This window comes from Perna viridis, chromosome 8, assembly GCF_037379345.1.
Source record: "Perna viridis isolate PV_CMFRI_1.1 ecotype Kerala chromosome 8, ASM3737934v1, whole genome shotgun sequence".
NCBI classification, from domain to species: domain Eukaryota; kingdom Metazoa; phylum Mollusca; class Bivalvia; order Mytilida; family Mytilidae; genus Perna; species Perna viridis.
The window spans coordinates 42,343,467-42,415,555 of NC_142452.1; the positions used below are offsets into that span (position 1 = coordinate 42,343,467).

A 72,089-nucleotide genomic window follows, 5' to 3' on the forward strand; every position below is an offset into this window, starting at 1 on the left:
ATTTATTGATATTTTCAACATGAATTTTTAATTCTTTGATTGGCGGATGGATATCACAGTTGTGACTTTTCGGTTGGAGAAAGTTCGAAAGTGGAATTACTGAATTTATTTCACAGTGTAAATTAACGAATTTTATTACAACTGTTAACAATCGATAAAGCACTGCTGTCTATATAATAATAAGAGGTTCAAACCTGAAGTATTGACATTTTATGACATTTTATGGAAGACTTAAAAGTTCATTTTTTACATTCGTTATTAACTAGCAACTCTCAAATGTAAACGTGTCAATTTTGATAATGAAATACCCTAATATATCCGTCCCTTTAATATACAGAAGGACGATAACCACATACTGTTTGTACACAATAAATTCTGTCATGGGATCAAAGTTTCCGAATAGTTATAGTGCAAACCACATTGTTCAAAAACAAATCTTCCGGAGACAGTTCGATACAGCTTGGTGCACCTGGTCCATGCTCCCAGTCTTTAGTGGAGTTCGAATTGCTCATTTTCTTTTATTGCTTTGTATGTGTTATTTTGGTTATTTTGTGTTCTTTTGTATATGGTCTGTTTTCAATGTCTAGCCCTTGTCTGGTTTACATCCTTTTGATTTCACGTTCGAAATTCATTCTAGACGCTGCAGCCAGCCCTCTAAAAAATGCAAAAATCTTGCAAAGACTGGGAAAAGTGAATGTTTTTAAGTTATCCGATTGTCAAACGATTTGATTTGATTTGAATAATGTCCGAGAATTTCGAAAGTCTTCTCTGCAGCGGTTCGTAAGGGAAAAAAGTACGTCTGAAAAACATGTACAGTCTCATATTTCGTGATTATTTATTAAGGAAAATAACCAAGTGGTATAAGTTAGTCGGTAAAACCCTAAATCAAAGTAATATCCGTTGTAAATAAGTAAGTTGACATAACTGGATAAATTAGTTTAGAGCATTTTTTTTTTTAATACAAAACAGAATATATTACGATTAAATAAACATGATCAAATCGTACTCCCTCGTTGTCACCAAAATAACCATTTGATTTATCCAAGAGTGTCATTGTGTAACAGGTTATCAAAATTGATAACCGGGTTTTTTTGTTCAAAGTTAAAATGAATATTTTGAACAAATAAGTTGGTTTCGGAAAAAAAGAAGTTTTATCATTGGAAGTGAAGAAAAAACTACGCCAAGGTAGGTTTTATTCCACAATCCATAGGCAAATAAGAAAGAAAACTACCAAACGTTTCGTAAAACTGTTAACGGCAATTAAGGAAGAATAGGAATTAAATTACTAATACCGTATGCTTCGCAAGAATCACGAACTGTTCTTGAATCCCTTCCAATTTTAGTGGTGCTCGTGTATTTCGTATTTCTTATGAGAACAAGAGGATACTTACCATTCTGACGCAACTCGTGCTTACTTATAGGTCAGTTTTAGCCACATAAAGCACCAATATATTGGGCTATTAATGTTTGTTCTTCATTGTAGTCGTAACCTTTTCAAACATGCTCTCCTCAATACTTCTCTATCTGATTCAACATTGGTTTTACGAATTGGTATTTTCCGTACAAAAACCAGTCAATGCCAAAGACTTGCCAGGATATAAATTGATAAGAAGAGAATATGAGATCAAAAGCTAGGTACATGATGCCGTTACCAAGTAATTGAAGAAAACGTTTGTCTAAATAAGACTTAATTTCTGCTACCCCTAGGTAACTACTGTATATTGGAAAAGTGGTTGGTACCCTATAGTTTGATAGTTACGAAATGAAATAAACATAGTGATTTCAGCACAAAACTCCTATGAATTATAAGCCACCTTGCAAACAAATTATTAGCCCTTGAGCCACATACATCCCAAATTTCCTCCTTTACGAAATTGTCGATACCATAGTTTTAGCTTCTGTTTTACCTATATAATTAAAATTGACCAGATAGCGAAACGGTACTTAACCACTGCAGAGTATAAACAATTTAAAAGAAACGATTTTATACCGAAGATTGCAACTTTGTACCTTTAAATGGCATAAAACCTTAATTGAAATAAAAACAAGACTTGACTGATTCAAAATAAAATGTTGACAATTTCAGTTTTCGCAATTCATCTTTTATCTGATGCAATGCAATTTCAAATAATTTCTTTATGCCAGCTAATCGTAAAATCATAATTAAAAATATATTATTTTCTGTTTGCCAGAAATGTCACATTGCAAGTGTACATAATTTATTAAATCATAATATGTGTTTATGAACAAAAATATGTTTGAATTATTCTACCTACATATCTATTTCAGTTTAGTGTTCCAAAGAAGCATAGTTCAAAAGATAGAGCTGCTAATTCAGCTAATAACATAACATAATTTGCCTTAACCTTCACACATTAATAATGCAAAATGATCTTAAATATTTCATCGAAAAGCATTTATACTGCTGACTCGAAGGTCTCTGAGGTATTCAGCAGCGATGAAGTCAAATTTGTTCAACCCGAATATATAGTAGACTATTAACCAAAATTTGCCATTTTACATAATTCAAAACCTCACAAAGCACTGAGGCTTAATTCCTTTTACATGGTAAGACCTATCGGTGTTAAATTTGCTTTCAGTTTTGAATACTTCTGTATACAATTAATTATTATGATCTTGCTATGTATTTGGTTCCATCGATGAAAGGGGTTTACTACTTGCAACAGGTATACAATATACCGACTTTTTCTGTATTAGTGATTTACAATTTTATATTTTGGAACTTTGAGGTCAGAAAAAAAATGTCACTTATAGTCATTCCTTCTCTTCTCTACAGATAGAATTGAAGGACCCATCATTTTTGTAGCTCTATGGAGTAACAAGATATATGCTTGTGTGAAGAAGTTTCGAACTTACATTTGCCGAGAAATAATTTGGTTTTTAAGTGTCAGTCTCTGCAAAATCAGGCAGCCATTGAAACATGGTATGAATAAACCCACCATTTTGAAGGTTTAATTTATTTGACTATTCAATGAAAAAAAAGAAAATATTTTCTATATCATATTGGTAAATTCATTTCTTGAAATGCAGTGGAAATAAACATTTCAAGGGTGACTAACTCTTAAAAAACCGTCTTTTTCTTACATTCTATTGAACATTTTCTGAGTAAATGCATTGATACAGCGACCAAATAATGGTTTTTTTTTTCAAATAAAGAAAGCATCCTCGAATGATTTTTCATATTGTCAGATCGGTGGTGTTTGACATGCATGTTTTTGATTTTTTCCAATTTTGCCGAATTCTCACCAATACTTACACTTAATGAAGTGTTACTATACAACAACCTAGTGTACTGCATATCTAATAAACTCACAATCTTGTATCCATTATAGGATAAAAAGAACGGATATGGGGGAAACGCATTATCGCTTAACCTAAATCAAATTGTAAATACTTTCAAAGATTACCAAAAGGTCTCCAACAAGTAAACACACCTTTAAGTAAGCTATAAAAGCCCCCGATGATTATATCGGCAAACAATACCGATGCGCCAGTCGTGGAATGATTCAAAGACGTCCAAGTCCAAACCCAAAGCCTTAACGTGAACAGATGAATAAGAGACGATGCCAATTGTTCACAATCAAACTAAATAAAATACTATAACGACAGAAAAACACATTAACGACCAACATCTGCCCTCTAAAATCTGCAGCAAAAAATCTGTCCGATGTACGAGTTACTCCCTTAGTGTGAAAAGTTCAAGAAAATTAGTAAAAAAAAGGAAATGTAATAAGAATTTCATAGTATATTAAAAAGAGGTCCATTATAAGGACTTGTCATCGCAGGGTAGTGATTTAAAACACTAGAGTCACATATCTATATCGAACAAAGCAGTATTTGATAGTTATTTTGACATTTTTAACATACTTAAAGTTCCCAGAATACGAATATGTCTCAGACTTAAGTCGAGATCTCCGCGGATTCATTGTAGTTGAATTAAAGTCGTGAGGAAATTGATCAATGTCTTCAGTAGTTTAATTTAACTTTAATAAACCTCATTTACTGTATTTCAACCAGGCAGTCAATGGTCATGTTTCGCCATGATATAGATGAAGGCTATTTACAATATTGCTGAACCAACAATCAAGGCAACAGTCAAAAAAGAAGTCCGTATAAGAAGGGTTAGTCTCGTATAGAAAGTGGTGAGGAGAGCATCTGAAGTTAGTTAAATAATGCCGTTACAGAATATTTGTCATAACTAAACCATATAAAATGGTGTCAAGGAAAATTAAAAACGAATGGATATGGTGAAACGTAACAGCATATTACCTAAGTACAAAATAGAAAATACCCTCAGAGGTCCACCGAAAAGTATTCAATAAGTGCAACACACATCTAAGTAAGCTCTGGAAATCCAAGACAAGGAAGTAATAAAACAACGGCAACTGAACGATTGCAATTCTTCGAAATTTATATTAAAGTATTACAAAAATACAAAGACTCATTAATCTACTTACTGTGGACCGGCGCCAAAAATATGCGATGGAGTTAAAATAGTTGTATAGCGTTTTAACCAACCTTTTCATGTAAGGTCAAAAACTAACTGAAGCAACAAACAACCACACCATGAAATTCATTCAATGATATATCCAATTCCCTCCATGGAATATTTCAAGAATAACCATATAGACAAATGAGATATCCACTAAAAGAACGTTCACAGTTACTGAACGAATTCAAGAGTGACAATACCATTGTAACTTCCAGCATTATAATTGGTTGATCACAATAATTCCAATGGGCTAGATTTGGAGTAGTAGTATCAAGAACTTAAAATTAAAATACCTCTGTTAGTGAAAAGTGAAAACAAGGTTAAAAGAGTAGTACCTCTGTTAGTGAAAACAAGGTTAAAAGAATAGACAATAATTTGGAAATCGTATCTTTTACGATGACATATATATTAAGGGCAGTCGATAAAACATTCGGATTTGTTTGATAGAATGCGCTTTATAGAATATACTTCCGTAAAAAACTGGGTGGGTAATATCAATTTTAATTAAAAACCTTTACATTTTTTTTCAGAGGTTTATAACATTGTAAACACTTTAGTAAATGTTTTAGATATCGTTACGCCTGCTGCAAAAGTTTTTCTGTAAGGAATTTATTGCGTTCATGGAAATTGACACTTTATTACAAGCACGAGAAGAACGGACCAGTTGTAAAATATAGATATCATATGAGAGTGCTTTAGGAATATCATCATGTAGGAATACAAAATTAAGAATGGGAAAATTATTATCATCTCATTCTCACAAAATTTAGTCTGAAGGTTGTCATTTACAAATGTAATACCTAACTCAAGAAAAGATGTACGAGTACTATAAAGAATTATCGAAATCATGCAACAGCTAATTTTTTGAAGGATCTGTAAAGAGTTTAGACATGAACTGCGATTCATAGCAGGGTGAAACAAACGGCTATTAAAGAAGCACAATTAGATCTAATTAGAATATCAACAATCTGTCTGTAATGAGCATTACCATAACATAATCAAAGCATTAATCAAATCCAAGTATGTCCAATGGATGTATAAGCCTGTTTTCAATTGCTGAAATATACATTGTAGTCATTAGATACGTTCAAATTCGTATTATTCACGTACACATTGATTTCAAGAGGCGCCTGGTACATTATGATAGACATCAAACAACAACGTTTGCCTACATGTTCCAAATTAGTACTGTTACTTTCTGTACGCAGTGATTATAGTATTTAAAAATAATAACAATATGTAAAGCATTCCAGAGTTATTTACCATAGATTTTTCATACGAATTAGAAACATGATGTATCAGCAGTTTTGTAGTTGTTACGGAAATAACGAATTAAGATGAAGAGAAAAAAATCAATCTTGTTTTTAAGAAATCAAAGCCGCAATTTTCAGGACGGTAAAACCTCTAATGCAAAACGTAACAAAAAATATTTGCAATTCATCTGAATCATTCGATCATGAATGCATTAATACATTACGTGAAAGTGAATGGTTTTCTACTCTGCGTTGCAGTAAACAAGTCATTTTCTACTTTTGAATCATTCCTTATATACTTTGATGCGGTGTATAAAATCCCCCAACTAAGATTGTTTAATGATAATACGTCATCTATATAACAGAACAGTCAAAGGATCTTGCTAAGCGATGTTCCTTTCTTTGAATAAGACTAGGTATAAAGTCAGCCTCATTAGTGTGAAGGAATAGGTCAGCGAGTAGAGTGATACAATTTGTTCCCAACAAATAATTATCTCTACCAAGTACTACATATCTGTATCTTATTTGAAGGAACAATGATGTATAATGCTTTTGAGTAGGAATTTTAAGTCAGAGTATGAGGAGTAGAAGTATAAAGAGTTGAAAAAAAATATCGGTTTTAATGCTATTGTATTATGATAATAATCTTGAATTGAGGGTTTCCATATCTTTTGAGTTTTTTTAGGATCAACATTAAATCAATACCGCTACGGGAGTAACAAGTGTCGAGGTAAGACAAGACTGCAAAAGAGACTTGTTAATAATTTGGAATAAATCTATACATATGTTTACATACATTTTGAACTGTACAGAATCTATCGTTAAAATTAGATCGCGTTTTCTTTTCAAAGCAAATCCAGAGCCACATATATAAAATGTCTTGACATCCATCGTATACACCGTATAAGATAACTAGCTTACGATTGTGTTTTGTCGACTTTATTAATCTTCAGATCAGCTTTATATATACTAGTACATGTATCAGTTATTTTTGAAATAAAATAAGAACTTTTTTCACAGCGCTATGTGGAACTGGAGGTAATTTCTGCGTAGGACTATTTTTGCGTACTTTTCAAATGCTCATTGGTTGAATTGGTGGTCTGTAACCTGTATCAGCGGTCTATTTATATCCAGTTTTTGGTAGACTTTAAACTTCTACTGAGGTTTAAAGTATTGTATTTAATTTTGATAGTTATACTATCAAGACAGATCAAGGACAATACCTGTTTACAACAAGATAGTAAAGATCATTCAAGGCAAACAACAATGAGTGTTTCAAGATATTTACATTATCAATCTCGAAAGCACAAGTTTGATAAAATTTTATCAAAAATCGGCCACAGTCTTTTTTCAATTCAAGGTAATAGACACGATGAGGTTTTTTGTGAAGAAAGAAGTGGATACTGACTTCGAACGCGAACTGATAACTGAGATAAGGTAGGGTATGATATAAAGTAAGAAGATGATGGACTAAAACAATCTCAGAATTGATCGTGACAAGAAAAAGAAACAATGACTCTTGTTTTCCTATATACATTGCGTTCGCAAAACAATATTGTTACACATCAACGCCACAGGTGTGTCATTATTCTAATAACTATTAAAAACAAAACAACACACACAAAAAACAACAACAAAAAAACACGTTAAACCAGATATTTATTTGGTATTTCATTTAAGGACTGAACATGGGCGCTTTCGCCATTTGTAATTTGAATTACTGTCGTCATGACGTCATTAACTTTTTGAGTTACCGTTTCATGCCTGCTGCCTAAAAAATTTGGAAAGTTTTATAATCTCTTTTTTTTTATTTACATCTTTATCTTCTTTATGCAAACTAACATTGTATATGAAGAAACAAGATCAAATGAAATATCCATTTGTTTCATTGTACGTGTATTAAAAGCGATCACAAGGGTCTTCAAGTTAAAAAGCAGTTAACAGCCTTGCATCCTGTCATATATTGAAATCAACCTAGGAGAATGTACATGTATTATCAAGACTTATATACTGGGCGGTCCCAGATATTCGAACAAGAGTGGGTTTGGATCAAGAATTAAATAAATAAAAAGGTGGATTTGAAGGGTATTATTTTCCTAAATTTTGAACCATATTAACAAAATTTTACAAATGAAAAACGGGGTTCATTTCATAGATTTAATGATTTATTTTGATTTCAACCTAGGCTGCTCCAAAAAGGTGACCATCTAGCAGTGCATGACAAGTCAGTTCCTGGGGGAGTAGATTATTATCATCATGGTATATTCCTCGGATTTAGGAAGGGAGTTGCAGAAGCTAGTGGACCAGACATACAGACAGTAACACCAAGAAAAGTCGATTTGTTTCAATTCATTGATTACGGGAAACGACCTTTATTGAGGATAAAATACATAAACAAGAATTTAATGCAAACGCCCGCCAAAGTTGTCCACATGGCCAACGATATTGTAAATAACCCTAACCTTTGGGGGAAGTACAACATTTTGTCAAATAATTCCGAGCATTTCGCGACTTTGTGCAAAACAGGAGAACCAAGATCGAAACAAGTAAGCGAAAAGTTAAGGGAATGTCTCATTAAACCGACAAAGTTGGGATCAAAACTGTGACTCGACAAATGAATTCGAAAGTACATCCTCGACGACAGATCATGTGAACCAGAAATAATCCATTTCTGTGGGGTTGTTGTCTCTTTGACATATTCGTTAACATATTTTTGTGTTTATTTTCCTTTTACATGATAACTAGGTATTATAAATATTTAAGATTATAAAAGTGTAAACATAATCATTTTTTTCAAATCATGTCTCATATAGGATCGGCATGTAACAGGATGATATTTTTGCTATAACTGATAATTGTATATTATAACGTAAAAATAACGCAATAATGATTGGGTGATTGAGTGTTGTGACTTGCATAAGACGATAGTAATAGCATTGGTCAGTAACAAATTCAGTTCCCGAAATTGTTCTAATGATTTTATTATGAATATATATAAAATGAACCACTCTATCCGCTACGCTGTTCCGACGGATCCAGTTTAATATAATACCAAGATAAAATGAAAGCATATTCGGGACTGAAAACTTCCAAACGCAAACGGTGACAAAACTGTCAAATTTGCAAAGTAAATTTAGCTCCTTGTCTCCGTGAAATTCGTGGCGCATTGACATCTGTGGGATCACCACCTGCACTGAGTCCAGCGCCCTACACCACTCGGCCCGCAAGGCTTTAACAATAATTTGAACTCTTCAGTTATAATTATAATGATACTTTGCTGAAATATACAGATTTTTTTTTAAACGACGCTTATTTCAAATCATTATCTTAAAGACAGCCTGAAACCGTAAGATGATGTTCAAAGGAACGCTATAATTATACTAAATAGTCCTAGATGAGAAAAAGGTCAGTCATCCCATAAAATAGCAATACACTGCAAGACTGGGAGAGATGTTTCAGAAGGGGATATTACGAAATTAAGAGAAGTGCTCAAATCCAAACTTTGTCAACTCTTACATGCAGCGAAACTATATGAAATATAGATTTATTCCAGATATTATATAGAATCATATAGAATTAAACAAAGGTCTCACTAACCACTTCTAACGTTTCCATTACTTGTTAAACAAGTAATTTTCAATGTTTCACTGTGAATTCCCAGGACAAATGACACCTTAAGGTTACATGCCATTACAAAGCTTGGGAAATAAGGCTTTCGAAATCATAGCCCTAATGGTACGATGGCTGTAGAAATTCTTCACAAAATTTACTTGAATAAAAAATACTGAAAATCAACATTTTGACCTTTTATGCTAACTGACAGTATGGAGGCATATTACTCACACATGTAAACAATATTCATACACTTTTGTAGTAAATTACATATATGATTTTAAAGTACACATTCTCAGCTTTATTTTGACTACTTTTAATCAGAATACACACAAATAACGATTCTGTCAGCTTTAAGGTCACCTACCCCTTTGTCAGAAATTTGCCGGTGGTAGGCAAAAAATTAAGATATCTTCACATTCCGACTTTGAACAGCTTAGAAATTTCAAGATGCTTAAGTATTCGTAATCTGAGAGTATTCCACAGAGTTTGCAGTCATAATATGGTGTGAAATGTAATTCTGTCAACTTTTTCTAAATTACGAATCGAGGAAGAGAAGTGACCCGTCATGGACTCATTTGGAAGTTCCCAAAAGCATTAGTTTCAAACCATATATTCAATTAGAAATGTCCAGAAAAAAATTATCTAACTAGGTTATAATTTAAAAAAGAAAAGAACTTTTTGTTAAAGAGTAATCAAGGGAACCAAGGTTATAGCGGTAATCAAAAGAAAGTAATCTAGGGACAAAGACCAGACATGGAAAACAGACATACACAACAAAGAACATAAAGTAACTAAAATCATACATACAAAGTAACAAAAGTAAATGATCAACTCGGACTCCACTAAAAACTGGGAGCATGTACCAGGTGCACCGGTAGGGTAAGCGTCCTCTGCTTTTCTAAAGACACCAGCCGAGTTGCTCATAAAAAGTCAAGTCCGGGGTAGACAAACGAGGAAAGGAAAACTATGATCCGTTGAATAAATCAGTTTTCATGGCGCTGATGGATACACCATAACGATCCACGAGTTGATGATGTCGGCCAAAAAACTTCTGTAGTGATGACTTCAATCTTGTAGCAACATAACCCTGTTCCAGAAGCCTATTTGTTAGAGTTCTAGCGCGATACAAAAAGTCTGCGTAGTTTCGGCAAGCTCTGGCATAACGTATGAGTTGTGATATGAACACTCCATACGCAGGAGCCGAAGGAATGTTGCCACAGATGAAAGGAAAGTTGACAATTCTGAATGAATTCTGAATGAAGTCATCACGTTTGTCGTAAAGTTTGGTCAATAGTTTTCCTTTACCAAAATATTTCTCTTGCACTCATTTGTATCAGAATGACTTGTAAGCCAATGTGGACAAAACGAAATTCATATTGAAATATTTATTTTCTAATATAAGAAAGTATGCCTTAGTACAAGGTTTTCCAAGTAATTAAATAAAAATAATAAATAATTAAATGTAATTAAATTTATTTTTTATTGTACAAGGAATTAATTCATTTTCATACTAGAAATGGATTCTTGAAAATTAGAACTGAATTTTTAATAACAAAAAAGATATTATTGTTTGTATATTGAAAATTCATATATAACAAAGTTTAGTTTTTGGTATTAGAAAGTTACTTTTAATCAAAAAAATAATTTCTTGTGAAAAAAATAATTTTCGTATATATTAAAATTCCTTTTTATATTTTCTAGAATTATTGTCAATTTAATTTGAAATTTTGAAAACAATTTCTAATATCAAAAATGATATTTTTTCTATATAAAATATATCTTTTTGTACACTTTGGCCCACTATTCACAATGAAAATATTCTTAAATGTAAAACCATCACCATGCAATGCATATCTGTCTTGAATAACAGATTCATGAAAAACATTGTAAATTGCTGATGGTTTTGAAGTTTTGTCCAATACTGGTATCTTTTGAAAAATAAAATTAAGGCAAAGAATACAACAACCAGGAAATAAATCCTGTGTTATAATGACATAGACAAACATGTAAATTGAGATGCATGCATACACCACGACACACATACCACGGTGCTTATACATATTTCCTTCTTAAATGTATGGGACCAAGTGGACTGTCAAGGAATTTCCAAAGTTTGATCACAACAGCTTGACACAGACTGTGGAAGGAGATTATCAAATGATTTTCTTAAATATGAAATAAACATTATTTCTTTGAAATACCATAACTTGAAAGATACATTACCTCCAGCGGCATGTGCATATACTCATCATCTAGATTCGAAGAGGTGTAAAAATTCATTCCAGCTAATTTATTCTTTTGATATTCATTAATTAATTTAAAAATGTGATACACCCCCCCCCCCAAAAAAAAAAAAAAAAAAAAAAAAAAAATAAGCCAACATATTTTAATTTTTTTGTAATAAAGTTGTTTTATGGGTCTTTACTATTAAATGTGTAATTATTCATTCAAATCTGCCTGCTCTTAGGAGATAATCAACATTGAAAATCCAATAGATTCTATTGTATTTGAGTGTCATTTACAGACTTATCTCCCTTAAATTTGAAATAACAGTGCAATCTATATAATGTTTATCTCCTATAAAGAGCACGGGTTATATGGGAAAAAACAGAATGTTAAGTTCTGTTTACTATGACATTTCAAACAAAATATCAAAAATAAAAATATGTAGGCTTTTTACCCATGAATCACATTTTGCATGATTCGTAGCTGGAGTACATCTTAATTTACTAACACCTAACAGTTTTACTGTCACTTAATTTGTTTCCAATGACAAAAGAGAAGGGATAATATACATTTTTGTATATACATACCAGTTTTTGAAGATATATTAAGTAATGTATAAAAAGGCAGGACATGAATGCACAATAGTATCTTACTTGCATTTCGATGTTCAGTTTCTGAGCAAATGAAAAAAAAAACATATAAATGCTCGGTTAACCGAGGAGGTAAAGGTTTAGGTATTGTTCAGGTTTGATAAATAAATATGCATGTACTGACGTCTCACTTTTGGCAAAAAATTTAGTGACACACATAACAAATGAAATATGGACAACACTGGAAAGCAACCATGTTGACTTGCCCTAAAGTCTTTCAAAATTGCAAATATAAAGCTATTATGACTATGTCGTAATTAATCTTTGTTTGGTATTTCACAATAGACAAATGAATAAAGTGCATAATGTTTCAATTGTATGTTAAATTTTGTCATGTTTTTTTCAAAGCAAAAAAATTGGATGGACCAAAAGGTGAGGATGATTAAGCAAATACTTTCAAAAACCTACTCAAGATAACCAAGTTAGAATGGAATGAATAATATGTTACTCATTTCCAACTTTAACTTTACCATACAAAGCCCATTCAGTGGAATTTAAGTGCAAATATACGAGAAAATTTAATGACAACGTGCTTTTTGGGTACCCTTAGAAGAATTGCACATAATATTGAGAGCGACTTTGAACATGAAGTACCCTTTCAGATCTTAAAGGTCATTGGTCAACCGGTTTAGAAAAGCCTTGTTTTAATAGATACGACGTGTGAAATACAATTCTGTCAGCTTTTCCATTGGCTTAAAATCAAAATAATGAAATCTCGTTCTTCGAGAGGGGGCCTTTTTTCGTATATCATACAATTGTTTGTTAACATATGACTTTCATTCAGAATGGTCAATTTTCCTTTCATCTGTGGCAACATCCCTGCGGTACCTGCGTATGGAGCGTTCATATCACAACTCATACGTTATGCCAGAGCTTGCCGAAACTACGTAGACTTTTTGTATCGCGCTAGAAATCTAACAAATAGGCTTCTGAAACAGGTTTATGTTGCTACAAGATTGAAGTCATCACTACAAAAGTTATAAGGTCGTCATCATGAACTCGTGTATCCATCCGCACCATGAAAAATGATTTATTCAATGGGTCATAGTTTTCCTTCCCTCGTTTGTCTACCCCGGACTTGACTTTTGATGAGCAACTCGGCGGGTGTTTCTAGAAAAGCAGAGGACGCTTACACTACCGGTGCACCTTGTCCATACTCCCAGTTTTTAGTGGAGTCCGAGTTGCTCATTTGCTTTTGTAACTTTGTTTATATGATTTTAGTTAGTTTATGTTCTTTGTTGTGTATGTTTGTTTTCCATGTTTGGTCTTTGTTCCTGGATTTCATTCTATAACCTTGGTTCCCTTGATTATTCTTTTAATTGATTTAAAATAATTTAATTGCCACATACCGGGTGTAAGTGATCAAAACACTTTGGGGTTCGTACCAGTTTTATCTCTGGATACCGCGACGACATTGTAATATAGCGTGTGACAAAATGAATACTACTGTTGCACAATACCAGGGCTTAACTTAATGCCTTAGACCAACCAAGATTTAACGAGATGGGCCAGGGACACAATACATGCCTGAACTGGTCATATATTGTGCAGATATCATATGTATTTCCTTAACTAGCACAGTCCGCAAAACAAATATGTGGCTTTATCAGCAATGGTTCAATACCAGTGCGTAACTTAATGATCTAAGCAGAGTTAGCTTACATGAAAAGTAATGTTTTTAGGTCAGTTACTGGGGTGTGGTCGATTCTGTAGCCACTGCAAGAAGATGTAACTTACTCTAAATAACCGCTGCACTGATAAAGGTACGCTTTATGTCACGGCTCAGACATGTCTTCAGCAATGGTAAAATGAGTTGTCTTGTTCCTTACACAGAAACACTCAATAATTCTTATTCAGAATTATACAGTATCATTTTTTTTCAGAATTACCTTGCAACTCTAACCCTAACTAAGTACTTCAAAAATCTGTCTCCTTTATCATCCGATGACTACAGACTGACTAACTGATAAACTAAAATTCACTGCTTATATACCCAAAATAATCTCGAACCAAAACCATTTTATACCGCTAAACCAATAATATTATTTGTCCCGATTTATGTCGGAACCTACCAGCTGTCGTACCAGAAGATTAATGTATAGGAAGTGCATACTTTACGGAATGTAACTGTTTGATTTCTGGAATTGCCTAGCAACAGAGAAACAGGTGTATTTGAAAACGTTAAGATTTGAACGTGTGCATAATTTATAAGTTACAAAGCAAAATCATTACATGATTATTCTTTGAAGCAGAGGAAACGTAAAATTTTCCCGAGAAATTTATCGCCGCCATGTTTAGAGATATCTGCTGATGGGTCACTGCGAATGAGATCAAAGGATGTCGGGGTCACGGAGGCACTTTGCTGTTTCACTGCTGTAAATTTATTTTCACTGAAAAATCACATTATCTATAAGATATTACAACAACTACAATTCAAACCAATATTTTTGCCTCTTTTATCGGTTGAAATCAACTGAAATATTTTGCTTTGTTCAATGAAGGTTATGTATGAACAATTTGTCAAACTTAATTTGAAGTTTCAACTTCATTCCTTCACCCATACACGGGTGATCATTCTAGGCATTACCGGGCTTTAATTTTTTTTTAGGTATTTGAGTTAAAAGACAACGAATAAATCAGATTTGCTAATGCCAATGATTATATAGAATGATTTCTTTCAAAACACATTGTTTGCAGGTTTAGTATTCGAAAGATCGAAAGAGTGATATCGAAAATATTATCGTGAGTGCCAAAGAACGCTTTCATCTTCAAGTTTCCTGGCACGAGAAATCATAGTTTGGTTATTATCCTATTTATTATATAGATTGTTTTCATAATTTATTGATATTTTCAACATGAATTTTTAATTCTTTGATTGGCGGATGGATATCACAGTTGTGACTTTTCGGTTGGAGAAAGTTCGAAAGTAGAATTACTGAATTTATTTCACAGTGTAAATTAACGAATTTTATTACAACTGTTAACAATCGATAAAGCACTGCTATCTATATAATAATAGGAGGTTCAAACCTGAAGTATTGACATTTTATGACATTTTATGGAAGACGTAAAAGTTCATTTTTTGACATTTGTTATTAACTAGCAACTCTCAAATGTAAACGTGTCATTTTGATATTGTAAAACCCTAATATATCCGTCCCTTTAATATACAGAAGGACGATAACCACATACTGTTTGTACACAAAAAATTCTGTCATGGGATCAAATTTTCCGAATAGTTATAGTGCAAACCACATTGTTCAAAAACAAATCTTCCGGAGACAGCTCGATACAGCTTGGTGCACCTGGTCCATGCTCCCAGTCTTTAGTGGAGTTCGAATTGCTCATTTTCTTTTATTGCTTTGTATGTGTTATTTTGGTTATTTTGTGTTCTTTGTTATATGGTCTGTTTTCAATGTCTGGCCCTTGTCTTGGTTTACATCCTTTTGATTTCACGTTCGAAATTCATTCTAGACGCTGCAGCCAGCCTTCTAAAAAAATGCAAGAATCTTGCAAAGATTGGGAAAAGTGAATATTTTTAAGTTATCCGATTGTCAAACGATTTGATTTAATTTGAATAATGTCCGAGAATTTCGAAAGTCTTCTCTGCAGCGGTTCGTAAGGGAAAAAAGTACGTCTGAAAAACATGTATAGTCTCATATTTCCGGATTATGTATTAGGTAAAATAACCAAGAGGTATAAGTTAGTCGGTAAAACCCTAACTCAAAGTAATATCCGTTGTAAGTAAGTAAGTTGACATAACTGTATAAATTAGTTTAGAGCATTTTTTTTTAATACAAAACAGAATATATTACGATTAAATAAACATAATCAAATCGTACTCCCTCGTTGTCACCAAAATAACCATTTGATTTATCAAAGAGTGTCATTGTGTAACAGGTTATCAAAATTGATAACCGGTTTTTTTGTGTTCAAAGTTAAAATGATTATTTTGAACAAATAATTTGGTTTCGGAAAAAAAAGTTTTATCATTGGAAGTGAAGAAAAAACTACGCCAAGGTAGGTTTTATTCCACAATCCATAGGCAAATAAGAAAGAAAACTACCAAACGTTTCGTAAAACTGTTGACGGCAATTAAGGAAGAATATGAATTAAATTACTATTTTATTACTAAATAAAATACCGTATGTTTCGCAAGAATCAGGAACTGTTCTTGAATCCCTTCCAATTTTAGTGGTGCTCGTGTATTTCGTATTTTGTATGAGAACGAGAGGATGCTTACCGTTCCGACGCAACTCGTGCTTACTTATAGGTTAGTTTTAGTTTAGCCACATAAAGCACCAATATATTGGGCTATTAATGTTTGTTCTTCATTGTAGTCGTAAACCTTTTCAAACATGCTCTCCTCAATACTTGTCTATCTGATTCAACATTGGGTTTACGAATTGGTATTTTCCGTACAAAAACCAGTCAATGCCAAAGACTTGCCAGGATATAAATTGATAAGAAGAGAATATGAGATCAAAAGTTAGGTATATGATGCCGTTACCAAGTAATTGAAGAGAACGTTTGTCTAAATAAGACTTAATTTCTGCTACCCCTAGGTAACTACTGAATATTGGAAAAGTGGTTGGTACCCTATAGTTTGATAGGTACGAAATGAAATAAACATAGTGATTTCAGCACAAAACTCCTATCAATTATAAACCACCTTGCAAACAAATTATTAGCCCTTGAGCCATATACATCCCAAATTTCATCCTTTACGAAATTGTCGATACCACAATGTTAGCTTCTGTTTTACCTATATAATTAAAATTGACCAGATAGCGAAACGGTACTTAACCACTGTAGAGTATAAACAATTTAAAAGAAACGATTTTATAGCGAAGATTGCAACTTTGTACCTTTAAATGGTATAAAACGTTAATTAAAATAAAAACAAGACTTGACTGAGTCAAAATAAAATGTTGAAAAATTGGCAAATCTTTTATCTGATTTTTGCCATGCAATTTCAAATAATTTCTTTATGCCAGCTAATCTTAAAATCATAATTAAAAAAATATTATTTTCCGTTTTCCAGAAATGTCACATTGCAAGTGTATATAATTTATTAAATCATAATATGTGGTTATGAACAAAAATATGTTATTATTTGAATTATTCTACCTACATATTTATTTCAGTTTAGCGTTCCAAAGAAGCATAGTTCAAAAGATAGAACTGCTAATTCAACTAACAACATAATTTGCCTTAACCTTCACTCATTAATAATGCAAAATGGTCTCAAATATTTCATTGAAAAGCATTTATACTGCTGACTCGAAGGTCTCTGAGGTATTCAGCAGCGATGTAGTCAAATTTGTTCAACCCGAATATATGGTAGACTATTAACCAAAATTTGTCATATTACATAATTCAAAACCTCACAAAGCACTGAGGCTTAATTCCTTTTACATGATAAGACCTATCGGTGTTAAATTTGCTTTCAGTTTTGAATACATTCCGTATACAATTAATTATTATGATCTTGCTATGTATTTAGTTCCATCGATGTAAGGGGTTTACTACTTGAAACATGTATACAACATACCGACTTTTTCTGTATAAATGATTTACAATTTTATATTTTTGAACTATCTCTACAGATAGAATTGAAGGACCCATCATTTTTGTAGCTCTTTGGAGTAAAAGATATATGCTTGTGTAAAGAAGTTTCGAACTTTACATTTGCCGAGAAATAATTTGGTTTTTAAGTGTCAGTCTCTGCAAAATCAGGCAGTCATTGAAACATGGTATGAATAAACCCACCATTTTGAAGGTTTAATTTATTTGACTATTCAAGGAAAAAAAGAAAAGATTTTCTATATCATATTGGTAAATTCATTTCTTGAAATGCAGTGGAAATAAACATTTCAAGGGTGACTTACTCTTAAAAAACCGTCTTTTTCTTACATTCTATTGAACATTTTCTGAGTAAATGCATTGATACAGCAATCAAATAATGGATGTTTTTTTTCAAATAAAGAAAGCATCCTCGAATGAATTATATTGTCAGATCGGTGGTGTTTGAAATGCATGTTTCTGATTTTCTAATTTGGCGAATTCTCACCAATACTTACACTTAATGAAGTGTTACTGTACAACAACCTAGTGTACTGCATATCTAATAAACTCACAATCCTGTATCCATAATAGGATAAAAAGAACGAATATGAGGGAAATGCATCAGCGCTTAACCTAAACCAAATTGTAAACACTTTCAAAGATTACCAAAAGGTCTTCAACAAGTAAACACACCTTTAAGTAAGCTCTAAACGCCCCTGATGAGTATATCGGCAAACAATACCGATGCGCCAGTCGTGGAATGATTCAAAGACGTCAAAGTCCAAACCCATAGCCTTAACATGAACAGATGAATAAGAGACGATACCAATTGTTCACAATCAAACTAAAAAGTACTATAACGACAGAAAAACACATTAACGACCAACATCTGCTCTCTAAAATCTGCAGCAAAAAAAATCTGTCCGATGTACGAGTTACTCCCTTAGTGTGAAATGTTCAGGAAAATTAGTAAAAAAAAGTAAATGTAATAAGAATTTCATTGTATATTGAAAAGAGGTTCATTATAAGGACTTGTCGTCGCAGGGTAGTGATTTAAAACACTGGAGTCACATATCTATATCGAACAAAGCAGTATTTGATAGTTATTTTGACATTTTTAATATACTTAAAGTTCCCAGACTAAGAATATGTCTTAGACTTAAGTCGGGATTTCCGCGGATTCATTGTAGTTGAATTAAAGTCGTGAGGAATTGATCAATGTCTTCAGTAGTTAAATTTAACTTAAATAAACCTTATTTACTGTATTTCAACCAGGCAGTCAATGGTTATGGTTTTCCATGATATAGATGGAGGGTAATTACAATATTGCTGAACAAAAAATCAAGGCAATAGTTAAAAGGGAAGTCCGTATAAGAAGGGTTAGTCTCGTATAGAAAGTGGTGAGGAGAGCATCTGAAGTTAGTTATATAATATCGTTACAGAATATTTGAAGAAAATGTTTGTCAAGTAAAACTTTCTGTGGTATTCAGACATGATCTTGCTGCTTTTGAAATAACAACTGTAATTACGAAACACTATAAGGTATCTAGTTATATCAATTCAGTTCACTTTAAAAAATGCAATTCATCTGACAGAAATGCTTAGATTAAAGTTAGAACAAGGAAGCCGTGATTAGAGCAAGAAACGCGATATGTACGATTCGGAGACAAAGAGAAAACCAATGGAACGGACAAAGCCTGATAAAAAAACATAAATCAACTTAAGAAAAAACACACGGAAAACTAAGAATTAAATGATCAGACTGCATTGAAATATGAGACTATGGACCAAGTACAACTAACTATGCAAAAGTACAATTTACTGTATTTCATGCCATTTCTTAAATTGTTTAAAAACAAAACAAAGATTCAATCTCAACTTAATCAAAATTTGGTAACAAATGAAAAATATGGTGTTCCCAGGAAGTATAAAGGTCCCTTGATACCAACTATTACTTTCGCCAATGTCTCGGTTTTTGTATGTTACTCGATGTAATTGATATACTTTTTCTCCTCATGTCAATTTAAAAAAGTATGCTTATTGTATTCTCTCTTGGCAAAGAAAGACCTTCATCGCTATTTAACGGATATTTTGATGTTCAACCATTAATATTCAATATAAATGCTGAATTTAATCCGAATTATAACAAAACAATCAACTCTTAATAACAACATCATCATCATCATCAACAATAACAACAACAAATAACAAATGAACAATCAGAAAACAAGAAAGATAATAAAAATAAAGAAAATCAATTGATTTGTCTAAACATTTGTTCGTTTAGAAGTCAATATAGCTGGCGAAACTAAATATATTCAATTACAAATCTTGATTACTATAAACATATATAAAAGTAATAATATAATCAGCCATATTCTATCTAGAAAGATGCAGTATTTCACTATTATAGAATCACGACTGACAAATTAAACAACTTTCCAATGTATAAACTCGTTACGACATTGCTTCTTTCCTTCGTCAACTGTGTTATATTAATTATTTCGTACAATATGGTTGTTTTTGATGTTTTGGTGGAGATCAAGTTAACAACCTTATAGGTATGAGGCCAAGACGAAGAGAATTGATGACAAAAATTTCACTAAGCATATTAATCTGACATTATTAACAACATAAATATTGATAACGTACATCCTAGAATGATTTACTACATTCTAGTGTAAATTGCATAATAACTCACGATCAAATCCCGTGAAATCCGACGGTAAAGATGCAAAAAGAAAAAAAGAGGTAGAAGCAGACACACTAATTCATACAAATCACTGATGAACTGCATACATGTTTTTATCGATTGTCATAACTAAGCCCTATAAACTGGTGTCAAGGAAAATTAAAAACGAATGGATATGGTGAAACGTAACAGCATATTACCTAAGTACAAAATAGAAAATACTCTCAGAGGTCCACCTAAAGGTATTCAATATGTGCAACACACATTTTAGTAAGCTCTGGAAATCCAAAACAACGAATAATAAAACAACGGCAACTGAACGATTGCAATTCTTCGAAATTTATATTAGAGTATTAGAAAATACAAAGACTAATTAATCTACTTACTGAGGACAGGCGCAAACAATATGCGATCGAGTTAAAATAGTTGCATAGCGTTTTAACCAACCTTTTCATATAAGGTCAAAAACTAACTGAAGCAACAAACAACCACACCATGAAATTCATTCGATGATACATCCAATTCTCTCCATGGATAATTTCAACAATAACCATATAGACAAATGAGATATCAACTAAAAGAACGTTCATAGTTACTGAACAAATTCAAGAGTGACAATACCATTGTAACTTCCAGCATTAGAAATAGTTGGTCACAATAATTCCAATGGGCTGGATTTGGAGTAGTAGTATCAAGAACTTAAAATTAAAATACCTCTGTTAGTGAAAACGTGAAAACAATGTTAAAAGAATAGACAATAATTTGGAAATCGTATCTTTTACGATGACATATATATTAAGGGCAGTCGATAAAACATTCGGATTTGTTTGATAGAATGCGCTTTATAGAATATACTTCCGTATAAAACTGGGTGGGTAATATCAATTTTAATTAAAAACCTTTACATTTTTTTTCAGAGCTTTATAACATTGTAAACACTTAAGTAAATGTTTTAGATATCGTTACGCCTGCTGCAAAAGTTTTTCTGCAAGGAATTTATTGCGTTCATGGAAATTGACACTTAATTAAAAGCAAGAGCAGAACGAACCAGTTGTTGTAAAATATAGCTAATATATGAGGGTGCTTTAGGAATATAATCATGTAGGAATACAAAATTAAGAATGGGAAAATTATTATCATCTCATTCTCACAAATTTTAGTCTGAAGGTTGTCATTTACAAATGTAATGCCTAACTCAAGAAAAGATGTACGAGTACTATAAAGAATTATCGAAATCATGAAACAGCTAATCTTTTGAAGGATCTTTAAAGAGTTTAGACATGAACTGCGATTCATAGCAGGGTGAAACAAACGGCTATTAAAGAAGCACAATTAGATCTAATTAGAATATCAACAACCTGTCTGTAATGAGCATTACAATAACATAATCAAAGCATTAATCAAATCCAAGTATGTCCAATGGATGTATAAACCTGTTTTCAATTGCTGAAATATGCATTGTAGTCATTAGATACGTTCAAATTCTTATTATTCACGTACACATTGATTTCAAGAGGCGCCTGGTACATTATGATAGACATCAAACAACAACGTTTGCCTACATGTTCCAAATTAGTACCGTTACTTTCTGTACGCAGTGATTGTAGTATTTTAAAAAAAATAACAATTGGTAAAGCATTCTAGAGTTATTTACCATAGGTTTTTCATACGAATTAGAAACATGCTGTATCAGCAGTTTTGTAGTTGTTACGGAAATAACGAATTAAGATGAAGAGAAAAAATTCAATCTTGTTTTTAAGAAATCAAAGTCGCAATTTTCAGGACGGTAAAACCTCTAATGCAAAACGTAACAAAAAATTATTTGCAATTCATCAGAATCATTCGATCATGAATGCATTAATACATTACGTGAAAGTGAATGGTTTTTTACTCTGCGTTGCAGTAAACAAGTCATTTTCTACTTTTGAATCATTCCTTATATACTTTGATGCGATGTATAAAATCCCCCCAACTAAGATTGTTTATGATAATACGTCATCTATATTGCAGAAACTGCAGTCAAAGGATCTTGCTAAACGATGTTCCTTTCTTTGAATAAGACTAGCTATAAAGTCAGCCTCATAAGTGTGAAGGAATAGGTCAGCGAGTAGAGTGATACAATTTGTTCCCAACAAATAATTGTCTCTACCAAGTACTACATATCTGTATCTTATTTGAAGTAACAATGATGTATAATGCTTTTGGGTAGGAATTTTAAGTCGGAGTATGGGGAGTAGAAGTATAAAGAGTTGAAAAAAAATATCGGTTTTAAGGCTATTGTTTTATGATAATAATCTTGAATTGAGGGTTTCCATATCTTTTGAGTTTTTTTTTTAGGATCAACATTGAATCAATACAGCTACGGCAGTAACAAGTGTCGATGTAAGACTGCAAAAGAGACTTGTTAATAATTTGGAATAAATCTATACATATGTTTACGTACATTTTGAAACTGTACAGAATCTATCGTTAAAATTAGATCGCGTTTTCTTTTCAAAGCAAATCCAGAGCCACATATGAAATGTCTTGACATCCATCGTATACACCGTATAAGATAACTAGCTTATGATTGTATTTTTCCGAATTTATTAATCTTCAGATCAGCTTTATATATACTAGTACATGTATCAGTTGTGATCAACACATCATATGTGGAATCAATAATCGAAAGGTTTGATATATTGGTATATTGGAACTGAATAGGGGAAGTTCACAATTGGAAAGTCAAAATCAATGTCATAAAGTGTCTTAACTTCCCGAAATCATCTATGCATTGATTCAAGTATGGGTATGAAGCAGAAGACGGTGTAATAAGGCAAAGAAAAAAAAAAACAAAAAACACTAATTCCACTTTCCATAAGCCTCAATGCTAATTTCACAACATTCAGTGGCTTCTTTGGACTTTACCTTAACTCTAACCTGCAGAGGACTATATATCATCATGATTCTACATATGTCAGCTCACAATCCTCAGAATGGCATGTGGAGTTAGCAGACTTGCAATGCACTACTGGTAAATGGAAATGGAAGTTCTATAAATAGCATGGGAAATCCCAGTATTTTCGCAAGATAGGGGTATATTTAAAAATCATTATGGAGATTAGACTTTACAGCTCAAGAAGAAATATGCACCTATAAAATGTACAGAAAGTTTTTTCCTTTCAGAAACGCTTTTAATTTTTTCACAGCGCTATGACGAACTGGAGGTAATTTCTGCGTAGGAATATTTTTGCGCACTTTCCAAATGCTCATTGGTTGAATTGGTGGTCTGTAACCTGTATCAGCGGTCTATTTATATCCAGTTTTTGGTAGACTTTAAACTTCTACTGAGGTTTAAAGTATTGTATTTAATTTTGATAGTTATACTATCAGGACAGATCAAGGACAATACCTGTTTAAAACAAGATAGTAAAGATCATTCAAGGCGAACAACAATGAGTGTTTCAAGATATTTACATTATCAATCTCGAAAGAACAAGTTTGATAAAATTTTATAAAAAAATCGGCCACAGTCTTTTTTTCAATTCAAGGTAATAGACACGATGAGGTTTTTTGTGAAGAAAGAAGTGGATACTGACTTTGAACGCGAACTGATAACTGAGATAAGGTAGGATATGATATAAAGTAAGAAGATGATGGACTAAAATAATCTCAGAATTGATCGTGACAAGAAAAAGAAACAATGACTCTTGTTTTCCTATATACATTGCGTTCGCAAAACAATATTGTTACACATCAACGCCACAAGTGTGTCATTATTCTAATAACTATTTAAAAACAAAAGCAAAAAAACAACACACACAAAAACAAAAAACACGTTAAACCAGGCATTTATTTGGTATTTCATTGAAGGACTGTACATGGGCGCTTTCGCCATTTGTAATTTGAATTACTGTCGTCTAGACGTCATTAACTTTTTGAATTACCGATTCATGCCTGCTGCCTAAAAAATTTGGCAAGTTTTATAATCTATTTTTTTTATTTACATCTTTATCTGCTTTATGCAAACTATTATTGTATATGAAGAAACAAGATCAAATGAAATATCCATTTGTTTCATTGTACGTGTATTAAAAGCGATCACAAGGGTCTTCAAGTTAAAAACCAGTTAACAGCCTTGCATCCTGTCATATATTGAAATCAACCCAGGAGAATGTACATGTATTATCAAGACTTAGATACTGGGCGGTCCAAGATATTCGAACAAGAGTGGGTTTAGATCAAGAATTAAATAAATAAAAAGGTGGATTTGAAGGCTATTATTTTCCTAAATTTTGAAACATATTATCAAAATTTTACCAATGAAAAACGGGGTTCAATTCATGGATTTAATTATTTATCTTGATTTCAATCTAGGCTGCTCCAAAATGGTGACCATCTAGCAGTGTATGAAAAGTCAGGTCCTGGGGGAGTAGATTATTATCATCATGGTATATTCCTCGGATTTAGGAAGGGAGTTGCAGACAAACAGAGAATGATACCAAGAATAGTCGATTTGTGTCAATTCACTGATTACGGGGAACGACCTTTATTGAGGATAAAATACATGAACAAGAATTTAATAAAAACGCCCGCCAAAGTTGTCGACATGGCCAACAATATCATAAATAACCCTAACCTTTGGGGGAAGTACAACATTTTGTCAAATAATTGCGAGCATTTCGCGACTTTGTGCAAAACAGGAGAACCAAGATCGAAACAAGTAATCGAAAAGTTAAAGGAATGTCTCATTAATCCGACAAAGTTGGGAACATATGCTTCATTGGGATCAAAATTGTGACTCGACAAATGAATTCGAAAATACATCATCGAAGACAGGTCATGTGAACCAGAAATAATCCATTTTTGTGGGGTTGTTGTCTCTTTGACATATTCGTTAACGTCATATTTTTGTGTTTATTTGCCTTTTACATGATAACTAGGTATTATAATTTTTTAAGATTATAAAAGTGAAAAGTGTTATCATTTTTTCATCATGTATTATTTTTCAAATCAGGTTTCATATAGGATCGGCATGTAACAGGATGATGTTTTTGCTATAACTGATAATTGTATATTATAAACGTAAAAAAAACCGCAATAATGATTGGGTGATTGAGTGTTTTGACTTGCATAAGAAGATAGTAATAGCACTGGTCAGTAACAAATTCAGTTCCCGAAATTGATCTAATGATTTTATTATGAATATATATAAAATGAACTACTCTATCCGCTATGCTGTTCCGACGGATCCAGTTTAATATAATACCAAGAAGAAAATGAAAGCATATTCGGGACTGAAAACTTCCAAACGGTGACAAAACTGTCAAATTTGTAAATCTAGACCACTCGGCCCGCTAGGCTTTAACAATAATTTGAACTCTTCAGTTTTAATTATAATGATACGAGATAATTACGTCATAATGAAAACCAAGTGACGGATCTAAAGTAGACAAATGATACCTTAAGTTGAGATATCGGTTGTCGGACTTGTATCAATTCTGTATGGTACATGGGTTGCGATAACACAACCCCCTCGTGCAATCCCCCACTCATTAACCAAAAATAAGATATTCAGGTACCTTTAGTAAACTAACATATATATATGTATCATTATATAGCCCAACGCCTTAGTGTTACAATGGCACAAAGAAAGTCGCGGTAACACTTGGGGTTTTGGGTAAAATGAAAATAAATAACGACCCCAACAAAAAAATCGCTTAAAATTTACATATTTTTCCATATCAAAACCCCTAGAGTATTTATTCTCCGGTAAAAAATGGCTTATTTTTGGTATTTTCTGTTTAGTATTATCACAACTAATATTTCTTGGCCTTTTAAAATGAATTTTGGCAATTTTCGTAGTCATAATCTATCCACAAAAATGAAAAATAGGATTTTCGATTTTTCCTTAAAAAATCAAATAAATTCAACTTGTTATTGCTCAACTAAAATGTTCAAAATTTGGTATCATTAGATAAATAATTTAATTTTCGACAACAATAAAACAGCAAAAAGTAATTTTTAAGAAACAACTATTAAAAAAAAATGTAAATAATATTACCCCTACCCCAAGAAAACTGGTCTCAGAGTCCACATTCACAGCATACTGACACCATAAAACTCCTATTTTAGGCAAACAAAATAAAGATACTGATGTACCTATCATATCTGATCAATTCAGGTACTAAGACTTTCCTTTTGGGATGACAAATACTATAAATCGAAAAAGATGAATTTTCAGAATTTGAGACTTTTTCTATATCACCTGTTTTTTCCATTTTGTTCTGAATACCGTAGTTCAAACAAGCCTTTTATGTGAAACAATACATTATAATAGTATCTACGCTTTCAAATGAGTCCAAGTAATACAAGTCAAGTTAGGTGAAAATTGCTACCCCTACCCCTGAAAATAACTACCTCAACATGAACTAAAATATTTGGCATACAATCGGTGTAAAATAGACAGTTGGGTACTATTGTTTTAATTGTCGATTTATCCAACACATTTTTTTTTCAATTCAGGGGCCAATTTTTCAATTTCAATATTACAATTATGAATTTTTCATAAAAAGAGGAATTTTCGGAATTTTATATTTTCTTCCATTTCACCTGTAATTGGCAATGTTTTTTACTGTACCTAAAACAATCTTTTGTATATTTAAATACAATTATATAGTGTCTTAGCTTTCTTATGAGCCCGAGTAATAATAAATATTTGAACTTTTCTAAGTCCTATCAAATGATAAATTGCCATCCTCACCATGAAAAAAATACCTGAACATGAGTAAAAATGTCAATTTTTAATATAAAATCGATTAAAAAAGACCAGTTGGGTACTAGTGTTGTAATTATCGAAGTTTTCAACATACCTGCTAATTTCAGGCTCGTATTTTCCTGTTTCAATATAACATTAAAGAGTTGTTTTTTTTAATGAATTTCCTTTAATTTCACCAGTAATTGGCAACTTTCAAGTACCCTACTTCCAACAAGCTTTTGCATATTCAAAAACATAGATGTAGCATCAAAGTTTTCTAATGAGCTAAAGCAATGCATAATTTAACGCATTTCTGGCCATTTAGGCGAAATAATGGTACCCCATACCCACTAAAATTTCCGTGAAAACCCACTTTTCGTGTGTGGTAGATTCGCATTTTTTAAATGGTGTTGGATGCATGTATTCCAATTATTCATCGTAGTTGCTTCTTTGAAAATCGAATATGTAATATTTTAAACAAAAAAAACCATTTACGTGCAATAATGCGTGATAATCTGGTTTTTTTTCAACTCCCCTTTTAATATTTTGTCATCATCGAGACAATTAAAGCATATTTGCTTGATAATATGATTGATACAAGAAGATCTCCATAACAAATACCAGATAGACATTGTGTACAATTCGTGTATGCTACACACGGTGATTTTCTTTCACATTTGGGGAGATTTAAGTGAGAAGGGGTACCATTCTTTCGGCCAAATTGCCTGGAATACGTTTAATTGTGCATTGCCTTGGCTTTTAGAAAGGTAAGACGCTACATGAATGTGTAAGAATAAACAAAAGTTTGTTTGAAGAAGGGCACTTGAAAAAAAAATTCACAGTTGAAATGGGAAAAAAATGTAAAATTCGAAAATTTCCAATTTTATGAAAAACTCATTATTGTCAATCCAGAACTCATAAGTGTAGGTATGACGTCGTGTCCTAACTAGATCTTAGTTTTTTCAACATTTTAAAAGCTCAGCCATTTGTTGCAGGTGAATGATTTTTTCAAAGACAAAAAATAATGTTTTTTTTTAATATTTTGTTGTTCTTTTTGCGTTTTTTTTCTGTGGATTAGATCGAGTTTCGTCTTTAATTAATAGTTTTACTTTCTTTATTTTGAGGCCTTTTACAGCTTGCTTTATGATATGGGTTTTGCCCATTATTGAAGACTGTCTGGTGACCTGTAGAAGTTTATCCGTTCTTGGCAGTCATGCCACATTTTCAATTTTATATTGGGACAGTCATTTCCGATGGATATTGTTGAGAAACCAGATTTTGTAGTGCGCTTAACTACCTGATTCCAGCACGGTTAATTGTTTCCTATATACTACATTATAAATGGGCAGTACAATCGGTCTACAAGTAACTCAGCTCAAAAGCATTTGTTGTTATATTCAGAATAAATACCACATGAGGGCTCCGTTAAACCTTCAAGTAGAACTGAACCATTCGCCTTTTTTGTTTAAGGAGACTACTTTGTACCCTACTGTGGAAAATGCATTTGAATGACGGGATTTGAAATATATGGCTCAAAACTCATTATATTAGTTAATTAATTTCATTTCCTTTGAAATATTCAAGTATATTTTTGGCAAGATGTTCGCATGATTTATTGCTTTTTATATAAAGTTGAATATCAAATCTCGGTCGTTTTCAAATGTATTATGTGGTATTATTCCATGTTTCATTGCGATTTGTTATTATTTGAATCTAATTAGCCAATTGTAGATTTATTCTGCAATTTCGGCACAACTATTTATATACATCATGATACTTTGTTAAATTAAAAGATATCGCCAAGTGGGAAGTGTTTTAGACGACAACCCTTTGAGACTCCTTAAGTGGAGCTGCGTTTTCTGTTGCAAGAATATGATCGGGTATACTTACTTGCACTATGACGATACTGCTGGGGGAGCAGGACATGCTTACCCTTCCGGAGAACCTGACGTCATTCCCGTCTTTTACGCATTGTTTTCCTTACTGTCCTTTACATTTTATCTATTTCTTTTGCTCCGCTACATTATGTATACAGCATATACAAGTATTTCGGCAATCAAGGCTGTTTATTCAGGTTCCAAGCAATAAAAAAGATAGTTAATATATATATAGTTCCCTTGCACCATATTGTGTAAATTCTGACAATTTTACCGTTCTGAGTTGGTATTTGCGTCCTTTCGAAAAGTTCGCAACGCCAATTTTCTTACCTAAGAAAATTCCATGATGAAAATACCGGCAGATATATAGATTTCCACCTACTGCCAAATGGTCACCTCTTTGTAGTTGTCTGAATTAAGGTGAAAATAATGACATTAGAAAAGATGCTAAGCGGATATTGCGAATATTGCAATTAAGGTGATTTGCCAGTGTAAATAGATTTATGTTATTTGATAATAATAACTGCGCTTGATTGGCATCATTTTAAAACTATTTTCATATACCTTAATATACTATAAACAGTACTTTCCTTTATAATTTAATGAACGTTATGCAAAAATTGTTCCTATTAAAATAATCGATTTTACAAAAGAGTAATCGAGGGAACCAAGGTTATAGCGGTAATCAAAAGAATGTAATCCAGGGACAAAGACCAGACATACACAACAAAGAACATAAAGTAACTAAAAACATATATACAAAGCAACAAAAAGCAAATGAGTAACTCGGACTCCACTAAAATCTGGGAGCATGGACAAGGTGCAGCGGTAGGTTAAGCGTCCTTTGCTTTTCTAGAAACACCCGCCGAGTTGCTCATAAAAAATCAAGTCCGGGATAGAAAAAAGAGGAGAGGAAAACTATGACACATTGAAAAAATCAGTTTTCATGGCACAGAAGGATACACCTAACGATCCACGAGTTTATGATGACGACCATAAAACTTTTGTAGTGATGACTTTAATCTTGTAGCAACACAACCCTGTTCTAAAAGCCTATTTGTAAGAATTCTAGCGCAATACAAAAAGTCTGCGTAGTTTCGGCAAGCTCTAGCATAACGTATGAGCTGTGATATGCTGTGGTATTCTACACAGCCAAATGTACTCGATTCATATAACAATTATATTGTAAAGTAATTAAGGAAGCCAAGATTCGAGAGTTAAGCAAAATGATTAAATCTGAGGAGAAAGATAAAACAGTAGAAACAAATACACACAACAAAACATACAACACGTACAAGGAAATAAAAGCAAATAAGCAACCCGGACACCACCAAAAACTGAGAGTATGAACCAAGTACACCGATACGTTTAGCATCATCTGCTTTTAAAGGAACAGCAACGGAGTTGCTAATATAATGTCACGCCCGGGGAAGAGGAAATAGGAAAGGAAAACTTAAACTAAGACATGGTAAACAAATCGGCTCTTATAGTGCAGGTGGATATACCATAATGATCCAAAAGAACATAATGACGCCCGTTTAAATTTTGCAGCCATGACTTTATTCTTGTGGCAAGAATTCCCTCTTATAGAATGTACCGAAGAATTTAAAATTAAGGGAGATTATTTTGTAAATGACACAGCAATACTAGAAACTGATATTCATTGTTAATTATCTCCTAAGAGCCGACAGATTGGAATAAATAATTATAAATTTCATCATATAAACCTATAAATGAACCTAATAACACATATAAAATAAGTGTAGCCTTTTTGTGGTGTATCAAATTTTACAGTCTTTGCATGATTCTTACAAAGACTACTAAAGACCAAAGAAGTTTTTGACATATTTCCTTCACTTACTGTCCTAAGGTTAAGCATATGTCTCCGACGTTTGTCGGGATCTCCGTGGAGTAACAATACTGGTTTTAAGCCTATAGGAATCGATAAAAGTCTTGTTTGTTTTCTTAACTTCGATCAGCGGTATTAACTGTACAAAAACTAGTCAATTGCAAAGACTAGCCAGAATATAAAGTAAAAGGTTGATAATCCGAGATCAAAAGTTAGGTACATGATGTCGTTGCTGAATAATTGAAGAAATCGTTTGTCAAAATAAGACCAATTTTTATCTAATTCCTGTAACAAATATACATTGGAACAGTGGTAGGTAATCTATGGTTAGATAGGTACGAAATGAAATAGATCAAGTGATTTATGCATGAAACTCGTAGTTGTGCATGAATTATACGCCACTTTGCACATAAATCATAAGTCCTTGGGCCATATACACCCATCTTTGGGTCGAGGCCACATTTAGCTGTTTTACTTCCTATAGAATGGAAATAGAACTGTTAGCCAAATGGTTATTTACCATTGCAAATCATGACCAATTAAAATATTATAAGTATATCGCAAGAACTTTAAAGAGCATTATTGAACTTATTACTACTAAAACTACAGATTTTATATACTTTGAAAAATTTATCACTTACGGTACAAATTTTAAAAAGCTGATATCTTTTAATTTTCCTTTATACAATTATTTACACATTCAAGCACTGATCAGAAGAGAAATTAAAAAAAATATGTTATGTTCGATCAAGAAATTAAATGGAAAGAGTGAATAACAAAGATATTATCATGAGTGCCGAAGGACGCTTAAATCCTAAAGCGTTCTTGGCACGAGTAATCATATTTTGGTTATTAACGATCAGCAATTCATTATCCTATTTAATATATCTTTTTTTTCACAATTTATTTATACCTTCAACATGAATGTTTAATTCTGTGATTGCACGATTGATATCAAAGTAGTGACGTTTTGCCGGAAGAAAGTCCGAGAGTGAAATTACCGAGTTTATTTGTCAATCATCAAAACTTATTACACTACAAACATTCAATAAAACACTGCTATCTTTATAATGATAAGAGGTCTAAATCTGAAGTATTGAATTTCAAAGACATTTAATGAAAGAGGACAAAATTCAGTTTTGACAGTTTGTTGCGAACTAGCTTGGCAACTCTTAAATGAAAACTTGTCAAGCGTGGTTATGACATACCTAAATTTATCAGTCTCTTTAAGTACCATCCTGTGTAAGAATCAGGCAATGTGTGGCACATCATATCTTTAAATTAGGTCTTTTTTCCTCAAATATTTTAAATACATCTAGATAACAACTGAAAAGTTATTTCAATTTATCCTGAAGCATCTGTTACGTATATATTTTTTGACTGCTTATTTAAGGAAAAAGTTCGGGAAAATTTTCCCGCCTTTCCATATTGCATTTCAACTACATGTAAATTTGACCTATCAACATCTTAAAAAGGCGAATTGTACAAACACTTTGATGGTTATTTCTGAATCCGTGTTTTTTTTCTTCATGTGCCACACCTTATACACATTTCGCCTGATTCTTAGATGAAGAAGTACATAAAAAACAGGAGGGCGAAAAACGCATACTGTTTTGTACGCAAAGAATTACGTCATGGGATCAAAGTTTGCAAATAATTATAATGATTCAAATAAAATGCTTCAGATGACAGCTCGATACAAACAATGAGCTTTAAATAACCGGAAAAGTAAAATACAGCAACACAGAATTATGTCCAATTAATTATCCTATTATGAAGCGATTTAACCGTGGGGCAGGATACATATTGTACATTCAACAAATTACCGTCAATATCTTGGTACAATTAGAATGCTACGACATTCGGTTACATGATGAAACCATAATTTGCAGATTTGATTTTCCTTTAGATCGATTTTGTTTTTGTTGAAAATATATTATCCATTGTAAACATCCAGTTACTTTTTCTAGTTCATGTGTTCTCAGTTACCGCTATATAGATGACGTATCATCTTTTAACAATCAAAATTTCGGGGATTTGATAAATCCGATCTACCTTAAAAAGAACTTGAGATGAAGGATACTACAGAAACTGTGAAGTCAGCCTCATATCTTGATCTACACTTTACGACAAACGTGATGACTTTTCATTCAGAATTGTCAAATTTCCTTTCATCTATGGCAACATCCCTTCAGCACCTGCGTATGAAATGTTCATATCACAACTCATACGTTATGTCAGAGCTGGCCGAAACTACGCAGATTTTTTGTATCGCACTAGAACTCGAAACAAATAGACTTCTGGAACAGGGTTATGTTGCTACAAGATTGAAGTCATCAGTGCAGAAGTTTTATGGTCGTCATCATGAACTTGTGGATCGTTATGGTGTATCCATCTGTACCATGAAAACTGATTTACTCAACGGGTCATAGTTTTCCTTCCTTGTTTGTCTACCCCGGATTTAACTTTATATGAGCAGCTCGGCGAGTATTTCTAGAAAAGCAGAGGCCGCTTACCCTATTGGTGTACCTGGTCCATGATCCCAGTTTTTAGTGGAGTCCGAGTTGCTCATTTGCTTTTGTTACTTTGTATGTATGATTTTAGTTACTTTATATTCTTTGTTGTGTATGTCTGTTTTGCGTGTCTGGTCTTTGTCCCTGTATTACATTCTTTTGATTACTGATATAACCTTGGTTCCCTTGATTATTCTTTGTACATGTGATAGACTTAAAAACGTTTATGAACTTATATGACTAAACTGTCCAAACTTTGCCAGAAAATTGTGTACCGCGCTAGACCCCTTACAATTAGGGTTCTGGAATAGGGTTATGTTGCTACATATACACGATTAAAGTTATCATAACAGACGTTGTATGGTCATGAAATCTTAGATTGTTACGTTTTCACATCTGCACCATGACAACTAATTTGTTCAACGTGTCATAATTTTCTTTTCGTCTTTCGTCTACCATGGAATTGACTTTTTATGAGCAACTCCGCGAGTGTTTATAGAAAAGTAGGGGGTACGCACCCTACCGGTGCACTTAGTACATGTTCCCAGTTTTTAGTGGAGTCCGAGTTTCTCATTTACTTTTATTACTTTGTATGTGTTATCTTGGGTATTTTGTGTTTTTTTGTTATGTGTGTGTTTTCCATGTATGGCCCTTGTCCCTGGATTACATTCTTTTGATTTCCGGTAGAATCTTGGTTCCCTTGTTTACTCTTCCAAACTGCACGTTATGCAACAAAACAGATACAGTAATGAATCACATGGACATTAAGTTTTCTGTGGATGACATTGACGGCAGAGTTTCAGATATTGACAATGCCAAACCATGAAAAGGAGGACACAAAACCACAATAACACGTACCAAAAGTTAAAAAAAATTAAGAAATGAAGCATCTTATGTATTGCCAAGCTCCACGCAGCGGCGGACATTCGTGTTTTTCTCTCCGCTGAACCGCTGAAGACAAGCCTTTCGAAATTCTCGGATTTTAATCAAATCAGACGTCGTTTGACAACCGGATAACGTCGCGTTAATTCTTCACTTTTTCACGAGTTTGCAAGATACTTGCATGTACTGAGTGGACTGGTTGCTGCGTCTAGAGTGAATTTCGAATGTCAGACGCTGTTCGGAGCTTAATGTTTTAGATGCACTATACAGTTACATTAAGGCGCACTGTTTCGCACACCAAGTTACCCCGGTCAAATTTTGTAAAAGTTGAAATTTGGTGGATATATTGTTTAAATGTAAAGCCTTTATACATAGAGAGATGTAATATATGTAGTGGTAAACAGATGTAATTTAAATGAAGAATGGTATCCGGAAAGCTTCAGTCCCCTGTCGTATTAGGTTCTCTCCTCAGCGTCAGATGGCTGATTTGCAAAATACCTTATTTGGCACGAACGTTTGGAACTAAAATTGTGAGAGAATGAATCGAAAAGGGTCTCATTATTTTTACCCTTTTTTCCACCTACTCCATGCATGCTTTCATCCTGTAGTAGTGCCTAAGTGCCTGATATTTTATAAAACATAGTAATCGGCTGATAGTTTTTGAAAAGCACCTCTGATTTGTACCAAAACTCAGTAATATTTTTTTCAGTATGTTACCATGGCTACTGGATTTTATAACAATAATCACTAAATTACTTATAAATGACTTGAACCTCCACACACCAAGGATTTCAAAAATATGCACTTTTTTGACAAAACACTAGATATTTATGTGCGGACTGCCTCAAAACACCTTTATTTCCACAAAATGAGACCACATTTTCAGAAATGACCTAACTGTATTGTACTACCTTATGGCAAGTTTTTGGGAACCCTTATATATATAACACGTTATAGTGGGAACGCCACGCTGACATAAGAGTTCCACTCTATGATAACCACAGTTCAGGGGAAGGTGAGATTTTTAGTAAGCGAGTTTCAATTATCCTAGAAGTTTTCAAACAACAATATATCATATTTTATACTAAATGGAACAACTTTAAATGGAATAAAGTGATGCAAGGCCTCATTCTTTTTACGTTTATGGCATATTTTTACTAAATTTGGAAATAAGCAATGTTTTTATAGATTAAAAGATGACCAATGGATTGAAATTGTTATTATTAAACGTTTTCTCAGGACAACTACATAAGATATAAATAGGGTGACTTAAATTGCTGAATTATAAACAGTTTTGCTTTTCTGACATTTTTTATACTTGGAGTAGAGACTTGAAAATAGTTGAATTGCACTTGTTAAATATGACATATAAAAACTGAAATATTTTTTTGCATTTTCACTTTTATTCTACCTTAACTGCTCAAGAAGTGCTGTACTACAGCCATTTGATTGATTAAAAGTGAAAACTGTCCAATAAAAAAATGGTGGCAATGGCATATAAAAAATGAATTTTCTTCAATAGTGTGTGAAGTAAGTAGAAACTTTGATGTTTTCTGTGTATGTTATTTACTGTTCTTGCAAAATATCTATCTGTGTCTGTGAGATACTTCTCCTTTTGTAATTATGGAGTACATTTATACATGCCCAGGGTACCAAATTTTACTGAAAATCAGCATTTTTGGGACTAAGATGACTTTTTCATTAAAATAATGATAAATATACATTTTAACTCCATTTTACCTTTGTGTAAACAAGAACTTCAACTTTGTGCAATTGGCTGTTTCAGTAAGCAGCTTTTTAAATTATCAAGAAGCTCCCTTTTGTTAAGAGTGAAAAAAGGGGGGTCCTGACTTGACTTTTTGTGAATATGGGCCAAAAAAATTGAGATTTTGAAACAATTTGGTATTCGTAGAATAGTTAAGGCACTTGTCTTATCAATACAGACCACTTTTAATGTTTAAATAGGTAACTAAATTATTTTTTATCAAAACTTGTCTTTTTTTGCCAAATTTTGATATTTGACGTAATACTGTTAAAGGGTACCTATATGAAAATTGGAATACAAATTCAAAGGAAAGCAGGAGGACAGAGACATTTTGTCTTTAAGTTTGAATTTGAACACAGTTATAGAAAAACAACAACATTTAAAGATATCTAAAAGTCTTTATTAGTAATAGGTATCAGTCTTGTATCACATATTCCTGAGCGGGTGTACGTCAAAACATGGCGGCTAAAAAACATAGTGCGCTTCTTTTTTGCCTTTTCCTGTTTTTGTTTCTTTGCAAATGACTATCATTTTTCGTCACAAGTACAGAGTAAATATCCATCTATGACGCAAAAAAATTGTTTTTGAGAAAAAACAGTATTTTCATTAAAAAATAATGCTTCAGAAAAGGGGTCTATTTTATGAACTCAAAATAAAAGTGAAAGTAGAAAAAGTCTATTTTTAGTTTGACCTGTCCTGGTGTACCAAAGTTCGTGCCTTTTTTTTCTAAAATGGACCTAAAAATTATTTTTGACATTTCCTTAATCGAAAAACATGGTCAAGAGTTAGATTGAAACTCCTTGTCTATTTTTTTAAAAAAATCATGAAAATTTAAGGTATACTATAGAATCCCATGGGGCAAAGAATACAAGACTGAAACCTTTAGAAGCATGGTTCCATATCCAATTACATGCCACAATGCTTACTTCCCGTCAAATTTGACGATTTTCAGAAATCGGTGAAAATACACCGATTCGCGACATTTTCAAAAATTGTATTATTATTGTTTTTTGTCGTATTGACTCCAGGGTACCATATTTTCATTCGAATAACCAATATAAGCCCTTTCCCACAAATTTTATTAAGGTCTTTCCCAAGACCTTATTGTATTTCTTCTGATTATTATTACTTTTTTTCTGCCGCACAATTTCCCCGCTTCTGATTAAATCATAACGCGACAAGATTTTGACCATCTTTTGTAATCTGTGATAAGACTTTGGAATTCACCCTGAGAGACGTGATCATTCGTCGTGCCAGAGTTATCTGCCCCGTAGCGCAAAAACTAATTTTGGGAAAACTTCTTAAACCGTTTTAAATACACACAAACCGAATGCTCCATATTGTTCAGAAACAAGGGGCAGTACTATTTGACAAGGTTTCGTAAAGATTTGAGGTTTCCCTGGTTACGCGATTTTGCAACCTACAATTTGTTGGTCGCTTAACTTTAAAACTATCAGTCATAATGTTGTGCTGAAATGCCACATTGTTTCAACATTGTGTAAACTGACATGATGGAGGCAAATGTCTCACACGTTTTAACACTATTCATACTCTTATCAAAGAAATTACAATTATGATTTGAAAGTACACATCTTGTGATTTATTTTGACTACTTTTGAATATCACACACAGAGATTATCAATTTCCAATGCATAGATCTACTTTCAGTGTGTGCTTTTCGTATTATATAGAGGGATGGCCATTTGACCCGGAAGTGGTAATTGAGAACCTTATTTTTAAAACTTTATAATTACCTCCCTTTCATTTCTTCTATTTTTAACGAAGATAATCAATTGTGACAGCTTTGGTGAAAAAAAAACAGAGAAAAAATTGACATCTCCAATGTTAATAACTAAATTACTGTTTCTTATTAGTTTGAAAATAATTTTGTATATTTAATAATTGTCAGAAACCTTACCATTTAAAATATATGCATGAAATAAGTCATCTCGTCTCATACTTCCTTCTCGCGTCTCAACATTTCATAATAACCTAGTCGTAATTGTTCTTTGTTAAGAGGCTTCTTAAATGAGTTGCAGTATGTTTTGCACTTCATGGTTCTTTGTCGAACTTTGATAAAATACTTTACTTCATTTGTATGGTCATTTATGTATCTCTATTAAGCACTGTTTTGCTGTAGTTTTGTGTTTAAGTCTTTATTGTATGAGTTATAACTACTGGTAACGCGGTATTTACAGTCTAAATATATATCTATATAGGGAAACTCTCCATCGAGATTCTATATTCGTTTATCAGTGGTGTGTTTATCGATTTTGGTTATTGAATATCACCTCTCTCTTTGAAAATTGGTGCACACGTTGAAAGCAACAGTTCTTACCGTAATTAATGCATTTAATTATAAAAGTAATCTAAAAAAATAAGAATATGAATAAAGATTTTTATAAAGTAATTCCTTTGGAATACTTATAATTATCTCCCTTTGAATTTTTCTATTTTCATGAAAATCAAAAGTTCATTTTGTTCTCAACTAATTGTATTGATGAAATTGACAGGAAAAATTGTTTATTACTACAAGTTACTATTAAATTCATCTTTCTTTTAAGAATCAGAACTATTTGCAAATTTCAGAATTGTCAAAAGCCTCGCCTTGTAAAATATATGCAAGAAATAAGTACTGTCGATCGACCCGTTAGAACGGGCTATGATACAATAAGCCGTTTGCCGTCAGGCAAAGGTTGTCCCTGATGAATAGGATTGTTCTCAGAAGGGAATTGGTGAAAAAGACTTTTCAATTGTTCTGGAACAATTGCCGTTTATTATAAAATTTCATTTCTTCTATATATGGACTTTCTGTAGCTGCTAATCAGTTTGCAAACATCTATAATAAGAGGCAACCACCCAATCAACAAAGTTCTTGCTACGTTCAAGATCAACCTGCAAAACTTGATTTATATCATTATCGAACTTTTACGATCCTTTCAGTGTGACAGACATGTTCTAGGTATTCTTTGATTATATTTTGATGTACTGAATCAACTCATTGTTTGATGTGATGGATCTTACAATGTATTTGGAGTTTGGGTTTTTGCCTTTGTTTTAATAGGTCTAGATTGGAGACTTAATGATATGTGTATGCTTAAAAAAATATTTTGGGATTCTTTGTATCAGGTAATAAATTGTTTTCGTATTTTATTTAAAAAAAGACTTCTAGCTATTTGCGAGAGGAGAACAATCTATTAAATGAATAGCCAGTGAAAGTCAAAATTTCCCTGGGAAATCCTATGGCACAGGCAGAAATTGCCCACAATTTAGCTTTTAAACGCATTTAAGAGATCACGTTGTCCAAAGTTACAAAAGCGCAATGTTATGAAAACTGAATTTATTTCCATGTATTGTGTATCGTTGCGTTGTTATAAAGAGTAATCAAGGGAACTAAGGTTATAGTGGTAAACAGTATAAACAGAAGAATCAAGTGTAAATGTTAATAAAAATTACACCATTTGTGTTTGAAACAAATATCATCCAATTCGTAACAGAGGTGTTCGTAAAGTTAAAATGTTCACAGGAAACCTATTTTTTTCGTTGAAATCTTTCCAATCGCATATATTTGAACAAAGATGTGCCACTTGTAAATTTTCCCTTTTTCTATATGCAAAATCACATTTTTCAAAAGTTATTTCTCAATTGACTTTCATTTTTTTTTCACAAATATTAAGAAAAATATCTGAAATTATACTGTTTATTTTGGAAAAAGATTTTCTGACTGAAATGGATGAATATCAACACATTACTGACTTTACAATTTCACACTATTTCCAACTATGACACTTATTTTTTTTTTCTAAACTAAACTTGCTGACACATCAGAAAACGATATTGTAGAACCAGATGGTGCAACAAAAGTTATTTTTAATTAGTAAAACAATAATTAAAATCAGTTGAGAAATATTCTACTAACAATTTTTTGAAAAAAAAGTATTATTTTATATAGAAAGTAATTGGAAGTTTACAAGTGACCGTGTACTTTTGCCACGCCTCTGTACTTTACAAATCAGTCCGGCATTTTTAATCGGCGTCACTGAAAAACGGCTTAAAGCTCATAAAAACAACCAATAGACCCTCTTGTGGTAAGTTGGTGAGCATGCTCAATACACACTTCCGCGATGTAGGGCTTGGGTAGAAGAACTCGTGGAAGTGTATATTGAGCATATGTAGATGCTCATATACTAACACAACGTTAGCACAAAAGGGTCTATGGAGCATTTTTGGTAGTTTTTATTCTTTAGTAAAGATATATATGCTGCTCGCATAGAATTTTACCTTTTTTTCATGGAACATCGAAATTTTAACGAATATGTTTTGTTTCCGCCCAAACTGCACTGTAGTTATACCGCCGTATTAATAGGATAATTAATTGGCAAGAGTGAATAACCAGAATATGATCACGAATGCCATAGAACGCCTAGATTTAATGAGTGTGCGGAACTTGCCTTCTTGGCACGAGTGTTTATATTTTGGTTATTCACGATAACCAATGGATTTTCCTATATATTATGTATATTTTCTCTATTATTCGTTGCTATTTTCAACATAATTTTCGTTGTGAATGGCAGATTGGTATAAAAATTGTGACATTTTGGCGGGAAAGAGTGCGAGAGTGGAATTACCGAATTTATTTGACAGTGTGAATTATCGATTTTATTTTACACTGGGAACATTCGGTGAATCACTGCTATCTATATAATAAAATCCTATCGCTCTCCGCAAATAGTTCAGATAATTTTAGACTGAATTTTCACTGTAGATTCAATACCTATTAATAAGAGCTTAATGGGCCGCCATTTTGATATTTACACAAGGGTCACTTTAAATGACATCAAAGGTCATTCTGAGGTTTCGGCGATATACAATCTATACATTTACATGAGATTGTAACATGAATTGAGATTTTTCTTTTGTTCTTTTTCCCAAATAAATATGAGAGGAAGACCAAGCGTGCTCTAACTAAAAATCTTGTATGATATTGCATGAAAGGCCACATAGAATTCAATTGGAAAACAGCCATGCAATATCCAACCTCATTAGCATAAATATTGCACATGGACAACTCCGCCTTTGACGAAAATTACTCCGCGCGGAACGAGCTACCCGTGCCTGTATATCTCTCATTGGTCAAATACCAATAAATGGGTGTGGTAAATTCATGTCACAAATCATTTATAGTACTGCCTTCCTCTCGTTATCCAAATAGACTTCCCGCCCTACGGGCTCAGAGTCTATTTGGAAATGATTAATTTTATTTTTTTTAGTTCATATGTCAGGTAACCCAGTAGTGTAATCCCCCAACATTGCAAAAACCAGTGTCCGACCTAATGTCAGACAAAGGTTTAAAGTATTTTGCACAGACAGCTATATATACACAATAAGGGCGAAATCATTACATTTTCCGTATTTCTTTTGATGAACATTACTGTAAATTTTTCGAAAAATGTAGCATTTTTCGTGAAATTCCTTATTGTGCATGCTCCAAAAATATGATGAACATGCAGCTTATTGTTATTTTTGTACTAATTTTGACTGGTTTTTACTTTTAGAATTTCTAACATGCAAGTCAAGTATTGATTTTTGTAAATGTATGACTTCCTAGAGTGTAAAAAATCGCATGTGCCATTTCTTGGGACCAATAGAAATTGTATGCTACAATTCTTGTATCACTTTTGACAAATCAGTGGTATGGCAGCAATTTTGAAGGTTATATCTGTAACTTTATGGAGCATTTTGGTTATTTCTTGTACAGACAATACCGTAGACGGACACCATCATTAACCCATATCTTGTTAAAAGTCATTTTTCAAATACAGGTGTGCAGACCTGATAACGGAACCAAAAGTTTATATGTTATGTACAAGATGTTTCGGAACAATTGATAGGTCTAGTTTTAACAAGATTGCAGAGGTAAAGTATTCTGATGTCCGCCAGATAACTATGTGTAAATGTGAAATTTTCTGAAATTCAATTCCATGTAACTGCAGACACAGAACTATGCGAGTATAAATGTGATATTAAATCAGTTTCTACGGCCCTATGGATTTTTCCGAATTTTCAACTTTTTTCGATATTTTTGAATGTCGGCTATTTTTTTAAATATAGCCGATCAGATTCCATTGTGGTATCCTATTTTAGACCAAGTATCATCCTTCCACGATTATTTTTAGATATTTGGACGGTTTTTTTTTTAAGTTTGGACTACGGCCGTGTTTGAAAGGTCCTGTGCCAACTTTCCCGGTATTCATTGAAACATACTAACAAGTAAATGATATAATTAGGCATTAAAATACGACAATGATTGATTGATTGATTGATTGTTGGGGTTTAACGTCCGAGCAGCAATATTTCAGCTATATTCAGACGATGAACATGAAATGGATGATAAAATGAACATGAAATGATGATGAAATGAAAAAAGGGATGGGATACAAGGATAATAAGGTCGAAAATTTTGATTGCCGCTAGAAAAAGGGAGGGATGGGTAAGTTTGGGCAATTTAGCCTCTTGTGGCGGAGCGCAAAGGTTCCTACTCCTATCGAATACCACAGCAGGGTTCTTTAACGTGCGAGGAACGTGACATCTTTCCCATTACGGTGCACCACTATGGTTTGCGGTCAGGTTTTCCGTATTATAGCCTGACAACCCCAGCATGTAATATGCCAGTGATACCCCATTCCACCGCCTGGGCCACATATTCCAGTTGCTCTGTGGGCAGAGCGCTTAGCCCCCGGCTAGGTGTCTGAGCACTATTTAGTCGCCTTTTACGACAAGCTTAGCGCTGCTGCCGGCATATTCTTTTGACACCCTGATCTGCACGAATTGATGATATTTGAGTGATTGGGAAACACTTGAAAAATAGGTTTAACGACATATAAACTTTCCTGTGATACAATATGACTTACCGATTATCGAAAAAATACAAAAATGGCAATTTAATAATAACATTGTTACCAAAAGATTCAAAACATAAAAAATATTCCCGGGTCAAGCTCGAACCAAAAACCTTCGCATTTAAACTAATGCAGAATACGACTGTCAAACCAGTTGGGCTACGGACACTACGTGCTAAGGTCGGTCGTAATATTAGAGATTTCCACTGACGAACGAACGGACGTACCAATAGGGATCGCCTGTTTTTATTTATGTTGAATGATCTCAATTATAGTAGAAACAATGCTCAAACTAAGGTTTAACTCATTTCGATTTCATTGAAATTATAATCAAAATTTATGTAATGCCTCTACAAACTGGGCCTTTTATTTATTAGACTGAAAATCGAGTTAATAATATCATATGTACCATTCGTTCGGTTACGAAGAAATCCATGTGAGGTCTGGCAGTATAGGCCAGAGCGTCTACATAACAGCCCTGCTCGAGTTCTCCGGTCAGGCATCCCGAAGGCTGGGCTCCGCTACCAACACCAGTTGTTCCTACTAACCACTAACATCCGAACGTGAGAGGTCTGTATTGGTATTCAAGGTCGTTAGAAACTCCCAATCATCAAATACTATTACAGATACTGATGTCCCATAGTCATTGACTATAGCTTATCTGAACTTATGACATAGGCATGTAGTTCATATCTCAATGTGATCTGTCTATAAAGTCATGGATTTGAACATGTTATAATCATTCCCACTCAAGATGCATTCTACAATGTCAAAACGTTTAAAACTGGTGTCTTTGACAAGGGTATTTTGTGAAGTTGTGTAGATATGCATACCTTTGTAGAGTAGACTCCGCGAATGACTTCTTGGGTACTGAATTATTTCACGAAGGAAGAATTTGACCCTAGACGATTAGACATTTACAATAAAGATCTTATAGTTACCGGAATTATTTAAAATAACAGTAACATTGAAAGAGGAACAAAAAGTACAATCTTCAGCGGTGATAAGCGTGAACTACTTGACCAACAACGAACAAAAATAAAGCAACAAAACCAAAGAGTCATAATCAGTTGCATAAATTTGGATGTAGAATTCGTGAAAAATCAAGATTTCATGCCAATAAAATTATTCTTCCCAATTTTTGGGGAATGGGGCGTTCGCCTGGTACGACTGTCCTTCGATCCGCGCCTGAATGCAATACCTTACACGTTATATGTTTAGACTCTTTAATCTCCATGGATATATGTATATAGATATTATACGTATTACTTTATTTTATCCTTAAGTACTAGTATACAAAACGAGATTAGCGTGCTAAAATTATGAGCATTTTTTTATTTAGTTACTCGTATGTGGACATTTAGCACTGAGAAAGATCGAGGTTTGAAAACAAGAATTTTGTTTTTAATTATTCTCCGACAAACATGTAATGTACATGTACGCAGCTTGGAATTTAGACTAACAAACATGTACATTTCGTATTTATAGGAAAGTAGCAACTGTAAATGAAACAAAACTCTAAAGAGAAAAAGTGTACCAAAAAGTGTCGCCAAATCAAATAACAAAACGTAGAAAGTTTTTACTTTGAACATATCATTGAACATTCATTTGATTTTAGGGAGAGCTAGCTATATGCGCGTTTACTTTGTCGTACTTCAAATTATAATTTTGTGTTGTTTGTGCATGCAGGAACAGTATAAATACCATAATTCAATTCAAATCTTATTGTTGAAATGTATTATAAATAATACTTTGGACACACATTTATTTTCAATACTATACCTTGAATCTCGATATGATGTGGGGCGATTGCCTTGCCATTGTACGTTCAAAAAGTGACATAACATTGTGAAGTAAATTGACTTTTAGAGGCATTTTAGAATTTGCATAAGGTCATTGAAAGGAACGAACTGTCCTGTGTTTCATTAAAAAAAATCTGCTTTATTCCATACAACAATACCAATTAACTACAAAATCTTTCAAAATATGTCACTTATCCAAAATTTTGAAGTTTAAATAAATTATGTGTACATGAAACGCACTCAAGCCTGTATGCATTCGAACGACAGTGGGTTTGATAAATGACTTCTAGACTATAACTAAACATCTGTGACTTAAAATATGCATTTTGCATTAACTTTCGCAGTGGCAGAACCGGAAGAAATCCGGGGTTTGGAAACCCTTTATTGTTGGAAAAGTTTGTTAACTTTATGCATAATTAGGACAAAACAAGCTATTTATAGCCTTAAAGCCTTGTATCTAGCTTTTTCTCCCATCCACCCTCCCTATTTTTAATCACTGGAACCGCCCCTGCTGTCGCATTTATCTGCTTCTCGGAAGAAGTGCACGGAATATGAGATTGTTGATCTGTAATAACGCCATGAACTGTGAAATAGACATGAATTGTTCCACGATTTTCATCTGCACTGAATATAAATAATTTCCCCCGTCTTTCACGGTCTGTCGTGTCGCATAAGGTTCTGTTAGTGGGGGAGAGTTTCGTTGAGTTACGCTCGTTTACGGCTTGTTCCGTCAAATTGATGGATATCTCTACATATTCAACAGTTACTGGTACAGTGTTTTGTGCAAAATGCAAAACACACAGGCATATTATTCACGTGAAATTCACTTAACATGAAGTGAATGTGAAACGTTATCTTAAAATTTCAATGAAATTTATGTAGATGCTAAATTCTGTCACAAATTTAATAGCTTTCATGTGAAATTATTGCAAAATTCATATTAGAATAATTTTACATGTATACCTGCTTGGTAGTCACAATGAATATGTTATAAAAAATAAAGTAAATCTAATACTCATTGTTTGCATTTTTTTTAAACAGGACGCTGAAAAGAGGTGACCAGTTAGCAGTAGAAGGTGAATCATGTGACATTGAATATTATCATCATGTAATTTTCTTAGGCCATGAAAAAGGCATTGCCAATTTTGGCGGAGCAAATATAACAATGCTAAACCCAGAATAGTTGATTTACTTCATTTTATAGATTACGGAAAAAGGCGACTTGTCAGGATAAATTATCCTAAAGGTGTCTGTTTTCCTCCCGAAGTTGCTGCTCGCAATGCCGAAAAACTAGTGGAGGAACCAAATCGATGGGGTACATACGACTTGCTTCAAAACAACTGTGAGCATTTTGCGACAAAATGCAAGATCAGAATAGCTGTATCGCTTCAAGTAATTTCGAAAATAAGAGAATTTTTATTGCATTTTAGAAACTGTAATATTAAGATCTAGCACCATGGTCAAGGTAAAGATTTTGGTATGACCTTTAGCTTAGTATGGTTATTTACACCTTTTATTACAAAACCCGTATCACTGACAAGTAATTAATTAAGATGAATATTGTGCCACAAAAAATTAGTAAAAAATCAGGACTATTGCACTGGTTGCCGATTTTCCAGTTTATACCTTGATTTTTTCATTAGTTGCTCATAATTTCCTTTCAATTTTGGCTATTACCTAAATATTCTGGTCTTTGTCCATGGATTACATTTTTTTTATTACCGCTATAACCTTGGTTACCTTGATTACTCATTCATAAGATTGCACCGTGGCATAGTTAATGATAGGGTGACATTACATCTGCGCCCATTTAAGACAAGAGAATGAACGAGTTTGGTGTCACAATTGCGCACTCCAGCTGTTTGAAAGAGTAATCAAGGGAACCAAGATTATAGCGGTTGTCAAAAGAATGTAATCCAGGGACAAAGACCAGACATGAAAAACAGACATACACAACAAAGAACATAAAATAAGCTAAACAATGCATACAAAGGAATAAAAGTAAATGAGCAACTCGGACTCCACTAAAAACTGGGAGCATGGACCAGGTGCACCTGTAGGGTAAGTGTCCTCTGTTTTTTCTAGAAACACCAGTCGAGTTGATCATAAAAAGTCAAGACCGGGGTAGACAAACGAGGAAAGGAAAACTATGACCCGCTAAATAAATCAGTTTTCATGATGCAGACGGATACACCATAACGATCCACGAGTTCATGATGACGACCATAAAACTTCTATAGTGTTGACTTCAATCTTGTAGCAACATAACCCTGTTTCAGAAGCCTATTTGTTAGAGTTCTAGTGCGATACAAAAAGTCTGCGGAGTTTCGGCAAGCTCTGGTATAACGTATGAGTTGTGATATGAACACTCCATACGCAGGTGCTGAAGGAATGTTGTCACAGATGGAAAGAAAGTTGACAATTCTGAATGAAAAGTCATCACATTTGTCGGGAGGTTTGATCAATAGTTTTCCTTTGCCATCGATTTCTAAATGTAGATCGAGATTTGAGGCTGACTTCACCCTGTCTGTAGTGTCCTTTATCTCAAGTTCTCAAGTGAAAAAAGTATTACGATTGCGCACAGTATATAGAAAATGAACCCCGTGTGTGTTCGTTTTACTACCAGATAAGAGTGAAAATGATGCCTACATCAACATGCTTCATCATCTTGTTCAGTCGTATTTACAGATTTGAGTAGATTTGAATATTGTTGTATTACGATTAGATTTTTAAAAAGCGGTTCATGAAGCCGTGATTTCGACCTTGTCAAACGTTACAAAGATATTTAGAAAGCACCAAGGTTGCGGATTCTTTTGCTTTTGATATTCCGGACGATGCTCCTGATCACAAAAAAGCAGCACTCAAATATACTCGTGTTTAAAAAAAATGTACCAATTAAATGTAACTTAGTATCTTACAAATAATGTATGTGCAATGTTACACAGTTCTCTAGTTAGTGGAGTTAATATACCATACTAAAACAATAAAACGCGAATTTATGCCTTAACGTGGGAACGACGACAACTCCAAATACACAAAGCATAGAATCAAAGAACAATTTGATTGGATGGAAAATCAACCGAAAATGAATTCTAAAAATACCTACTAAGCAAGGAAAACAAGGAAGAAAGAACATGAAATAACCAAAAATAGCATGTAAGTGCGTATATACTATTTTGGCATTAAGGATTAAAAACCTTTATAATGACCAGTACAACAGAATCACTCGCCCTTATAATAATGTTTTACTGTTTGTACCGGTAATTTCCATCCTGTATGGTTTCTGGTGTTACGATTTAGATAGTACTATACGGTTATGTCAATTAAAAATATGGCCCCCTTTTTAATGAGATAAAGCTGTATTGAGGCAATCCAAAAAGAAATTACAAGTGCTCTTTTCATGAAAAAGTACATATTTTTCTAATCCTTGGTATGTGGAAGTTCAAGTAATCTGTTAGTAAATTATTGGTTATTGTAATAAAATTCATTAGCCACGGTAACATACTGAAAATAATAACACTGATTTATAGTACAAATCAGGGATGTCTTTCCAAAACTAATAGCCAAATTATATAAAATATCAGGCACATATAAACTAGCACAGGATGAAATCATGAAAGGTAAAAATAACAGTACTCCTAAATGTCGCTGTATAATGCACCCTTATATAGAATACCAAAAGGATACCAAAAGGAAATCAATTGACGAAGCTTTTTTTTCTGGGTTTGTATAATCCTCCGCAATGGATCTGACAGGCATTTCCCTTTGGTTTATTTGGTAAACGTTATCGAAACCGTTACATGTGATAAGTTTATTGCAACTTTTGAAATGTCAAAAATTGTCATTGATGCTTTTAGGTATCTCTTATACATGTACTCATGAAAATAATTTAGAACAAAAAAACCAGGTGTTGACCTAGTTATTATAAATATGACTTGTCACTATGATCGTAATCATATAGATAAGATATAAATACTTTGAACTACATCAGCACGAGATGAAAATATCAACAATTTAGCAAATAAATAGACATAAGATTTCAGTACCCAGTATTTTATGGATTTTGTTTTTAAAGAAGTGTAATCTAAAAATTTCAACTAAATCATTCGCGGCGCGGCGGTTTTGCAAATTTCGAAAACGTAGGCTTATTACTCGCAAAAATTCACGTTAGAAAAAAATGAAAAAAAATCACAAAGGATACACAATTGAAAACAGATAAATCAAGGAGTGACAACCTTTATGTCACACACTGCCACTAAATTGATTCACCAGTCACACTATGTAAGAGACCGTATTTATCACTTTCTGATTTAATTTCAAGTTTCTAACGTTATATAGACAGTATTGACGTATTCTTTACATGTAAATGTCATGGATTATTTATTATACAGCGAATATCAGTTAATCTAGTAGTTGGGTAATTTAATAGAAAATGAAGAATACAAAACTGCATACTTTGCAGGTCTGAGGAAATCATTGAAGATTTATAAATTGGGTTATATTCCTTATCGTATTTATGCTTTTGTTCAGTAGAGACTTATAGGAGGATCCCATTTAAATTTTTATTTTGTTATATGCATGAAGGAAAAAAATAAAGCTACTGAACTGATAAAGTATATGCAATAGTCAAAAGGAATCGTGAAAAAGGAATTAGTTCGTATAACAAAGAGCAATATCAAGGTAAAAACTTAAAAGCACCGCAATAGTTCTGACAGGCATTTCCAATGGTTTATTTTGTAACTAAACTAATTAAATTGCCAGATGTGTTGTTTTTAATAATTGGCCAAGCTGTTTACAAGTGTAAATATCAGCAAGAGCCAATCCCAACAAAAGTCAAAAAACAACACACACAATGGACTTTTTCACGAAATACAATCTATCAATATATCTACGGCCATTAAAACGTAAAATGTATCTATCCATATCAACTGTTTAATGTCAGTTACCGTTAATTGTTTTGATTTAACTGTTTCAGTTTCATGTTTTTGCTTAAGAAATAAATAACGGAAACTCCAGTTTATTATTGTTTTACCACGTGCTGACCATTTATGTTACCCCGAGCAATAGCTGAAGAACGGAGTTGCTAGTATTGATTTCACATACACAATGAATTGAAAAACCGTTTATCTTTCTAGGTTTTTTTCTGAATTTGAAAAATAAGAATATGTGCGGTACAACTTATGAAGTTGTACTCCATATAAGCTATTCAATAATGCAAATATTGTTTTCTTTTCATTGTTGAGTGCAATGATGTCAAGTCTCTTTAATAGTGCAGAACGAGAGCTTTATCAAACTTTCAGCCATTATGCAACAGTTCTAAATCAATTGGAAAGTTATGAATGGCCATGTCCTAGAAGAGCAATACGTAAGTTGTAGCATTTGGTTTTTGAAATTTATCTGCTTTGCCTCGTCTTCTAAGAATCGGACAAAATGAGTATAATGAGTGGCACATGAAGGAAAGAAAGGCATTTTTTTTTTGCATTAACCAAGTATTTATACCCGATAACCTCCAGAAATAACCATCAAAGTGTTTAAAAAAATTTTTAGATAATGATATGTCAATTAGTTGAAATGCAATATGGAAAAATGACGGGCAAATTTTCTGCACTTTTTCCTTATATAAGCAGACAAGAAATTTCTACATCACAGATGCTTCAAGATAAATTGAAATAGCTTTTCAGTTGTTTGCTAGCTGTATTGAATATATTTAATTTAAAAAAATGGAATTGAGAATAATGATGTGTCAACCATTACATGGAATGCTACCTTATATAGTATGATACCGTCAAATGTAGAAGTACCTAACAAATAGACCCTTTATGCAAAAACAAGTTAAGTGCACCCATTACAAAAAAAATAACAAAGAAATGAAAAAAAAAAAAAAAACCGAAAAAAAGGTACAAAAGGACTAAAGCAAACCAATTTTGGGTACTTGGAGGCAAGAGAAAGCAGAATTAATATTGGAATGAGAACACAATTTAATTGAAATGATTTAATTTCAAATTATTTCCGAAGATATAACAAATCTAGTCCATGTAAAAGAAATCGGCAGTCTTTCTGTTTCTCATAACATGATATTTATTGATATCAATATCAAAACTTCTTTTCCAAATGAATAATAACATAGCATATTCTGTTTCATTTCTTATACAAATACCAAAATTAAGGTCTTGCATGAAGTTTAGGCCAAATATGTATATATCTGGAAGATAAAGACCCTGATGTGATAAATGATGTGTAATGCGCTTTTCTTTTTGTACGGGTGACCGACGAATACATTTCAAAGGGAGTATTCTCATGAAGTTTGACGATGTATCCATCTGCACCATGAAAACTGATTTGTTCAACGTCTATCCCGGACATGATTTTTTATGAGCAACTCGGCGGGTATTTCTAGAAAAACAGAGGATGCCTACCCTACCGGTGCACCCGTCCATGCTCCCAGATTTTAGTGGAGTCCGAGTTACCCATTTGCTTTTGTTACTTTGTATGTATGATTTTAGTTACTTAATTTTCTTTGTTGTGTATATCTGCTTTCCGTGTCTGATCTTTGTCTCTGGATTACATTCATTTGATTACCGCTATAACCTTGGTTCCCTTAATTACTCTTTGAAATATTAAAATTTTGAAACTGAATTTCCAAATGACATTAGTGAGTCCTGTTTACCCCAACTATCCCAAATGTTAACATAAGAATGGATGTACCAGGCATTAAGACATTTAAAAATATCCTTGAAAATAAACCAAAGCGTGACATTTTACTCCTACCACGAAATCAATTTCTAATAAAATAGAAATATAAAGGCATTTCATGGAATTGTTATTCAACAAAGGCGTCAGACATCATTATCATTAAACCCCATTAGGCAATTAATATTTCCGTATAATAACTATTTTTTCTTTCTGAAATTACATGAATATTGTGTTTTAAGCTGTTCAGACCTTGATATAACACGCATTATACAAAGACAATATAGGTTTATGACTATGTTTTAATGAAATTTATGGGACAGTTAGGAAAAAAAAGGAAATGGAGGAGTAAATTTTCAAACCAAGAATAACGACGAAACATTTTCATGTACAACTAATTGTATAACTATCTCTATCCTAATGCAAGAGTAATCAAGGGAACCAAGATTCTAACGGAAATCAAAAGAGTGTTACCAAAACGACAAAGACCAGACATGGAAGAGTAATCAAGGGAACCAAGGTTATAGCGGTAATCAAAAGAATGCAATCCAGGGACAAAGACCAGACATGGAAAACAGATATACACAACAAAGAACATAAAGTAACTAAAATCATACATACAAAGTAACAAAAGAAAACGAGCAACTCGGACTTCACTAAAAACTGGGAGCATGGACCAGGTGCACCTGTAGGGTAAGCGTCCTCTGCTTTCCTAAAAACACCAGCCGAGTTGCTTATAAAAAGTCAAGTCCGGGGTAGACAAACGAGGAAAGGAAAACTATGACCGTTGAATAAATCAGTTTTCATGGTGTAGATGGATACACCGTACGGATCCACGACTTCATAATGACGACCATAAAACCTTTGTTGCATAACGTATGAGTGTTATGAAAATTCAATATGCAAGTGCTGAAAGGATGTTGCCACAGATAAAAGGAAAGTTGACAATACGGAATGAAAAATCATCGCGTTTGTCTTTTAATGTGGTCAGTTGTTTTCAAATGTCGAATACATCTAAGAAAAATAAATCATGAAAATAACTTCAGCACACGGGTATACATTGTGGAAGTAATAATGGAATTGATACCCTGAAATTTATTATGTTTTAACTAAATTCCAACGTTACTACAAATGTAATAAATAATTGCTCATATATTATCACATATCTTTAAAGACTTTCATAATTCATTTCTTGCAGTAGGAATTTCAACATGTGGTGTGTAAATCGCCTTTAAAACATAAAATGTTCATATTTTTACGACCAGAATGTGAAGCAAATGGAAATAATATATTTAATGTTACTAATATAATGAATTAATTCATAAAAATAAGTAATGCATTTTTTTTTTGTATCTACGAGTTCTCTATATGACTATATGTGCTAAGAGTATGGTTTTTATATAAATTTTGAAATAAAAAATCATGTTTTGTATATATTTATATGTACAAATATAGACCATAATCATACACAAATAACATTCTTGAGAAAAACTACCGCACAGCGATCCTGGAATTGATACTCCGAAATTAACGACGATTCTAACTAAGAAGCAACGTTACAACGAACGTTGTACAAATATCAGGCCTCAGTGCCACGAAACTTGAAAAATTACTTACGTCAGAGACTGTTTGTGACGTCATCGATTTCACAGACGTTGATTGGAATTGCCATGGAAGTTAAGAGTATTTTTTAATTTTTGTAAAGTTCGGACCTGCCCTAATTCACTTCATGTATTTACACGTGTTTTGAAATATATGTTGCAGTCTCCAAAAACTCTTACAATATCTTGTTTTATTATAAAAGATGTTCACTTCAAGAGAATGTGCGGTATTTCGCAGTATTCCTTAATCTTTATGAAGGCATATACATGACACGGAATTTGAGTCTTGCGACATATGTCGCGTCAACATTTGTGGTTAATTTAATATGAGGCAGGTGTAACTTTTGCGAGTACGAAGTTGAATATACTGATATTTTAACAATAATAATACTTTTATTTATCAGTTTTACATTAAATACGCTTCATTTTTGCTATTTCAATTGAGCAAAACTTTAAGACGCAAGTTATATACATTTAACAGGTTATGAATTGAACATAAAAAAAAACAAAAACTTGTTTGGAATGTTCAACTTTTTTGAAAACTTGCCATAGTAGCGCGGATATTTTGTTTTAATTCGTGCTAATGGGCTTAGATTAGCTTTTAAAACAGCCTAAAATTAAAACAGGTATTTCTGTTACACTACATTTAAAATAACGTATATAATGAGTCCATCTGCATCAGTCTATGATAAAAACTAAATTAATGAGACTGATTTGAAACCGAACGGTTTTATTCCAAGACATAAAGAGAAAAAAATATCTGCGCTGATTTTGTTGCTTTAAGTCCCATAACACTGACACATAATACACAAAAAAAAAGAGAAAAGAAACGAAGTGAAGAATCTTTTAGTGAAAAACAAACCGAACATTTTGTCACAAATATATACAAAACTCATAGAAGAGTTTTTGAGTTTTCGTGAGCAAGTTAAATGGACGGACAGCAAATACCATATACTTTGCCTGTCATTGGTTTGGGGCATAGCAAAGAAACAATTTTATGTATTATCGTAGCAACTTGTGTTGTTGCGATTTACGTAAACAATGCCAAAACAGTAACGTTTACTGAATATTAATTTCGACTTTAAAATTCAAAGGCACAAACGTGAAAACAGGGAACAGAGACGATGTACATAAACAATGTAGCAAAGAGAATAAGAAACGAAACAAAACATGTTTTTTAAACTTCAAATCAAAATATTATTAGAATAAAAAGCTCAACCTTAAATATGATGAAGTTCACACATGACAGTACATTTTGATCGACCCTAAACCAAAAATATCTTACATTTTACAAGCAATTTATAAATTACAGAACGAAAAAAATATGGACAAAAAACCACCGTCAAGTAAAACAAAACCAAATTTCGTCTTATGTTTTTTATCGATCACAAACCTGTTACTTTACGAAACGAAGCAAAATATATAATGTTCTAATCAACGCATAATAAATACAGTGAAACCTGTTTGTACGAATATTTAGGACTAAAGTGTAAGCGTTTTTAATAATCGGGCAAAATGAAAAAAAATCAGAAACATGCATGTTAAAACCCTACGTATCTGTTAATGAAATATCACTCAAGAATGCTTTCTCTATTTGAAAAGACCAGTATTCGATCTCTGATTTGTTCAGAAATTTTTTAGTAGAATGATAGAAAAATGAGATTTTACAGTTATATACCTTGAAATGTTTATTTGCAGTGCATTTCAATGAAATTATAACTGAATGCACCAACATGATATGGAAAATATTGTCTTTATTCCTTGATTCTGATGGTGCAAATAGTCATATTACACTATAAAATTGGTTGATTTTTTTATACCATGTTTCACCTACTGCCTAATTCTTGCAAAGACTGACAATTAAGATTGTTCTGGTTTAGACAAATGTTCAGTTAAACAAGTTCAAATGCATGTAAACTGACATAAGTGGACTTATGGAAGTATGGATTTAAAATTGTTTTGGTCGTTCAGGGTACATTATAACAGGTCTAATTGAAGTACATATCCGCAAGTGATAACTAACACTAGAAAAAATGTAGCACTTATAACTTGGTGTAAAATCTGAATATCCAAAACCTTCAATACATATCATTTATTGGTTTGATGCAACCATCCTACATATTTTGTATGAATCCTTTAGATTACTTTCAAAACATTCCTCTTTTACAAAGTACTTGATCTTTAAATAAATAGCATATTTTCTATTGTGGTGGACATAATAAACATTCATCTGTCATTTAACTCAATTCTTCAGTTTTTACCATAAAGATAGTGTAAAATGGAACATCTACGGTGGTCAAACTACACATAAATTAATGTCATGCTAAAGATCGGGCATGAATGTTTTCTTGATAAGATGTACTGCGTTTCATACTAATATCTTCAAGATTTAAATGATTAATTGATTGTTGGGGTTTAACGCCCGAGCAGCAATATCTCAGCTATATTCAGGCGATGAACATGAAAAGGATGATGAAATGAACATGAATGATGATGAAATGAAAACAAGGGAAGGGACACAAGGATAATAGGGTCGACAAACTTTGATTGCCACTAAAAAAGGGGGATGGGTAGGGTCGGGCAATTTAGCCTCCTGTGGCGGAGCGCAAAGGTTTCTACTCCTATCGAATACCACAGCAGGGTTCTTTAACGTGCGAGGCACGTGGCATTTTTCCCAACACGGTGCATCACTATGATTTGGGTCAGGTTTTCCGTATTATAGCCTGACAACCCCAGCATGTAACACACCACCTGGGGCGCACATCCCAGTTGCGCTGTGGGCAGAGAGCCTAGCCCCCGGCTAGGTTTCTGAGCACTATTTAGTCGCCTTTTACGACAAGCTTAGCGCTGCTGCAGGCCTATTCTTTTGACACCCGGACCTGCACGGGGCTCAAGATTTAAAAAAAATCACATACATTCTTATAATCGATCTATAGTATCCATTTTCTCCAGGAGTACCAGTTTAAATCTATTATTACTGTAAATGTATTATTTTTTTTTTCGGATTCTGTCAAACGAAGATATTCAATTTTCGCGGTGTTTCAGTGTTAAAAAAATAATTTCGCGAGTACTATTTTTCACGCTTTTCAGTCGACCGCCAAAATAGCGGAAATTATCAATAGAGGAATTGGTAACCTTATCTGTACACCTTGTTCTTTAACCCGTTCCTTTTTAAGTAGTAGTCTTTGTAAGAATCATGCAAATTCTGTAATATGTGATACATTCCACAAAAGGCTGCACATTTTTATTTTTGTCATGAAGTTGCTATATAGGTCTATATTATGAAATGTATAATTATTCATTCCAATCTGTCTGTTCTTAGGAGAAAGTCAACTTGGATATTTTAATAGCTTCTATTGTTTTTCAGTGTTGTTTATAGAGTTATCTCCCTTAATTTTTAATTCCACAGCGCATTTTATATAATTTTCATTTCCTAAGAACACGGTTTATATGAAAAGTCACGTGTTATTTTCTGTTTACTATGATATTTTAAACAAAACATAAAAAATATGTAAGCTACCGAACAATTAATCATATTTTGAATGATTTTTTGTGGAGCTCTACTAAAATAAGGTTATCTGTTAATGTATTTCTTTCTTTTACTTTTTTGTTCCTACTACCATAAATATGCTTGCAGTCGATAGCGTAACTGAATAACAAACGGACATCGACAAGAACACCTGGATTCTTTTGATAACCGCTATAATCTTGGTTCCCTTGATTACTCTCTCATCAATGCAAAATTACATTCAAAGTAAAGATGTTTCATCAACTGCCTGACTCTCACATTTACAAGCAAGGTTTAAATCTGATTTAAATCATTTTCCTGAACTGTTTAAAGTTTGACACCAATAGACGACATTTTCGGACTAAAGAAAAAAAACAACGGACAGTTTTATAAGGATATCCATGGATGTATTCTCAATTATATTTTCAAACATTTCTATTGAAACTGAAAATATAATTGATTCCAGGTAAGATTAATTTGATTTGATTTGATTTGAGTCAAGTCAATGTGCCAAGTACTAGCATTAGAAATAAATGTAATACCTGCCTTTTATCTTCTTCAAATTTACACGGCAGCACAAATAGCATTACATTAAAACTAATTAATTATCTGATTTTTTTTCTTTCATATTCCTATAAATATGTAAGACATTTTAACACAAGATGTGACCTGTTACTGAATGACTAGATCAAGATATTTGTAAAACAAGTATCTTTTTATGGTTAGAGAATAAAAAGAGTATCCCAAAAAAAATGAAATCAGGGAAATCAAGTTTTCTTCATTTAAAATTAAAATAGCTGATTAAGGGTAAAAAAAACATCTAGAGTGACTTATGACAACCAAAACAAAACATACATAAAATCATCGTAATAAGATATTAAGCAATTCGGGATCACCTTTTGAAAATTGACCAAACGCACGGGAGGTATAGCGTCTCAATATATTTTTAGGAACATAGGGCCATTTTACGTAATGGGATGAAATAATATCGAATTCACGTTTTCCTAATACATCTCATAAAATATCATATCAAAGAAGAATTCTTGTAAGTTCTTAAATTATCTGAATAAACAAATTATAACTTGTTTAAATATACTCATTTTCTGAATATTCGATAAATCTGCAAATGAAATTACTACTAGTCAATGGGTTTTTTAAGGAATAAAAATTCACATGACCGAACTTCTATTACGACCTGTCTACAAATATTCCACGCAGAGGATGCATACGCTACTTTACACTTTAGCCACGCTAAGTAATAGACCCTCCTCTTTATGCAACCCAATGATGCAGATTCGTTCAAATAGAGAAACCATCATTGAGTGAAATCATAATGTCAGATCGGTGGGTTTTTGGCATGTATTTTCTGATGTCTTCCATTTTGCCTGATTCTTACACAAACTTACACTTAATACTGCAAGTATTTTTATTTGAAACCAGAACACTGAAAATGGGCGACCAGATAGCAGTAGTAGGAATATGTAGATGAATAGAGTATTATCATAATGGTATTTATCTTGGACATAAAAAAGGAGTACCTGAATATGGTGGAACGAATAAAAGAAATACAAAGCCTAAAATTGTGGAACTCGAACAATTTACTGAAAATGGTGGTCGAAGACTGGTTAAGATAATTAATCGTCATTGGAAATCTCTGCCAGTTGAAACCGTCGTTGAGGAGGCTAAACATCTCACTAAAAACCCGAATAATTACGGAAATTTCCATCCGTTTCGAAACAATTGTGAGCACTTTGCAACAAGTTGTTCAAATAACCAAAGAATGTCTAAGAAATCCGTTAAAACTAATAAAGTATGTGTTGGCATAAGTCCAATGGAATAAATAGTGAGACATTTTTCAAGTTATTTCACAGTGCATTTCTTAAAACGCCATTAAAGTCTATGTATTTTATTTATTCCGCAGACCTGATAACCACTTCCTGTATATCACTCCGCTATGAATTAAAAAAAATCACATCAGATACAGACTAATCATTAAAAAAATCTGCAGTGATTTTTTTTCTGCTGTATTTTTCACATGCATTTAAACCTATAAATATAGTTCATTACCAGACTTGAAAGCTTTGTTACCTGGAATGCAAAGGTAAAACGATGAAGATGGGCCTAAGAATGTAACATGTCCTTTTAATATAGAAGGTAATATTTTTTTCAGTTCGAACAAAAATATGACTTTTTGATTTTTTTACTTTTTCACCAGAAGGGGATAAAGAAATAACATATTGACAATGCTGTGATCCTAAAGTAGAAACTTAATTGATAAAATCAGAATTAACAATTAGCATCGGGGGTTAAAATAGCCATGCCATATTCATAAGTTCTTTATCTGCAAAATTACGTTATATTAAACCAAAATTTGTAAAAGTTGTGCGTACATAAGACGTATATAAAGAATTAGATATTCATGACTGTAGTCAGTCATGAAGTCAGTGATATGTTTCAATTTCACCAAAGGCTATCATCCTTTCACTGACACAGAATGAAATTAATCTAAGTTAGTTTAATGCTTACATGAGATTGATGTAAAATGCTGAATACAAACGTTTCAATGATTTGTAAGATTTGTGTCCCTTACTATACGTCTACCTCCTCAAATATATAACAATTCGTTTTAGTTGTTTTGATTTTTTGATTGTTCTGATTGTTCTTGTTTTGTTATCTTTTTTTTTTTTAGAAAATTAGTCTTTAGAATGAAACTTTTTAGTTAATGTGCATCTGTGTACTAATTTTAAAGCTGTCACCGCAAACTAAACAATTATGCTTATAAAAGACTATGAGATAACAACCAAAGCATTAACATCCTGATATCTTCTAGCAGATCATGTTGCTTTTAAAGAGTACAAAATCTACATGTGAATAACGCTGGAATTGTTTGGTCAAAAATATGGTGCCCATAGTTTTAAGTCGAACTTTCAAAATTTTATGGTTTTCACTACTGGGTCAAAAAGCCAAAATTTTTGTAACTCAATTCTTCAATTATCTAAGTCTTTCTGGAACAGAACTTGTGAAAAAACTATAAATACATATAGGTATTATCATGCCTCAGTTTTGCAATGGTACCAAGACAATTGCGGTAACACTTTGGATTTTTTAATAAAAGTGAAACAAATGTACCCATACTCAACAGAAAAATTGCCTAAATGGAGATATTTTTCAATGTCAAAACCCCTAGACTATCTATGTTTCGGTAAAGAATGACTTATTTTGTACTTTCTGTTCTGTTTACTATTACCCAAATTAATACGTCAGGGGTTCTTTTGATGTATATATCAAACAATACGAAAAATCGAATTTTCAATACCATAATAAAGCTTAGACATTGGGCTACATGTTGATATGTCAATTTGCAGCGAACTGCACGCACGGCTGATAATTTGCACGAAGCAAGAACTTCTCACAGTTATGGGGCACCTGAGTTCACACGGTGGAAGTGTATGCGTACTGCTCGTTTTCTGGAGGGGGTTTATCTGTTAGGTACAATATCTTTCATCCTGCATTGTAATGTTGACGTTTCTGGTACTGTTTTTTCAAATCAATTTCTCTAATTTTACACTTCGGTATTACTACTCTTCCTATTCAATGTGTTGATAATCTATACCTTTGATAAATTTTAAAAACTTTCGATAAAATAAGTGAAAATCATTTTGATTACAGATTCAGTTAATTGTCACATTTAAGAATCAGACAGCGGGTGCAACAAGGTATGAATATCCATATCATGTTGGTAAATTGAGTAATAATTTTATTGAAATGCGCTGAAATTGAATATTTACTATTACCTCGTTTATACCTTCGTAGTTTTAACAGCAAAAAACAGCAAATTTATTTTATCTATATACATTTATGATATATGACGACCTACAGGCTAGAAACCACTAATTCCACTTCCCATAGGCTTCTATGCTAATTTCACTATATTCAATGGCTTCTTTGGACTTTATCTTAACTTTAACCTGCAGAAGACTATATATAAGCATGATTCTACATATGTCAGCTCACAATCCTCAGAATGGCATGTAGGATTAGCAGGCTTGTAGTGCAGTACTGGTCACCGGAAGTGAAGGGTCTATCAATAGCATATGAAATCCCAGTGTTTTCACAATATAGGGGTATATTTAGAAATCATTATGGAGATTAGGCTTCACATCACAAGCAGCAAAATGCACCTATATAATGTACAGAAATGTTTTTCCTTTTAGAAACTGTCTACATTTTTAAAATAAAATGATAACTTCTTTCACAGCACTATGAGGAATAGGGGGTAATTTCTGCGTAAGATTATTTTTGAGTACGTTCCAAATGCTCATTGGTTGAATTGGTGGTCTGTAACCTATAACCTGAAACTTGTTTTTTATGCATTGCTATTTATTAGGTCAAAGAATTATAAGTGATAATAATGATATGTGCATGCCCTCTTTGAACGCTGTTAAGACTAAGACATTAAAAAGATTAAAATTTATTAACAAAAAAGTATAAAAATCGGACCATGGACGACGTAACATAAAACATAATATTTACTGTGTCATTTTATTTTAAGTGAATATTTATAAAATAGAGTTCACAATTTTAACTTTAGGTATGAATACACGATAGATCGTTGTTCTTTCAAGGAAAAGTTTCTCATGAGAAATTTGATCTACAGTAAAACCATGCGAATCCAGAAAAAATGATTCCAACAACCATGACCAAGACGTTCAATTATCACTGCCTCACTGGAATTTTGTTTCTATTATAGGGGTAACGTAACAAATGCAAAACAAAATAAAGAAACAAAAACGACATATTTCTCTTTTTACAATGAACGGCATTAGGGTAATGCAATAAAAAAAAACATTAAAAAAAACAGAAACAAACACACAAAAACAAAACAAATTAAATGTAAAAAATAAAAGTAATAACAATTACCAGTTACATAGAAATAATGTTTCAGAAAGTTATAGACTTTACATTTTTACTATCAACTGATGTAATCTTAAATATTGTTTTAAAAATGTCGTGCTTTGTTCAGTACAACAATTAGATATAATAGAGACCAATCAGAATTAACTTATTGTATTTTAAGTATTGACATTTTTTGTCAAATATGAATTTAAATGACAATGTTGTCTGAATTTATCATCTCTATTAGAAATGAAAATTATTTGACGTCTGCACCACTAATAAGGTCGGAAAATTTTTATTTAAAGAGGTATACCTAAGGTAAGGGACACAACTCTTACACATCATCGAAATGTTTGTATTCAGTATTTTACATCAATCCCATACAAGCATCAAAGTAACTTGAATCGATTTCTTTCTGTTTCAAATAAAAGCTTGATAGGCTTTGGTAAAATTGAATATGGTACAATCATATCACTGATTTCAAAAGAAATGTTCCTTTCCCTAGGTCTACATCCTTAAATGTTGAGGATTTTCTTTCCAGTTATCTGTCTTCAAATTTTACAATTATCTGTCTTTAAAATGATCAAATGCAGAGCATAACTCATTTAACTAAATGATAGGAACGTCTCGTCTTTATTTCTTGATACTGATAGTACAATTAGTAAAATAATATTGTCAATGTGATTGGTAGTATCATACATTTGTGAATGGTCATGAGGTGTATAGTAAATGTATCACCACGATGTACAAACCAATGTTAACGTATTTAAATTCGTGGAGACCAATTGCCGTGGATTAGGGAAGAAACACAAGTTCGTGGATTCTTGAATTCGTGGTTTTCAGTGTACACCGTAGAACTGGTGACCGGGTAAACAGAACAATCAAGCCCTTTTGGGGTAATTTCATTAACTATATCACTTTACCTTATACTGAAAAATAAATATGTTGCATCTACAGCTTGAAATATACAAAGACTGATACCTAAACTTTAATTGCACCAGTATCAAATTCTGCAATTCTATTTTCTTCGGTAAAAATACTATTTAATAAGCTAAATGCGATGAGAAATTGCGAAACCCGAGTCTGCCTGCTTATGGTCATAAATCATTTAAACTGTAAATATGACATAAACAAATAATTGATAACAGAATTCAATTCTTATAAATCTTTGTTGGCGAAAAATGATCACTTTTCTAAACATACTGTATAATTTATCATCAAACCACATTTTTCAATTTGACACCAGCTTGAATACTTGAATTACTATTTTCTTGCTACTTGTCATGCTAGAATATCTAAATTACGCAGTTAGATTAACAGGTGTTTTATGTAGATTTGTTTATATCCAATCTCAAATAAAATCAAGTGTTATATAAAATCACAAAACATTAAGAATCTATCTGGTAGTGTATACACAATCAAATTGTCGCTACAAATGCATTATACATTGCATGCACACTGTTGCGGAAAAAAATAGACTTTGAATGCAACTAGAAACGTTCCGCCATTGTTCATATGAAATGAAAACATAAGATACCGCACCTTTTCTGCAATTTCAGCAACTTCCTACATAACTTCTTAGTTACCTCAATGTTATTGCAAAAACAATAACCCAAATAATAAAAAATCTCAAAATTGCATCTTTTGATGCAAGGACCAGTACAACTAGATTAAATTACTGCTAGAGTCATTAATTTGGGCATTAAGAACTCAAATCCAGTCATCTACACAAACAGGAGACCGTAAAGAATTAAAGGGATGAAAAAACCATTCCTTGGGTATTGATAATCGATGGTAGGACATAACTTTTCAAAGGGGAATCTGTGGATAAAAGGGTAATCATTTGCCATTTTCTCAAATTATGGTGTCATGAATTGTAAATGTTACTTTTTGTTATGTGTTTGTTAAAGAGTAATCAAGGAAACCAATGTTATAGCGGTAATCAAAAGAATGTAATCCAGGAACAAAGACCAGACATGGAAAACAGACATACACAACAAAGAACATAAAGTAATTAAAATCATACACACAAAGTAACAAAAGCAAATGAGCAACTCGGAGTCTACTAAAAACTGGAGCATGGGCCAGGTGCACCGGTAGGGTAAGCGTCCTCTGTTTTTTCTAGAAACACCTATTAAAAGACTTCTATCTTAATATTCTGCACGTAATTATCTAACAGATTTAAACAAACTCGAAAATGAAAAAAACAAACAAACAACAAAATAAAAACAAAAACCTTATTAAACAAAAGGATTGTAAGATTCTAGAGAAAAATAAAGTCGACTGTTTCAAACGGTATTTATTTGTAAATATGAAGATTTAGTAACGTCAACATTCAAACGACATTAAGAATCCTTAGAACAAACTCAGGAATGATATAACATTACAATTCTGGGTTTATCGATTATTTCAAATTTGGCGGTTAAAATAACAAGGGCTAAGTATAGGTTAAACAAACTTATGTATACACATCTATAAAAAAGTAGTGAGTAATCACTTTAATCAACAATAACATTCCACTTTATAAATATTTAAAGACAATTGATGAAGTAACAATACGTAAACATAATTTAATATTTGACAAATAAAGGAAATAAGTAATAATTCAGTACAACTTTGAGCTTATACATATAATATTAGGGCATGTATCATTACATAATCTGAAAATGCCGATTCTTTCATCAAAACACACACAAATTCTGTTAATATATCATAAGTTATTGATTTTAACATCTTTATCGAAAATACAATTAAAATTAAAAATAAATCAAAATGCTATTACAGTTATGAAATAACCATAATATAGCATAGATTAATGAAAAACACATTTTTAAATATTTTAGCAACATTAATACGGTAAAAATTAACGAATTTAGTATTTTATTCTTGGTAAGTTAACATCTGATGACCTTGAGCAAGATCATGATAACTCCATTAATTAATACAATGAAAAATTCTTCATGAAAACCTTGGAAATTAAAATACATGACTTCAAATGATATTCATTGAATGTTGACACTACTGAATCATTTGAATCATTAAATTATTTAATTTGAGTTGAGCAATTAATATAAATCTTGGCTAATGATCAGAATGAATGATACTTTCTATTATATATAATATTATTTTTATTCTTTTATATATAATTTCTTTTTATGGCAATTAAATACAGCCACCCCCCCCCCAAACAAAAAACAAAAACAAACAAACAAACAAAACAAAACAAAAACAGAAACACGCAGGTTCTAATTTGTTCCTCTTATGGTTGAAATATAAATGTGAAATCTCCACTTTATTATGCTTTTTATATTATTGTTACGTCTTTTTTGTATTATTTTGTGCTTATTTCATCAATAATCACCCCTATCTATTTTATGTATTAGAAAAAAAACTTTATGTTTTATGTGTAAGTAAGTGAATGTTATAGTATGTTTGTTTGTTTCAATTAGTTTCTAGCATTACATTATAAGGGATGGTAAAGGCTATATAAAACTTTTTTAATCCGACTGCAGATTCCATGCACCTATCCATAGTCTGGAAATGTTTATCATTAATGAGTCTTTGAGTCGTTATATTACTTAAGGAGGTAGTCCTAGGGTAAGGGACATAACTCATGAAGTCAGTGATATATTTGTATCGTATTCATTTTCACCATTGCCTTCAAGCTTTCATTTAAAACCGAATGAAATCAGTTCAGGTTACTTTGATGCTTACATGATATTGATGTAAAATGCTGAATACAAACGTACCAGTAATTGTCCCATACCCTAGTATGGTATGATGTCTCCTTGTTACAGATATTGCAATTGAAAGGCAAAACATGTTGTTTTGTTTGCAGTGTTAAGCCATATCTTAAAAACCATAAAAGATTTTTAAAAAAAATTAAATTTAGCATATACGATGGTGCATTTGTTGCGTTTTACGATATCCGTACTTGACTTTTCAATCCCAAATGCACTCACCAGAACAGACTGTTTAGTTTCTTTAGGACACGCACTTTCATATAATTGATATATCTACAAATTATAGGAATATAAACATCGGCTAAAAATATCGAATCCTCAATTTAAAAAGGAAAACTCCAGATCATCAGAATGTTAGTCAAAATTTGAAGTCATGGCCAAAGCTTGAAATCGGAAGAGAGACACGGGGACAATCCACATACACAATATAGACAACATAATAAAAAATACAATTACAAAAAAATGAAGATAAGAGAAAACAGGAGTAACATCGATACTTCAGAGGAGTAAGTATGTCCTTCCTTAGCAGCGGCGTCCGTAACGTTGTATGTGAATAAATTCCGGCAAGTCTCAAGTTATATGGGTTGTCAATCCAGTAGATGTGAAGATGATTGATCCGAATTTCATGAAAATTTGGCACTTTAAACAGCTGTGTAAGATTTAAAAGTCGTTTTTTAGTTCTCATTTACTTTACAATCGCAAGCTCTCGTAAAGAGCACAAAATGGAGCAATGCAATTTTATGCCATTACCTCTTTTTACCTCGGCATATATATGGAAAACATATGGGTCAAAAATTCCATTTGACAGTAATAATTGTATTTGGAATTACTTTAATTTTATAAAAAGGAAATTAAGATTAAAACATACGAAAAAATTGTGCGCAGGATAAAAAAAGGGATTGGTTGCAAGAGTCTCTATTAGGTCATTTTCAGTTATGCCACCAGTCCAGAAAAAAATGTGTTGGTCATGTAACAATCGTTAACACATCATGTATATTATTGTTGCCGTGAAAGGTTGTTTCCGTAAAAGTGAATAAATTAGTCTGTTTCTGTCAATATAGCAAGATATTATTCTTTGAAGTCACACAAATAATAACACTTAACATCATGAACTCGTGGATCGTTATGGTGTATCCATCTGCACCATGAAAACTGATTTATTCAACGGGCCATAGTTTTCCTTTCCTCATTTGTCTACCCCGGACTTAACTTTTTATGACCAACTCGGTGGGTGTTTCTAGAAAAGCAGAGGACGCTTACCCTACCGGTGCACCTGGCCCATGCTTCCAGTTTTTTAGTGGAGTCCGAGTTGCTCATTTGCTTTTGTTACTTTGTGTGTATGATTTTAATTACTTTATGTTCTTTGTTGTGTATGTCTGTTTTCCATGTCTGGTCTTTGTCCCTGGATTACATTCTTTTGATTACCGCTATAACATTGGTTCCCTTGATTACTCTTTAACAAACACATAACAAAAAGTAACATTTAGAACCTTGGCGTTGTTGTTTTCTCACTACCAGTATTATTTGCATGTCAAAAATAAGATTAGAGTTTTTTAAAAATTTGATTTATAGACAAATAAATAGTCTTGCACTGCTATCTAAATCTAGTTGCATGGGATTATTTAGTTCTATTTTGTTCAATCTAAAAAAAATTGTAATAAAATGATATTTCTAGACAGTGACAATGAGACAACTTGCTTTACAGAAGGGAATTTATTTCTGATAAAAATATTTAAGATGGGTTTTTATTAAGGTTAAACACGACAAGCACTGGTAAGAATAAGAGACAGGTTCTCCGCCATGGGATTTTAATGTTACAAACATATTACTAACATGACTAAGGTTTAGGTTGAGAATTGTATATGTTTTTGTTCTTTGAAGCAATGAACAAGGAAACTTAAGTCAAAAGGTGAAAACTTTCCAAGTTCATCATAGTTCTTACATAATCTTTTACAACATATTACAAGAATTTTGTACTCTTATTACTGAGTTGATGTGCTGAAGGAAAGTAAATAGTTTGGAAAAAAGCACAGATACACCATTACAAATAACGAAATTGATAAAAACGATAAGGCCATATACCTTGTACTGAACAGGAAAGAACTGGATTTGACTTCCTATTTCAACATTTTTGGTTTTAAGAGTTTCTTGAGTGTGTAGAATTAATTTTTGGATTTAGATCTCCCTTTGTATTTGATTGTAATGCCTTTCTGATGAGATGTAACTCCTGGAAACACGTGTACAGCACATCGGAGGTTGCAATAATAAAATAACTGGAATTTGGGTTTATACTATAACAACTAAAACATACAGGGTAATGGTTCTTTCTGTCAAAACCTTGTACATACCCTTGTACATACACAATAACAATCACAGGTTTAGAAAAGCTACAACCTTTGCAAAATATAAACGTTTTGAAACTCATTGAAGCTATGCTAATTGTCTACAGAAAATACAAATTAAAACTTATTTTTAAGAATCGGCTACAAAGTCCGTTCCGTTAGAGAATCGAAATGGGTAAAGTGTGTACATCGAATTTGTTGTTCATATGGATTTTAAAAGTATGTATCACATTTTATGGGTATCATTTTAAATTTTACGTAAAATTAGTTGACTTGGGTAAACAAATATTCCAAACTTTTCCTGTCTCAAGGCCAGCCAAAGTGACACTCCTGGTGTTGGAATGTTTTCACTCCTTAATGAAAGCCCTACTACTGGTTAGGTATGTGTCTCCGACACATTTATTCTCGTTATTTCTTTCGCGAAAATAGATCGCCGCGAAGTCTTTTTATATAATATCAAACATCTTTTAATGCATGTTAGATGTGTACATAGTTTGATGCTTATAAATGAATTGACATCCTAAATCCGAGAAAATGAATTGGTTTCAAATAAAAGTCGAATGGTAAGAGAAACTATGCATTATTGTATATGCATCCTTCGTCATCACCAAAAAGTTATTTATCGGATGACAACAGAGATTTATGGCAACAGACCCCTGACGATTTAAAATTATTATTTATCATTTTAGATTCGATATTGAAAGAGAAACTGAAATGAATTTATATAATTTTGGGACGATATCCAAACAATATTGATAGATTATTATGAATGATGGAATTATGTACGGAAAATATCTTATCTCATATTTGACTCAGCTTTTAAATCATTATATTTAATCCCCTTTCAATGTTTAATTAACTCGCGATGGATTTTTGCCTCATTACTTTGGTTTCTCGGTGTTTATTAAAAGTAATGAAGGGAATCAAGATACTATCACAAATCCAGGAAGGACAATTAGACAGGGAAAACAGAAACACACAAGGAATAACATAAAATAACCAAAATAATACATACAAAGCAACACCAATAAAGAAGCAAAAAGAACTCCACTAAAAATGATAGCAAGGGCTGTGTGCACCGGAATGATATCAATATGCCCTATGAGAACCGATTTATTCACCCTGTCATAGTTTTTCTTCTCTTTTCCTTTTTCTTTTCCTTTTCCATTGTCTACTCCGGGCGTGCCATTTTATGAGCAACGCTGTAGATGTTCCTCGAAAAGCAGAAAACGTTTAAAAATCGACAAAATCAAGTTCTAACGGAAATCAAACGTTTTAAACTGTTGGAATGGCACTGAGACTGCATTCTTTGTATCAGAGATGGGACTACAATTGAGTAGTTTTTTTTTTGTTTTGTTTTGTTTTTGTTTTGTTTTGTTTTGTTTTGTTTTTTGTTTTTTGTTATATACACTTTTGGGAATTTATCTGTGCTCGATATTGATATTTGTGGCTTGAGAGCTTCTTTTATACAATTTACGTTTGAATCTTGAACTTCTTATGCATTTAATTCTAATGCTGTTTAAGAGAGGTTACTCCTTGAAACACGTACACAGCATACTAAAATTTTCAATATTTATATGATTGGTATTTTTGTTTCTCGGAACGTTTGGAAATTCTTTTCTACAAATATGATTTTCAATAACGATCATTTACAAAATTTAAGATTGTCACAATCAATCATAGCTTAATTTCACTTGCTTTTATGACACTTGTATTTAAATGTCTGTACAGAGTTAAGAACATACTAGGAAATTGCGTTTTTGTATTTTATCCTCCATATTCCGGACTGTACTAATTTTGATATATCCCTTCCCAATTATAACAAGATTTTAGTAATTATATCATTACCTTTACATTCATCATTTCTGAGATGCAATTGAACAACAAATAGGCCTTACAATGACGTTATTACTAGTGCTTTAAGGGAAATATTATTTATCTTTATGACCATATTTTTTTATTCTGATGTCTTTAAGTAACACTCCAGCTAAGAGTCATGCAAAATGTGATTCATAGGTTAAAAGCCTACATATTTTTATTTTTTATATTTTGTTTGAATTACCATAGTAAACAGAAATAAACATTAAATATTTCATATAACCTGTGTTCTTCGGAGATAAAAAAAATATATAGAATGCAATGTATATTTCAAAATTAAGGGAGATAACTCTGTAAATGACAGTCAAATGCAATAGAGTCTATTGGATTTTCAATGTTGATTATTTCCTAAGAGCAGGCAGATTTGAATGAATAATTACACATTTCATAGTATAGATCCATAAAACAACTTAATTACAAAAATAAAAATATGTAGCCTTTTTTAGGGTGTATCACATTTTTCAGATTTTGCATGATTCTTACAAAGACAGCTACTTAAATTGTCCTCATTTTTTGAAGTCCGGTATTTTAGTCGATATTCATACTTATGAAACTTTATGAAAAGGTTCAAATGAAAATGTACATATGACAATCATATGATAATTAACTTAAGATAATCATATGAATAGCAAATGTTGGATACCATATGATTCTCATGTGTGACACAGTTGGTTGTGTATGATTTGAGCAGCATAGTATTAACCCACTGTTTTTTTTTTTGGTTTTTTTTTGTTTTTTGTTTTTTTGTTTTTTGTTTTTGGTTTTGTTTTTGGTTTTGTTTTTTTAAGTCATTATGATGTCAGAGACAACAGATATGTTTCTGTATCAAATGTGAATGAGGTTCCCGAAGAAATCATAAAAATTATGACAAGATCACAGAGTTATTTTCAATTCGAGCTTTCTTTGTAATTCATGTCATTATTTTCATATAAGTAAATCATAAACAAACATCATTTCTTTTTAGAAAACATGAGTTTGTGATCACTAATGGGTAATTTTTAAAAACAAAATTTGGGTCTTCCATTGGCAGTGAAGCTGTGTTTTGCGTGGTAATACACAGGAGGTCCGAAAAAAATATGTTATAATTCGTGCCAGACGGGTTTAATAAAAGACCACAATACTCGTAATATTTAATAAAAACACTGAGGCTCACACTGGTCTAGACAACAGTAAAAAAGATTATTCCCAGCGGAATTTCATCATATCCAGTATATTCATGCTTTTTAATCAAAGGATGATGATAACTTCCAGAAACAATTAATTGCTTTACGAAAGTTTGTTATGCATATTATTCGTCGTATCAATTTGCAAAAATGCATATAGAAACAGTCAAGAACATTGTCGTATGGAGACTTTGTTTCGTATCTTAGTGGAATGAAATACAGAGACTTTGTTTCGTATATTAGCAGAATGAAGTGAATACATTCTGTGCTATTAACGGGAAGTGAAGCGTTGGTCAACACTGATTTCAATTCGTTCGTTTCCTTCTGTATAATTTTTTTTTAATACAGCAGCCATAAAGGAACTAGTATTAAGCAATTTTAAGACAGAACAATTAAACTGTTCATGTAAAGTCAAAATAAATACTTTTGTGTTCAACACGCGTTCAGGTTACACTTAATCGAAAATATAAACAAACTTTAAGGTTATTTTGCTAAAATGGTATGCTGGGAAAACAACGCTCAGCTTGATCTCTGCGGACACCCTCGGTTTATACCGACGACAAACAATTTGGTGGGCGCTGGTCTGTTAAGAGGGTACACATCATAAAAAAATTATTTCTGTAACTAAGGAAAATAAGAAAAAATCATGTGACATTCACATGAAAGTCTTAGTGGTTTTTACTTCACTATTTGTTTTGTTTTGTTTTGTTTATTTGTGTCATTGCTCCTATTAATGTCGAATTTTAATCATTGCATTGTAATCGGACGTACATTGTAGACAGCCAATGCATTTTAATAGATAATAAATCTAACAAAGCGCGCGTCACATGGAAGTCGACCAAACAAATATTTGAATAATATGATCTTCTTTTACAGAAAACTGAACTCAACTATCTTCATTTCGTACTATCTAGAGAAAGAAATGACACAATAAACAAAAATATGTATTCTCGACACGAAGTCTAAAATCCTTTCTTGAAATTAATCTTATTATCCGCTATGGAAAATTACTTACTTCTGTATGTCATATAATGCTCTGAGGGGTTAGTATTGAAAATTCTATACGGTTTACGACACATATATTCAATTTTATGGCATTGATTTGTCAACAGTTCATTATATTGGTTTCTGAAGGAATGGTGTACTAGAACTTTACGTTGATTTGTTATGATTTGGGGACATAACCCTTTTGGTGTCTATATTTAGCATTTGACTAGAGAGGTAATAGATGTTTTTACTATTGCGCTTTTTCCACAAATTCACCATAAACTCTCTGATATGAAGTTTAATATGCAGCAAACAGAATATTGGTTAATGCGACCTTATTTTAATCCTAAATAAACACATTTCTCAGAGTGGTGTTTTTGGAAACGTATTACGGGGGACCGTGGCTTGATCCCCGGCCGAAGGGGTGGTGTAAGTATTGAT

At 32.5% G+C, this 72,089-nt stretch overlaps 2 protein-coding genes across 3 annotated transcripts; both read left to right on the forward strand.

Moving 5' to 3' along the window:
- The first annotated feature begins 1,046 nt into the window (after positions 1–1,046).
- LOC148610584 (uncharacterized) lies at positions 1,047–9,561 on the forward strand. 2 transcript variants are annotated; one of them, XM_088595746.1, is made up of 4 exons: positions 1,074–1,185; positions 4,039–4,142; positions 7,127–7,203; positions 7,952–9,561. In XM_088595746.1, exons 2-4 carry the CDS (start codon positions 4,071–4,073, stop codon positions 8,370–8,372), a joined length of 570 nt encoding a protein of 189 aa, XP_088451872.1. In that variant the 5' UTR covers positions 1,074–1,185; positions 4,039–4,070; the 3' UTR covers positions 8,373–9,561. The 2 variants fall into 2 exon arrangements, with proteins under 2 accessions (XP_088451873.1, XP_088451872.1); XM_088595747.1 differs by lacking the exon at positions 4,039–4,142 and having other exon boundaries at positions 1,047–1,185.
- Positions 9,562–16,241: 6,680 nt separating this feature from the next.
- LOC148610585 (uncharacterized) lies at positions 16,242–27,179 on the forward strand. The gene is made up of 4 exons (XM_088595748.1): positions 16,242–16,277; positions 19,268–19,367; positions 24,048–24,124; positions 24,874–27,179. The coding sequence occupies exons 3-4, from the start codon at positions 24,060–24,062 to the stop codon at positions 25,295–25,297; spliced, it is 489 nt and encodes a 162-aa protein (XP_088451874.1). The 5' UTR covers positions 16,242–16,277; positions 19,268–19,367; positions 24,048–24,059; the 3' UTR covers positions 25,298–27,179.
- Positions 27,180–72,089: the final 44,910 nt, after the last annotated feature.

What these genes read in the sequence shown, in the direction of transcription:
- LOC148610584 (XM_088595746.1), top strand. Translation starts at nt 4,071, where the DNA reads ATGAAGGCTATTTACAATATTGCTGAACCAACAATCAAGGCAACAGTC. An exon ending in AAGAAGTCCGTATAAGAAGG is followed by an intron (nt 4,143 to 7,126) that starts GTTAGTCTCGTA and finishes TTTCAATTCAAG; the next exon opens with GTAATAGACACGATGAGGTT. An exon ending in GAACTGATAACTGAGATAAG is followed by an intron (nt 7,204 to 7,951) that starts GTAGGGTATGAT and finishes ATTTCAACCTAG; the next exon opens with GCTGCTCCAAAAAGGTGACC.
- LOC148610585 (XM_088595748.1), top strand. Translation starts at nt 24,060, where the DNA reads ATGAGGTTTTTTGTGAAGAAAGAAGTGGATACTGACTTTGAACGCGAA. An exon ending in GAACTGATAACTGAGATAAG is followed by an intron (nt 24,125 to 24,873) that starts GTAGGATATGAT and finishes ATTTCAATCTAG; the next exon opens with GCTGCTCCAAAATGGTGACC.